A 70,998-nucleotide genomic window follows, 5' to 3' on the forward strand; every position below is an offset into this window, starting at 1 on the left:
TAGGTTAGGTGGATTGGCCATGCTAAATTGCCCCTTTGTGTCCAAAGATGTGTAGGTTAGGTGGATTGGCCATGCTAAACTGCCCCTTAGTGTCCAAAGATATGCAGGTTAGGTGGATTGGCCATGCTAAATTGCCCCTTCGTGTCCAAAGAGGTGCAGGTTAGGTGGATTGGCCATGCTAAATTGCCCCTTAGTATTCAAAGATGTGCGGGTTAGGTGGATTGGCCATGCAAAATTGCCCCTTCGTGTCCAAAGATGTGCAGGTTAGGTGGATTGGCCATGCTAAATTGCCCCTTCGTGTCCAAAGATATGCAGGTTAGGTGGATTGGCCATGCTAAATTGCCCATTAGTGTCCAAAGATGTGTAGGTTAGGTGGATTGGCCATGGTAAATTGCCCCTTAGTGTCCAAAGATGTGCAGGTTAGGTGGATTGGCCATGCTAAATTGCCCATTAGTGTCCAAAGATGTGCAGGTTGGGAGGATTGGCCATGCTAAATTGCCCATTAGTGTCCAAAGATGTGCAGGTTGGGAGGATTGGCCATGCTAAATTGCCCATTAGTGTCCAAAGATGTGTAGGTTAGGTGGATTGGCCATGCTAAATTGCCCATTAGTGTCCAAAGATGTGCAGGTTGGGAGGATTGGCCATGCTAAATTGCCCATTAGTGTCCAAAGATGTGTAGGTTAGGTGGATTGGCCATGCTAAATTGCCCCTTAGTGTCCAAAGATGTGCAGTTTCGGAGGAATTGGGGGGTTAAATATGTGGTGTTCGGGTATGAGTAAGATTGTCTGTTGGAGAAGTAGTGCAGACTCAATGGGCTGAATGGCCTCATTCTGTACTTAGGGATTTGGTGATGTCATCATTGTCGCCCCTTCGGGATCCAGTGCGATCCCTCGTTGGAGGACGGGGAGGGTGGTTGGTCCACTCAAACGCCGCCTTAGAGAACATTCTGTCATGCTAACTCGTCCGTATTTTTGGACGTGTGTTGGCGTGAGTCAGCACTTGCGGCAGGGCGACCTTCGGTTGTTGGAGATTGCGACACTCAAAGCGCAAAACGTGCGGAGGTTGGGTCCACTCGCTGCTGCCTCAGTACAGAGGGCTGGCACCCTGCTGGGGACGCCAGGTTGAAGTCCAAACTGGTGAGTTCACTATCAAATAAACCGGTTGGACTTAAACCTGGTGTCGTCAGACTTTTTACTGTGTTTACCCCAGCCCAACAGGTCACGAAAAGAGGCGAGAAGAATTTTTGCCTCACTTACGCCAGACTGCGTGCCTGAGAATTCATGGAGTGCAAAGAACAAAGAACAGTTCGGCACAGGCCCTCGGCCCACCAAGCCTACCCCGATTACATTGTCCCATCTCGGCCTGTATCAAGATAAGTATTAAAGCCTGCTGATGTGTCTGCCTCAAACACCTCACTTGGCAGTGCACTCCAGGCCCCCTCCAACCTCTGTGTAAAACAAACTCCCCCCCCCGCCCCGTTTATCTCCACTGAACCTTTCCCCCTCTGACCTCGAACCTGTGCCCCCTTGTAATTGCTATTTCTGCCCTGGGGAATAAGCTTCCAACAGTTCACCCTATCTACGCCCCTCATTATTTTACAAACATCGAATGCTGCAACTTTCTCAGACCCTTGTCAGACCCCACTTGTGCGCAGTTCTGGTCGCCTCACTACAGGAAGGATGTGGAAGCTATTGAGAGGGTGCAGAGGAGATTTACAAGGATGTTGCCTGGATTGGGAGGCATGCCTTAAGAGGATAGGTTGAGGGAGCTGGGTCTCTTCTCCTTAGAGAGACAAAGGTTGAGAGGTGACCCAATAGAGGTTTATAAGATGTTGAGAGGAATAGATAGGGTGGATTCTCAGAGGCTATTTCCCAGGGCTGAAATGGTTGCTACAAGAGGACACAGGTTTAGGGTGCTGGGGAGTGGGTACAGAGGAGATGCCAGGGGTACATTTTTCACTCAGAGGGTGGTGAGTGAGTGGAATCGGTGATGGTGGTGGAGGCAAACTCACTGGGGTCTTTTAAGAGACTTTTGGATGAGTACATGGATGAGCACATGACGAATTTATTGGGTTTCTATGAGGATGTGACTAGTGCGGTAGACAGAGGGGAACCGGTGGATGTGGATGTGATCCCAAGCCAGGGATCGAACCCGGGTCCCTGGTGCTGTGAGGCAGCAGTGCTAACCTCTGTGCCACCATGCCATCCCAAGTCGGGGGGGGGATTGACAGGATAGATGGTGAGATATTTGCACCAATGTGAGATTGTCAAACAATGTGGCTACAATATACAGAGCCGTTGATTTGTTGACTGCTCTGCAACCTAACTGGTTCAAGGGGTAGAGTGTACAGTGGCTGCCAGTGGGGGCTCATGTGTTGAAGAGGCAGCAGAAGGCTGCCAGTTCCAGGTAGCCAAGGGTGTGTTGTCTAGGGCTCAGAGAGGATCTCTCCATATGACTGAGGGTGCGGACATTAGGGGGCAGTGGTGAGCTCGGCAAAGCCGGGGGAAAGAGAAGCCAGTGAACAATTGGCATTCTATTCCCATCATGCTTTAGTAGGACGCAGTCTTAAGAGAAGAGATTGAACTGTTGGGTAGAAAGCAGTCACAGAGGTGCTCGAAATGTGAGTCATACAAAGAGCAAAGAAAAATGCAGCTCAGGAACAGGCCCTTCGGCCCTCCAAGCCTGTGCCATACATGATGCCTGCCTAAACTAAAACCGTGTGCACTTACAGACTGAAAATCCTTCCATTCCCATCCTATTCATGTATTCGTCTAATTGCCCCTGAAATGCCACTATCCTAGCTGCTCCCACCACCCCCCAGGCAGCTCAACTACCCCCTATACAGACAAAGCATACTGGTCATAGAGTACATAGGGGATAAGGACTTGATTTGATTTATTATTGTCACATGTATTGGGATACAGTGAAAAGTATTGTTTCTTGTGCACTATACAGACAAAGCATACCATTCATAGAGTACATAGGGGAGAAGGATTTGATTTATTATTGTCACAAGTATTGGGATACAGTGAAAAGTATTGTTTCTTGCACTCTATACAGACAATGCATACTGTTCATAGAGTACATAGAGGAGAAGGATTTGATTTGATTTATTATTGTCACATGTATCGGGATGCAGTGAAAAGTATTGTTTCTTGCGCACTATATGGACAAAGCATACCGTTCATAGTGTACATAGGGGAGAAGATTTGATTTGATTGGTTATTGTCACATGTATTGGGTACAGTGAAAAGGATTGTTTTTTGCACGCTATACAGTCAAAGCATACTGTTCATAGAGTACATAGGGGAGAAGGATTTGATTTGATTTATTATTGTCACATGTATTGGGATACAGTGAAAAGTATTGTTTCTTGTGCGCATTATACAGACAAAGCATACCGTTCGTAGAGAAGGAAAAGAGAGAGTGCAGAATGTAGTGTTACAGTCATAGCTAGGGTGTAGAGAAAGATCAACTTAATGCGAGGTAGGTCCATTCAAAAGTCTGACAGCAGCAGGGAAGAAGCTGTTCTTGAGTCGGTCGGTACGTGACCTCAGACTTTTGTAACTTTTTCCCGATGGAAGAAGGTGGGAGAGAGAATGTCCGGGGTGTGTGGGGGGTCCTTGATTATGCCGGCTGCTTTTCCCCAGACAGCGGGAAGTGTAGACGGAGTCAATGGATGGGAGGCTGGTTTGCATGATGGATTGGACTACATTCACAACGCTTTTGTAGTTCCTTGCGGTCTTGGGCAGAGCAGGAGCCCAGACCAAGCTGTGATACAACCAGAAAGAATGCTTTCTATGGTGCATCTGGTGAGAGTCATTAAGAAATGGAGTGAATTGTACACAGTCTGTTGCCTGTTACCTAACAGCTGAGAGGATCCCAGGAGGCCTTCAGAGTGACTCAGAGTGGCTCAGAGGTAAATCAAAGACTGGATCCTTGAAGGGGAAGCATTGCAAGGGAGAAAGACTTTGAAGAATTTTTGCGACTCACTGATGTGGTGGCACAGTGGGTTAGTACTGCTGCCTCAAATCGCCCTGGACCCAGGTTCGATTCCCAGCTTGGGTCACCATCTGTGCGGGATCTGCACATTCTCCCAGTGTCTGCATGGGTTTCCTCCAGGTATTCCTTCCACACTCCAAACCTGTATAGGTTAGGTGGATTGGCCATGCTAAATTGCCCCTTAGTGTCCAAAGGTGTGCAGGTTAGGTGGATTGGCCATACTAAATTGCTCCTTCGTGTCCAAAGATGTGCAGGTTAGATGGATCGGCCATGCTAAATTGACCGTTAGTGTCTAAAGATGTGCAGGTTAGGTGGATTGGCCATGCTACATTGCCTCTTAGTGTCCAAAGATGTGCAGGTTAGATGGATCGGCCATGCTAAATTGCCCCTTAGTGCCCAAAGATGAGCAGGTTAGGTAGATTGGCCATGCTAAATTGCCCCTTAGTGTCCAAAGATGTGTGGGTTAGGTGGATTGACCTTGCTAAATTGCCCCTTAATGTCCAAAGATGTGTAGGTTAGGTGGATTGGCCATGCTAAATTGCCTCTTAGTGTCCAAAGATGTGCAGGTTAGGTGGATTGGCCATGCTAAATTGCCTCTTAGTGTCCAAAGATGTGCAGGTTAGGTGGATTGGCCATGCTAAATTGCCCCTTAGTGTCCAAAGATGTGCGGGTTAGGTGGATTGGCCGTGCTAAATTGCCCCTTAGTGTCCAAAGACGTGTAGGTTAGGTGGATTGGCCATGCTAAATTGCCCCTTAGTGTCCAAAGATGTGTAGGTTAGGTGGATTGGCCATGCTAAATTGCCCCTTAGTGTCCAAAGACGTGTAGGTTAGGTGGATTGGCCATGTTAAATTGCCCCTTAGTGTCCAAAGATGTGTAGATTAGGTGGATTGGCCATGCTAAATTGCCCCTTAGTGTCAGGGAATTTAGAGGGTAAATATGTAGGATTACGGGGATAGGGCCTGGGTGGGATTGTTGTCAGTGCAGGCTTGAGGGGTCGAATTCCTTCCATAAGACCTAGGAGCAGATGTAGGCCACTCAGCCCATCAAATCTGCTCCACCATTCAATCGTGGCTGATATATTTTCTCCCCCGTTCTCCTCTGCCTTCTGCGCTGTAGGTGTTCCATGGTTCTACAGGGACCATGCAACCATTGTCGATTGTCGGAAAAACCCATCCGGTTTGCTAATGTCTCCCCTTTAGGGAAGGAAATCTGCCGTCCTTACCCTGGTCTGGCCTACATGTGACTCCAGAGCCACAGCCAATGTGGTTGACTCTCTACTGCCCTCCAAGGGGCAACTGGGGATGGGCAATAAATGCTGGAACCAGCCACGGTACCCATGTCCCACCAATGAATAAATGTATAATTCGGTAGCAGGTACAGAGCATGAGAATCAAGGTTCAAAGCCAATTTAATCATTAAAAACTGAAATGGTTTGGTAGGAGTTAATCTGAAATCCACGCATGCAATGTGACAGCCATTATATCAATCATAAAATGACCTTTCCAGAAAATACGACAAATTGTGTTCTTACCCAGACTTGGATTAACCTTTGCACAGGCGGAAATCAGAGAGAGATGACGGTTGTGTGCGTTACAGAAAACAGCTCAAAGTTGAGGAGTAAGAGAAAAACACACACACACACTCACTCATACACTCACAGATTTAAACACACGCACACACTCATGCTCACACATACACACCCACACACTCATACACTCGTGCACTTACACATACACGCACGCTCACACATGCACTCACACACACACACATGCACACACGCACTCACACATACATACACACACACATTCACACAGACACTTACACTCACACGCACACATACACATACACACATTCAGACACACACACACTCAGTCACACGAGCACATGCACTCACACACACACACACACTCTCACACACACACACACACACGCAGACACACACACTCACTCATACACTCACAGATTTACACACACACACACTCATGCTCACACATACACACCCACACACTCGTGCGCTTACACGCACACACTCACGCACACACACCACACACTCACTCACACATGCACACACACCACACACTCACACTCTCTCACACAAACACACTCACAGACACACACACACACATTTACACACTCTTCCACACACACACACTAACACAAACTCACACACACTCTCACACACACCCTCTTATATATACACACATACATTCACACACACACACACACACACACTTGCACACACACTCACACACACTCTCACACAGACACACACACATTGACACACACTCTTCCACACACACACTCGCACATTAACACAAACTCACACACACATCCTCAGACACACACACTTACATATATACACACATACACTCACACACACACACACATTTGCGCACACACTTTCACAGACACACAAATTCACACATACCCGACACACACACACACACAAACACTCATATACAAACACTCATACACAGTCACAATCTCTCACATACACTCACACACACAACATACACACACTCACTCACATGCATTCACACTCACACACACACACTCCCACACATTCCCTCATACACACACTCACATGCAGTCACACTCACTCGCACACACATTACACTCACACACACACACACACTCCCACACATTCCCTCATACACACACTCACATGCAGTCACACTCACTCGCACACACATTACACTCACACACACCCACACACCCTCTCTCTCACACACACATACGCGTGCACACAGACACACACAGTATGCTTTGCCTGTATAATGCGTAAGAAACAATACTTTTCACTGTAGTCATGTCACATTAACAAATCAATTCAAATTATGCACTGCGGGGGCGGGGACAGAGTGGGGGGTTAGACCGCCAGTGTAAACCGGAGCCAGGGTCGTGGGACGGACAGGATGTTGGGAGCGAGCCAGGCGGAGCGGGCAGGCGAGGGGAGAGTGAGAGAGATGGTGGTGCCGCTGTGGCGTGGTGGTGGTGGTGGTGGTGGTGGCGCAGAAAGCAGTAGGTGATCAAACTAAATCAGACACAACGCAGGGGGAGGGAGTAAAAGGCGCAGCAGATGACGTACCTGATCGGAGAGAGCTCACACGGACTGTCTGCATTCTAATCAGCGAGTCCCTGTGACTCACTGTCTCCAGGCTCAGGAGCAGGGACCATTTAGAAGGGAGCTGGTACTGTGATGGTGGAAGACCACCTCCCCCCCCACCTCCCTCCCTCCCCAAGCTCTCCCCACCCCCCCCCTCCCTCCTGCCACCCCCTCTTGCCCCATCATATTTACCCTAGTTCATATTTACTGATCCGACCTCTGGTGTGTAACTAATAAGTCTGTCTGTTCTGCTGCGTGGGACTGACGTTTGCTCGCATCAAAAAGTCTTTTTCAATTTCCTTGGTCGGACGTGGGCATGGCTGGCGTTTGTTGCCCCCATCCCTCGTTGCCCCTTGGTGGGCAGTCGAGACTCAGCCCGCAGCGCCGCGTAGCTCTGGAGTCACGCGTAGGCCACACTGGGTATAAGACCGGGTTTTCTCCGGGTGCCCCACTTCCCTCCCACACCCTGAAAAAGAAACGTGCTCTCAGGCTGATTGGTGTGACAAATTGTCCCTGAATTTGCCTCCCCTCAATCTTCCCCAGTAGGCGTAGACATGGGTCACAGGTCGAGGAGGGCGCTCATGATGTTAAAATGGCGGCGCGGGCTCGTTGGGCCGAAGGGCCTGTTTCCCGTGCTGTGTTGTTCTTTGTTCTTTGTAGATCTGCTTCCCCTGGGATGGCACGGTGGCACAGTGGGTTAGCGCTGCTGCCTCACAGCGCCAGGGACCCGGGTTCGATTCCAGCCTCGGGTCACTGTCTGTGTGGAGTTTGCACATTCTCCCCATGTCTACGTGGGAGTCCTCCGTGTGCTCCAGTTTCCTCCCACACACCTAAGATGCGCGGTTGAGGTGGATTGGCCATGCTAAATTGCCCCTTAGTGCCCAAAGATATACAGGTTAGGTGGATTGGCCATGCTAAATTGCCCCTTAGTGCCCAAAGATATACAGGTTAGGTGGATTGGCCATGCTAAATTGCTCCTTAGTGCCCAAAGATATACAGGTTAGGTGGATTGGCAATGCTAAATTGCCCCTTAGTGTCCAAAGATGTGCAGGCTAGGTGGATTGGCCATGCTAAATTGTCCCTTAGTGTCCAAAGATGTGCAGGTTAGGAGGATTGGCCATGCTAAATTGCCCCTTAGTGCCCAAAGATATACAGGTTAGGTGGATTGGCCATGCTAAATTGTCCCTTAGTGTCCAAAGATGTGCAGGTTAGGTGGATTGGCCATGCTAAATTGCCCCTTAGTGTCCTTTCCTTCTCTATGAACGGTATGCATTGTCTGTATAGCGCGCAAGAAACAATACTTTTCACTGTATCCCAATACATGTGACAATAATAAATCAAATCAAATTCCATATGTACTCTATGAACGGTATGCTTTGTCTGTATCGCGTGCAAGAAACAATACTTTTTACTATAAAATCAAAACCTCCTCCCCTATGTACTCTATGAATGGTATGCTTTGTCTGTATAGCACACAAGAAACAATACTTTTCACTGTGTCCCAATACATGTGACAATAATAAATCAAATCCTTCTCCCCTATGTACTCTATGAATGGTATGCTTTGTCTGTATAGCGCACAAGAAACAATACTTTTCACTGTATCCCAATACATGTGACAATAATAAATCAAATCAAATCCTTCTCCCTTGTGTACTCTATGAATGGTATGGTTAGTCTGTATAGCACACAAGAAACAATACTTTTCACTCTATCCCAATACATGTAACAATAATAAGTCAAATCCTTCTCTCCTATGTACTCTATGAATGGTATGCTTTGTCTGTATAGCACGCAAGAAACAATTCTTTTTACTATAAAATCAAAACCTCCTCCCCTATGTACTCTATGAACGGTATGCTTTGTCTGTATAGCGCGCAAGAAACAACACTTTTCACTGTATCCCAATACATGTGACAATAATAAATCAAATCAAATAAACAAAATACTTTGCTTTTACTTTTTCCCTGGAGTAGTGGGGGGGTGCTGGAGACGGGAATGGTGGCCGGGGGGTGGGGGGGGGGGGTGGGGTGCGGGGGAGGTGGGGACAGTAGGGTAGGGGGAGATGGTTAGGAGGCAACCGAGGCTGGCAGAGGGGGAGGGGGTGGGTGGGATGGGTGTTGGATTTATAAATATCTCACGTCCTGAATAGTTTGGGGGGGGGGAAGGGAAGTAACCGAGGGTGCCCCCCACCCCCCCAACCCAACTCTACCCCCACCACCGACCTTTTCCGGGAGTGGGCGAGAACGATTCCCAAAAAAAAACACGAGTGCGGCCAAAGCAATTTTCTGAATCAGTTGCTGATGGCCCAGTGTGGGTGGAACGTGGCACTTGATTGATTTCGTGAGACGTCCGAGCTGAAAAGCTTCACCGTGCCAGTCTGAATGTAACGCACGCATCTGAAACTAGCCAACCCATTTTTTTTATTTCAGAAAGGAAAAAAACACAAAAGAAATCCGTTTTAAAGCAAAGGATTTGTCCTTTTTTGCAATTGCACGGATTTGGATGTGTTGAGAGGCGCAGGTTTTAGCATCTTTGTACGTGGAGATATAACAGAAATTTTCTCTCTCTCTCTCTCTCTCTCAATTAATTTTGGGAACTCTTTTCAAAAGGCCCCCACATCGCAACGCTGACGCACAGCGAGATTTCTGCAGTGGTGACTCATTTAGCCTCAGGGGACTGGATTGTAAATATAACCTAGACCAATGGCCTCTGAATACTGATAAGCTCGCGAACCAGCGCCCACCCCCCCAGCCCCACACCACCACTTCCCTTCCTCTCACCCACCCACCGCTCCAAGGAAATGTAAACCCATTCAAATCTCATCACTTCTTCCGGGCTCATTCACTGCGAGGTGCCATTGTTTCTCTCACACTCTGCCTCTTATTCACAACGGCCCTGTGTGAATCATAAGAGCCAGGGATCCTCCCTCTGTCTTCCTCCATCCATCTCTTTCTCTCTCTCTCTCCCTCTCCCATCTCTTTCTCTCTCTCTCCCTCTCCCATCTTTCTCTCTCTCTCCCTCTCCCATCTCTTTATCTCTCTCTCTCTCCCCCTCTCATCTCTTTCTCTCTCTCTCTCTCCCATCTCTTTCTCTCTCTCTCCCTCTCCCATCTCTTTTTCTCTCTCTCTCCCTCTCCCATCTCTTTCTCTCTTCTGTCCCCCTCCCATCTCTTTCTCTCTCTCTCTCTCTCCCATCTCTTTCTCTCTCTCTCTCCCTCCCCCTTTCCCATCTCTCTCTCTCTCCCCCTTTCCCATCTCTTTCTTCTCTCTCCCCTTTCCCTCCATCTTTGTCTCTCTCATCTCTATCTCTCTGTCTCTCCCTCTCCCATCTCTTTCTCTCTCTCTCCCCCCCTCTCTATCTTTCTCTCTCTCCCCCCTTTCCCATCTCTTTCTCTCTCATCTCTTTCCCATCTCTTTCTCTCTCTCATCTCTTTCTTTTCTCTTTCTCTCTCTCTCTCCCTCTTACTTTCTCTTTCTCCCCCTCTTCCACCTCTTTCTCTCTCTCCCCCTCTTTCCCATCTCTTTCTCTCTCTCTCTCCCCCTTTCCCTCTATATTTCTCTCTCTCATCTCTTTCTTTATCTTTCTCGGTCTCTCCCTCTTGCTTTCTCTTTCTCCCCCTCCATCTCTCTCTCTCCCTCCCACATCTTTCTTTCTCTCTCTCCCCCTCTCCCTTTATCTTTCTCTCTCTCTCTCCATCATCTCTTTCTTTATCTCTCTCTCATCTCTTTATCCCTCTCTCCCCCTCTTTCATCTTTCTTTCTCTCTCTCTCCAATCTCTTTCTTTCTCTCTCCCTCATCTCTTTCTTTATCTTTCTCTCTCTTCCCCCTCTCTTTTCATCTTTCTTCGTTCATCACTCTCTTTTTTCCCAATTTGTCTCTCTTTACTGTTTCACTATCACATTCTGCCCATCTCCCTTATCTCCTTCTCTCTTGCTCTATCTTTTATGTTATATATCTGTGTCTCTATCCCTTTCTCTCTCTCTCTCGCTCTCTGCTTTATCTTATCTCTCTCTCCCTCTCTTTTGTTAATCACTTTCTCTCTACTCTTTTGTTATCATTTTCTGCTCATCTCTCCACCTCTTTTTTTTTGCCTTTCACACCTAACCTGCACATCTTTGGACACTAAGGGGCAATTTAGCATGGCCAATCCACCTAAACCCCACATCTTTGGACACTAAGGGGCAATTTAGCATGGCCAATCCACCTAAACCCCACATCTTTGGACACTAAGGGGCAATTTAGCATGGCCAATCCACCTAACCTACACATCTTTGGACACTAAGGGGCAATTTAGTGTGGCCAATCCACCTAACCTGCACATCTTTTGACACTAAGGGGCAATTTAGCATGACCAATCCACCTAACCTGCACATCTTTTGACACTAAGGGGCAATTTAGTATGGCCAATCCACCTAACCTGCACATCTTTTGACACTAAGGGGCAATTTAGTGTGGCCAATCCACCTAACCTGCACATCTTTTGACACTAAGGGGCAATTTAGCATGACCAATCCACCTAACCTGCACATCTTTTGACACTAAGGGGCAATTTAGTATGGCCAATCCACCTAAACCCCACATCTTTGGACACTAAGGGGCAATTTAGCATGGCCAATCCACCGAACCTGCACATCTTTGGATATTAAGGGGCAATTTAGCATAATCCATCTAACCTACACATCTTTTAGACTGTGGGAGGAAACTGGAGCACCCGGAGGAAACCCATGCAGACATGGAGGAGAACGTGCAGACTCCGCACAGACAGTGACCCAAGCTGGGAATCAAACCTGGGCCCCTGGCGTTGTGGGACAGCAGTGCTAACCACTGTGTTGTGCATCACGGCAGCAGTCAGGAGATGAACGGGAGTTTGCACAGCATTGCCTGAGAGGCAGCCGCAATAGAGACCCAGGATGAACAGAGGGAAGGGCCTGGTCTCCAAAGATTTGAGTTACAATGATCTCAGGGACAAGCCAAATGTTATTTTGATTTGATTTATTATTGTCTCATGTGTTGGGATACAGTGAAAAGTATTGTTTCTTGCGCACTATACAGACAAAGCATACCATTCATAGAGTACTTGAGGGAGAAGGATTTGGTTTGATTTATTATTGTCACATGTATTGGGATACAGTGAAAAGTATTGTTTCTTGCGCACTATACAGACAAAGCATACCATTCATAGACAAGGAAAGGAGAGGGTGCAGAATGTAGTGTTACAGTCACAGCTAGGGTGCAGGGAAAGATCAACTTAATGCGAGGTAGGTCCATTCAAAAGTCTGACAGCAGCAGGGAAGAAGCTGTTCTTGAGTCGGTTGGTACGTGACCTCAGACTTTTGTATCTTTTTCCCGACGGAAGAAGGTGGAAGAGAGAATGTCCGGGGTGTGTGGGGGGTCCTTGATTATGTTGGCTGCTTTTCCCCGAGGCAGCGGGAAGTGTAGACAGAGTCATAAGAACATAAGAAATAGGAGCAGGAGTAGGCCATCTAGCCCTTCGAGCCTGCCCTGCCATTCAATAAGATCATGGCTGATCTGTCACTGCTCAGTTCCACTTTCCCGCTTTCTCCCCATAACCCTTAATCCCCTCTCTTATCAAAAACCCATCAACCCGCGTCTTAAAAATATTTAGCGAGGCAGCCTCCACCACTTCAACGGGCAGAGAATTCCAGAGATTCACCACCCTTTGAGTGAAGAAGTTCCTCCTCAACTCCGTTCTAAACCGCCTCCCCTTTATCTTGAGGCTGTGCCCCCTAGTCCTACTGTCCTTTCTGAGCGGGAAGAGTCTCTCCACCTCTATCCTATCCATCCCATTCATCATCTTATACGTCTCAATGAGATCTCCCCTCATTCTTCTAAACTCTAACGAGTACAAGCCCAGTTTATTCAGCCTCTCCTCATAGCTCAACCCCCTCAACTCCGGTATCTCCTAGTAAACCTCCTCTGCACTCCCTCCAAGGCCAAAATATCTTTGCGCAGGTGCGGCGCCCAAAACTGCACACAGTACTCCAGCTGCGGCCTCACCAATGCCCTATACAGCTGCAGCAAGACCTCCCTACTTTTATATTCAATCCCCCTCGCTATGAAGGCCAGCATCCCATTCGCCTTCCTGACCACCTGCTGCACCTGCAAGCTGGGTTTTTGCGACTCATGCACAAGGACCCCCAGGTCCCTCTGCACCGTCGCCTGCTGCAGTTTTTCGCCCCGTAAGTAATAATCCTTCCTACCATTATTCCTACCAAAGTGGACCACCTCACACTTGGATGGGAGGCTGGTTTGCGTGATGGATTGGGCTACATTCACAACAATACGATTTAATAGGTGGTAAACAGTCACTTCAATGTTACCTAGAATTTATTTTGAAAGCCCTGTTACTTGCTATAACTCTGAGCAGATTTAAAGGATATGAGAGATCCATACACACAGGCAGTTACCATTTCAGATTATAACATGAATTACATTGCTCCCTTGCTGCGTGTCAATATCTAATTACAATAAATTCATTATAAATTGTAATCAGGATGAATGTTGTTCTGCTACCTCAGGGAACAGTCACGTAGATATTTATCTCTACACAAAACTTCACAACTTATTGGTCCCAATTTTACACAGGGGCCAACTCCACACTGGGACCAACGCCACACTGAGGGCCAACTCCACACTGGGGGCAAATTCCACACTGGGGCCAACTCCACACTGGGGCCAACTCCACACGGGAGCCAACTCCACACAGGGGGCCAACACCACATTTGGGGGCCAACTCCACATTGGGGGCCAACTCCACACAGGGGGCAAACTCCACACTGGGGCCAACTCCACACTGGGGCCAACTCCACACTGGAGCCCACTCCACACACGGGGCCAACTCCACACACGGGGCCAACTCCACACTGGGGCCAACTCCACACTGGGGCCAACTCCACACAGGGGCCAACTCCACATTGGGGGCCAACTCCACACAGGGGGCAAACTCCACACTGGGGCCAACTCCACAATGGGGCCAACTCCACAATGGGGGACATCACCACACAGGAGCCAACTCCACATTGGGGCCAACTCCACGCTGGGATCATCTCCACACTGGGAGCCAACTCCACACTGGGAGCCAACTCCACACAGGGCCCAGCTTCACATTGGGGCCAATTTTACACATGGAGGCTGACTCCACATTGGGGGCCAACTCCACAATGAGACCCATCTCCACACTGGGGCCAACTCAACACTGGGGCCAGCTCCACACTGGGGCCATGCCCACTCTGGGCCATCTCCACACAGAGACCATCTCCACTCTGGGGCCATCTCCACTCTGGGGCCATCTCCTCGCTGAGACCATCTCCACACAGAAACCCACTCACTCTTTGTGATCGAACTTACGCTGCAATCGACAGCGGGACTTCCTGACTGCGTTTGCCCCAAGACCGGAAAATCCTGCCCCAGGTCAATGGACCTTCGAGTGATGGCACAGTGGGTTAGCACTGCTGCCTCACAGCGCCAGGGACCCAAGATTCGATTCCTGGCTTGGGTCATAAGAACATAAGAACATAAGAAATAGGAGCAGGAGTCGGCCATCTAGCCCCTCGAGCCTGCCCCGCCATTCGATAAGATCATGGCTGATCTGAAGTGGATCAGTTCCACTTTCCCGCTTTCTCCCCATAACCCTTAATTCCCCTGTCTATCAGAAACCTATCTACCCGCGTCTTAAATATATTTAGCGAGGTAGCCTCCACCACTTCAACGGGCAGAGAATTCCAGAGATTCACCACCTTTGAGTGAAGAAGTTCCTCCTCAACTCCGTTCTAAACTGCCCCCCCTTTATCTTGAGGCTGTGCCCTCTAGTCCTGCTGTCCTTTCTGAGCGGGAAGAATCTCTCTACCTCTACCCTATCCATCCCCTTCATTATCTTATACTTCTCAATAAGATCCCCCCTCATCCTTCTAAACCCCAACGAGTACAAGCCCAGTCTATTCAGCCTCTCCTCATAGCTCAACCCCCTCAACTCCAGTATCAGCCTGGTGAACCTCCTCTGCACTCCCTCTAAGGCCAAAATATCCTTGCGCAAGTGCGGCGACCAAAACTGCACACAGTACTCCTGCTGCGGCCTCACCAGTGCCCTGTACAGTTGCAGCAAGACCTCCCTGCTTTTATATTCAATCCCCCTCGCTATGAAGGCCAGCATCCCATTCGCCTTCTTGACCACCTGCTGCACCTGCAGGCTGGGTTTTTGCGACTCATGCACAAGGAGTCCCAGGTCCCTCTGCACCGTCGCCTGCTGCAGTTTTTCGCCCTTTAAGTAGGAGTCCTTCCTACTATTATTGTCTGTGCAGAGTCTGCATGTTCTCCCCGTGTCTGCGTGGGTTTCCTCCGGGTGCTCCGGGTTCCTCCCACAGCCTGAAAGACGTGCTGGTCAGGGTGCATTGGCCGCGCTAAATTCTCTCTCAGTGTTACCCAAACAGGTGCCGGAGTGTGGCAGCTAGGGGATTTTCACAATAACTTCATTGCAGTGTTAATGTAAGCTGGCTTGCAACACTAATAAATAAACGTTTAAGTTAATTCTCCCTCAGTGTTACCCGAACAGGCGCCGGAGTGTGGCGACAAGAGGGAATTTCAAGTAACTTCATTGCAGTGTTAATGTAAGCCTACTTGTGACACTAATACATAAACTTTCCTGTTTTCCAGCCTGTGAATTATTCCCATGGCGAGCAGTAAAATTCCAACCCAAGTCTCAAATCTTAGTACATGCGACTGTTCACTCATTGACAGCTACACATTACCGATGATTTGACTGCCAAACAGTCATTGTGGGGCACACACGGCCCTACACACACCCAGCATCTCACACCCATTCACCAGCCTTCCTGCCTGATGGATTGAAACCCCTGGTAGATTGAACCAGGGCAGGACTTACTCAGTTAACGGTAGGGCGTTGGGGAGAGTTACAGAACAGAGAGATCTAGGGGCACAGGTTCATAGCTCCTTGAAAGTGGAGTCACAGGTGGACAGAGTGGTGAAGAAGGCATTCTGCATGCTTGGTTTCACCGGTCAGAACATTGAATACAGGAGTTGGGACGTCTTGTCGAAGTTGTACAAGACACTACGTAAGAACATAAGAAATAGGAGCAGGAGTCGGCCATCTAGCCCTTCGAGCCTGCCCCGCCATTCAATAAGATCATGGCTGATCTGAAGTGGATCAGTTCCACTTTCCCGCTTTCTCCCCTTAATTCCCCTGTCTATCAGAAACCTATCTACCCGTGACTTAAATATATTCAGCAAGGTAGCCTCCACCACTTCAACGGGCAGAGAATTCCAGAGATTCACCACCCTTTGAGTGAAGAAGTTGCCCCTCAACTCCGTTCTAAACTGCACCCCCCTTATCTTGAGGCTGTGCCCTCTAGTCCTGCTATCCTTTCTGAGCGGGAAGAATCTCTCTACCTCTACCCTATCCATCCCCTTCATTATCTTATAAGATCCCCCCTCTTCCTTCTGAACTCCAACGAGTACAGACCCAGTCTATTTAATCTCTCTTCATAGTCTAACCCCCTCATCTCTGGTATCAGCCTAGTGAACCTCCTGCGCACTCCCTCCAAGGCCAAAATATCCTTGCGCAAGTGTGGCGACCAAAACTGCCCACAGTACTCCAGCTTACCAATGCAGACATTGGTAAGGCCGCACTTGGAATACTGTGTACAGTTCTGGTCACCCTATTACAGAAAGGATATTATTAAACTAGAAAGAGTGCGGAAAAGATTTACTAGGATGCTACAGGGACTTGATGGTTTGAGTTATGAGGAGAGGCTGGATAGGCTGAGACATTTTTTCCATGGAGCGTAGGGGGCTGAGGGGTGATCTTATAGAGGTCTATAAAATAATGAGGGGCACAGATCAGCGAGATAGTCAATATCTTTTCCCCAAAGATAGGGGAGTCTAAAACTAGAGGGCACAGGTTTGAGGTGAGAGGGGAGAGATACAAGAGGGAGAGAGGCAATTTTTCATAGAGAAGGTGGTGAGTGTCTGGAACGAGCTGCCAGAGGCAGTAGGAGAGGTGGGTACAATTTTGTCTTTTAAAAAGCATTTAGACAGTTACATGGATAATATGGGTATAGAGCAGTGATAGTCACTGAGCTGTCGTCTTGCCCAGTATCTGGTCCCAGTTTAAGCGCACACTCACGACGTGAAGCATGAGGCCAATCTCAAACGTTCAAGAGCAGTCCAAGTACGACCCATCGCGTGTATGCCCCTCGTTGGACAACAAGGCAGACCGACTTAAAATCTGTGAATTAAAACAGTAAAAACATTATTATCATACCATATCCTTTTACATTACCAGGGGCGTCCCACTGCTAACGAACCTTATTTAAAACGATCTCTTATATCCTCCCATCTCCAACCCACTCATGTGCCTGTCGAAGTTACTCTTAAACAACTCAAACAAGAGTGGCCAAACAAAGAGAATTGGACAAATGGGTAGAGCTGTCCCCCAGGACAGGTAAATCACGGGGTTAGATACAGAGTAAAGCTCCGTCTACACTGTCCCCTCATCAAACACTCCCAGGACAGGTACAGCACAGGGTTAGATACAGAGTGAAGCTCCCTCTACACTGTCCCCCATCAAACACTCCCAGGACAGGTACAGCACGGGGTTAGATACAGAGTAAAGCTCCCTCTACACTGTCCCCCATCAAACACTCCCAGGACAGGGACAGCACGGGGTTAGATACAGAGTAAAGCTCCCTCTACACTGTCTCCCATCAAACACTCCCAGGGCAGGGACAGCACGGGGCTAGATACAGAGTAAAACTCCCTCTACACTCTCCCCCATCAAACACTCCCAGGACAGGTACAGCACGGGGTTAGATACAGAGTAAAGCTCCCTCTACACTGTCTCCCATCAAACACTCCCAGGACAGGTACAGCACAGGGTTAGATACAGAGTAAAGCTCCCTCTACACTGTCCCCCATCAAACACTCCCAGGACAGGGACAGCACGGGGTTAGATACAGAGTAAAGCTCCCTCTACACTGTCCCCCATCAAACACTCCCAGGACAGGTACAGCACGGGGTTAGATACAGAGTAAAGCTCCCTCTACACTGTCTCCCATCAAACACTCCCAGGACAGGGACAGCACGGGGTTAGATACAGAGTAAAGCTCCCTCTACACTGTCTCCCATCAAACACTCCCAGGACAGGTACAGCACGGGGTTAGATACAGAGTAAAGCTCCCTCTACACTGTCTCCCCCATCAAACACTCCCAGGACAGGTACAGCACGGGGTTAGATGCAGAGTAAAGCTCCCTCTGCACTGTCTCCCATCAAACACTCCCAGGACAGGTACAGCACGGGGTTAGATACAGAGTGAGATGTGGATAATGTACCTACGTTTATGGAAGCTTTATGGAAAACTGTGGTCTCTCTCAAAACTTATGAAAAGCAGTTTGGCCAAGATCCAAGACAGTGAGATTATCTCCGAACCATCTCTCCTCGGAGCTGATCACATCCATGTCTATTTATACATGATTCTCAGAGGCAATGCACTTACTGGCATTCATTCCATTACAGCGAGGCAGGAGGAACAATAAAGATATGTCAGGTTTCATCACCCAGGAGGTAACAGATGGATTAAACCCACAAGACAGCTTCAACTAACCATTAACACCACAGAAGGAAAAACACTTCATGATTTTAGATTGTCTCCCAGGGCAGGTACAGCATGGGGTGAGATACAGAGTAAAGCTCCCTCGACACTGTCCCCCCAATCAAACACTCCCAGGACAGGTACAGCACGAGGTTAGATCCAGAGTAAAGCTCCCTCTACACTGTCCCCCATCAAACACTCCCAGGACAGGTACAGCACGGGGTTAGATACAGAGTAAAGCTCCCTCTACACTGTCCCCCATCAAACACTCCCAGGACAGGTACAGCACGGGGTTAGATCCAGAGTAAAGCTCCCTCTACACTGTCCCCCCATCAAACACTCCCAGGACAGGTACAGCACGAGGTTAGATCCAGAGTAAAGCTCCCTCTACACTGTCCCCCATCAAACACTCCCAGGACAGGTACAGCACGGGGTTAGATACAGAGTAAAGCTCCCTCTACACTGTCCCCCCATCAAACACTCCCAGGACAGGTACAGCACGAGGTTAGATCCAGAGTAAAGCTCCCTCTACACTGTCCCCCCATCAAACACTCCCAGGACAGGTACAGCAAGGGGTTAGATGCAGAGTAAAGCTCCCTCTACACTGTCCCCCCATCAAACACTCCCAGGACAGGTACAGCACGGGGTTAGATACAGACTAAAGCTCCCTCTACACTGCCCCCCCATCAAACACTCCCAGGACAGGTACAGCACGGGGTTAGATACAGAGTAAAGCTCCCTCTACACTGTCCCCCCATCAAACACTCCCAGGACAGGTACAGCATGGGGTTAGATACAGAGTAAAGCTCCCTCTACACTGTCCCCCCATCAAACACTCCCAGGACAGGTACAGCACGGGGTTAGATACAGAGTAAAGCTCCCTCTACACTGTCCCCCCATCAAACACTCCCAGGACAGGTACAGCACGGGGTTAGATACAGAGTAAAGCTCCCTCTACACTGTCCCCCCATCAAACACTCCCAGGACAGGTACAGCACGGGGTTAGATACAGAGTAAAGCTCCCTCTACACTGTCCCCCCATCAAACACTCCCAGGACAGATACAGCATGGGGTTAGATACAGACTAAAGCTCCCTCTACACTGCCCCCCATCAAACACTCCCAGGACAGGTACAGCACGGGGTTAGATACAGAGTAAAGCTCCCTCTACACTGTCCCCCCATCAAACACTCCCAGGACAGGTACAGCATGGGGTTAGATACAGAGTAAAGCTCCCTCTACACTGTCCCCCCATCAAACACTCCCAGGACAGGTACAGCACAGGGTTAGATACAGAGTAAAGCTCCCTCTACACTGTCCCCCATCAAACACTCCCAGGACAGGTACAGCACGGGGTTAGATACAGAGTAAAGCTCCCTCTACACTGTCCCCCATCAAACACTCCCAGGACAGGTACAGCACGGGGTTAGATACAGAGTAAAGCTCCCTCTACACTGTCCCCCATCAAACACTCCCAGGACAGGTACAGCACGGGGTTAGATACAGAGTAAAGCTCCCTCTACACTGTCCCCCATCAAACACTCCCAGGACAGGTACAGCACAGGGTTAGATACAGAGTAAAGCTCCCTCGACACTGTCCCCATCAAACACTCCCAGGACAGGTACAGCACAGGGTTAGATACAGAGTAAAGCTCCCTCTACACTGCCCCCCCATCCCAGGACAGGTACAGCACAGGGTTAGATACAGAGTGAGACTATAAGACTGAGGGGAATAATTAGGCCATTCAGTGCTTCATATTCTGTGATATGCTCGGATCATTTCCCTGGTACCACTCCTGGATGTTTGCCATGTCTCACTCAACACTTTACCATGCAGTCAATCTCGAGCAGTGCAATGGATCTATTTCGAAGGGATCTCAGAGACTTAACGGGCCAAATGGCCTCCTTCCGTGGGGTATCAGTTCATGCTTGTATGGTAACGTGGGCTGACACACGGCTGCAATCAAGAGCAAAGAATTGGCACCTTTGAGGTGTCGCTCACACACCTCCCCAACGCTGAAACATAGCGCCTTCATTTCTTTTTAATTGTCACACACCTCAGGAGTTCTCTGGGAGATTTCTGCCAAAACACACGCAACCTCACGATGCCTCGTCGAGCTTCAGGGACAGGCGCGTTTTTGGGAGCCAGGGTTACTGCTGTTGCTGGGACTGGCATCTCCGCACAGGGAGATCCCGCAAACAAACGGCAGGCAACTCTGGCCGGATTTTGGAGGGACGTTGGCAGGAGTCTTCTGAAGGGCAGCACGGTGCCACAGCGGTTGGCACTGCTCCCTCACAGCTCCAGAGACCCAGTTCGATTCAGGCCCCAGGTCTGTGTGGACTCTGCACGTTCTCCCCGCTGTCTACGTGGGTTTCCTCCGGGCGCTCCGGTTTCCTCCCACAGTTCAAAGATATGCAGGTTAGATGGATTGGCCAGGCTGAATTGTCCTTTAGTGTCCAAAGATGTGTAGGTTAGATGGATTGGCCAGGCTAAATTGTTCCTTAGTGTCCAAAGATGTGTAGGTTAGGTGGATTGGCTGTGCTAAATTGTCCCTTAGTGTCCAAAGATATGCAGGTTAGGTGGATTGGCCATGCTAAATTGCCCCTTAGTGCCCAAAGATGTGCAGGTTAGGTGGATTGGCCATGCTAAATTGTCCCTTAGTACCCAAAGATGTGTCAGTTAGATGGATTGGCCATGCTAAATTGCCCCTTAGTATCCAAAGATTTGTAGGTTAAGTGGATTGGCCTTAGTAAATTGTCACTTAGTGTCCAAACATGTATAGATTAGATGTATTGGCCATGCTAAATTGCCCCTTATTGTCCAAAGATGCGCAGGTTAGGTGGATTGGCCATGCTTAATTGCTCCTTAGTGTCCAAAGATGTGCAGGTTAGGTGGATTGGCCATGCTAAATTGCTCTTTTGTGTCCAAAGATGTGCAGGTTAGATGGATTGGTCATGCTAAATTGTCCCTTAGTGTCCAAAGATGTGCAGGTTGGTGGATTGGCCATGCTAAATTGCCCCTTAGTGTCCAAAGATATGTGGGTTAGGTGGATTGGCCATGATAAATTGACCTTTGGTGTCCAAAGATGAGCAGGTTAGGTGGATTGGCCATGCTAAATTGCCCCTTAGTGTCCAAAGATGTGTGGGTTAGGTGGATTGGCCATGATAAATTGACCTTTGGTGTCCAAAGATGAGCAGGTTAGGTGGATTGGCCGTGCTAAATTGCCCCTTAGTGTCCAAAGATGTGCAGGTTAGGTGGATTAGCCATGCTAAATTGTCCCTTAGTACCCAAAGATGTGTCAGTTAGATGGATTGGCCATGCTAAATTGCCCCTTAGTATCCAAAGATTTGTAGGTTAAGTGGATTGGCCTTACTAAATTGTCACTTAGTGTCCAAACATGCATAGATTAGATGTATTGGCCATGCTAAATTGCCCCTTAATGTCCAAAGATGTGCAGGTTAGGTGGATTGGCCATGCTAAAGTGCCCCATTGTGTCCAAAGATGTGCAGGTTAGGTGGATTGGCCATGCTAAATTGCCCCTTAGCGTCCAAAGATGTGTGGGTTAGGTGGATTGGCCATGCTAAATTGCCCCTTAGTGTCCAAAGATGTGCGGGTTAGGTGGATTGGTCATGCTAAATTGCCCCTTAGTGTCAGGGGGGCCAGCTGGGTAAATGTGTGGCATGATGGGAATAGGGCCTGGGTGGGATTGTTGCCGGTGCAGACACACTAGGTTGAATAGCCTCCTCCTGCACTGCCGGAGTCACGGATTACAACGTTGCCAGTGGGATCTGGCCATGTACAAACTCTGGGCAGTGTTTCCCCACATTCTGGTGCAGACCCGATGGCCCGACTTGCAAAGGGCCAAGAGGGGGAGTGCGATTGCGGGGTGTCCCCACTGTGCCTGAGGGGAGCTGTCGACTCACTGAGAAAGCTGCCATCCAGTTGCTGAAAGGGGTGTCACAACTCATCCTGAGTGCAAGTTGATTTTGATTTGAATGATTTATTATTGTCACGTATTGGGATATAGTGAAAAGTATTGTTTCTTGCGCGCTATACAGACAAAGCATACTGTTCATAGAGTACATAGGGGAGAAGGATTTGATTTGTTATTGTCACATGTATTGGGATATAGTGAAAAGTATTGTTTCTTGCGCGCTATACAGACAAAGCATACCATTCATAGAGTACATAGGAGAGAAGGATTTGATTTATTATTGTCACATGTATTGGGATACGGTGAGAAGTATTGTTTCTTGCGTGCTATACAGACAAAGCATACCATTCATAGAGTACATAGGGGAGAAGGATTTGATTTATTATTGTCACGTATTGGGATACGGTGAAAAGTATTGTTTCTTGCGCGCTATACAGACAAAGCATACCATTCACAGAGTACATAGGGGAGAAGGATTTGATTTGTTATTGTCACATGTATTGGGATATAGTGAAAAGTATAGTTTCTTGCGCGCTATACAGACAAAGCATACCATTCATCGAGTACATAGGGGAGAAGGATTTGATTTATTATTGTCACATGTATTGGGATACGGTGAGAAGTATTGTTTCTTGCGTGCTATACAGACAAAGCATACCATTCATAGAGTACATAGGGGAGAAGGATTTGATTTATTATTGTCACATGTATTGGGATGCAGTGAAAAGTATTGTTTCTTGCGCACTATACAGACAAAGCATGCCGTTCATAGAGAAGGAAAGGAGAGGGTGCAGAATGTAGTGTTACAGTCATAGCTAGGGTGTAGAGAAAGATCAACTTAATGCGAGGTAGGTCCATTCAAAAGTCTGACAGCAGCAGGGAAGAAGCTGTTCTTGAGTCGGTCGGTACGTGACCTCAGACTTTTGTATCCTTTTCCCGACGGAAGAAGATGGAAGAGAGAATGTCCGGGGTGTGTGGGGTCCTTGATTATGCTGGCGGCTTTCCCAAGGCAGCGGGAAGTGTAGGCGGAATCAGTGGATGGGAGGCTGGTTTGCGCGACAGATTGGGTGAGTGATTCACTCACCGTGCCCTCGTTAATGACGAGGAATAAATGGAGCTTAATTCAAGGCAATTAGATTGCTTAATGACATTCCCCAAGCCAGCCACAAATGACGCGCTTGCAGTAAACGCAGATGGATTCCTGATGGTCTTTATCCTTTGCCCGTCGATGAGGAAATATCTTTATCGTCACGGGTCACGATGAACGAACGCGCCATGCGCATCCAGTGAAGCACGCAGAATCGTCGAATCCCAACAGTGCAGAACCTGGCAGTTCGGCCCATCGAGTCTGCATCACAATGTCAGGAAACATTGACCGGAATTTGTGCACAGCATGATCCCACTGACAATGAAGTCATCGGAGACCAGATCCATCACTCAGAAGGATTTGATTTGATTTATTATTGTCACATGTATTGGGAGACAGTGAAAAGTATTGTTTCTTGTGTGCTACACAGACAAAGCATACCATTCATAGAGTACATGGGGAGAAGGATTTGATTTATTATTGTCACATGTATTGGGAGACAGTGAAAAGTATTGTTTCTTGTGTGCTATACAGACAAAGCATACCATTCATAGAGTACATAGGGGAGAAGGATTTGATTTGATTTATTATTGTCACATGTATTGGGATACAGTGAAAAGTATTGTTTCTTGTGTGCTATACAGACAAAGCATACCATTCATAGAGTACATAGGGGAGAAGGATTTGATTTGATTTATTATTGTCACATGTATTGGGACACTATCTCCCAATACAGGTAACAGTAATAAATCAAAGTACTCTATGAATGGTATGCTTTGTCTGTATCGCGCGCAAGAAACAATACTTTTCACTGTATCCCAATACAAGTGACAATAACAAATCAAATCCTTCTCCCCTGTGTACTCTATGAATGGTATGCTTTGTCTGTATAGCGCACAAGAAACAATACTTTTCACTGTCTCCCAATACATGTGATAATAATAAATCAAACCCTTCTCCCCTATGTACTCTATGAACGGTATGCTTTGTATAACACTAAAGAAACGATACTTTTCAGTGTATCCCAATACATGTGACAATAATAAATCAAATCCTTCTCTCGTATGTACTCTACGAATGATATGCTTTGTATAACACGCAAGAAACAATACTTTTCACTGTATCCCAATACATGTGACAATAATAAATCAAATCCTTCTCTCGTATGTACTCTATGAATGGTATGCTTTGTATAACACGCAAGAAACAATACTTTTCACTGTCTCCCAATACATGTGACAATAATAAATCAAATCCTTCTCTTGTGTGTACTCTATGAATGGTATGCTTTGTATAACACTAAAGAAACAATAATTTTCACTGTATCCCAATACATGTGACAATAATAAATCAGATCCTTCTCCCCATGTACTCTATGAACGACATGCTTTGACTGTATAGTGCACAAGAAACAATACTTTTCACTGTATCCCAATACACGTGACAATAATAAATCAAATCCTTCTCTTGTGTGTACTCTATGAACGGTATGCTTTGTCTGTATAGCGCACAAGAAACAATACTTTTCACTGTATCCCAATACATGTGACAATAATAAATCAAATCCTTCTCCCCTATGTACTCTATGAATGGTATGCTTTGTATAACACTAAAGAAACAATACTTTTCACTGTATCCCAATACGTGTGACAATAATAAATGGAATCAAAACCAGAGGTGCATTTAAGAGAAGAGGATTCTATTGGTGAAATGATACATGAAGCGCCGTGCTTGCAGTACCATTCACTGGAGTTAGAGACGCCCACACAAAGCAAATTCGTGACAAATGGTTTTTTAAAAGTGTGACATGGGTTGGTGCGGCAGGAGGCTATAAATATTCGTAGTGCCTGTCTCCATTCTTATTTCTTTGATTACGTGTGCTGCCAGCATCAATCATCAAAGTTTTTCAGAGATCAAAGCTCTCCTATTTGCAGCAGGTTCCGTCAACCATTCATTCAGGATTCTTTTCTCCCTGTTTATCTCTCTCTTGTTTTGCATTCCCCCCCCAACACCCGCACCTCCTCTCCCCTCACTGCTTTCCACCTCTCATCCGGAAGGGATCAAAATCAGAAGGAGGCCGTTCTGCCCCTCATGGTTGTGCTGGCCCGCCCCCTTTCGGAAGGCGCTATCCAATTCGCCCGGCTCCCACCGCCCTCCCGATCCGTGCAAACCTCTCCAAACGTTCACCTTTCCGAAGCTTTCCCACGGGGACCGGCTCCCGCCGGGTCTCGGAAGCAGAGCGATCTGGCTCGCCACGGGTCAGGTAAAGGAAGTGCTGTAGTTATGCGCTAATCACCCAACAACCAGTGTCTCAGTCGATGAGGCAGGCCAGAGGTAGCATGCAAATTCAGCGTGGTTAGGTAGAGTGGGGATATTAACCGTCATTTCAAAGGAAATGGGACACAGTCATCATGAATCATAGCATTGCTACAGTGCAGGAGAGGCCATTCGGCCCATCTCCACCCACTTTATGATAGAATTGTCACCCAGGCCTTCTCACCAACCCTATCCCCATAACCCGACACATTTACCATCCATCTAATCCATCTAACCTGCACATCTTTGGACACTAAGGGGCAATTTAGCATGGCCAATCCACCTAACCTGCACATCTTTGGACACTAAGGGGTAATTTAGCATGGCCAATCCACCTAACCTGCACATCTTTGGACACTAAGGGGTAATTTAGCATGGCCAATCCACCTAACCTGCACATCTTTGGACACTAACGGGCAATTTAGCATGGCCAATCCACCTAACCCGCACATCTTTGGACACTAAGGGGCAATTTAGCATGGCCAATCCACCTAACTTGCACATCTTTGGACACTAAGGGGCAATTTAGCATGGCCAATCCACCTAACTTGCACATCTTTGGACACTAAGGGGCAATTTAGCATGGCCAATCCACCTAACTTGCACATCTTTGGACACTAAGGGGCAATTTAGCATGGCCAATCCACCTAACCTGCACATCTTTGGACACTAAGGGGCAATTTAGCATAGTTAATCCGCCTAAACTACACATCTTTGGACACAAAGGGGTAATTTAGCATGGCCAATCCACCTAACCCGCACATCTTTGGACACTAAGGGGCAATTTAGCATGGCCAATCCACCTAACTTGCACATCTTTGGACACTAAGGGGCAATTTAGCATGGCCAATCCACCTAACCTGCACATCTTTGGACACTAAGGGGCAATTTAGCATAGTTAATCCACCTAAACTACACATCTTTGGACACAAAGGGGTAATTTAGCATGGCCAATCCACCTAACCCGCACATCTTTGGACACTAAGGGACAATTTAGCATGGCCAATCCACCTAACCCGCACATCTTTGGACACTAAGGGGCAATTTAGCATGGCCAATCCACCTAACCCGCACATCTTTGGACACTAAGGGGCAATTTAGCATGGCCAATCCACCGAACCTTCACATCTTTGGACACTAAGGGGCAATTTAGCATGGCCAATCCACCTCACCTGCACATCTTTGGACACTAAGGGGCAATTTAGCCTGGCCAATCCACCTAACTAGCACATCTTTGGACACTAAGGGGCAATTTAGCATGGCCAATCCACCTCACCTGCACATCTTTGGACACTAAGGGGCAATTTAGCTTGGCCAATCCACCTAACTAGCACATCTTTGGACACTTAGGGGCAATTTAGCTTGGCCAATCCACCTAACTAGCACATCTTTGGACACTAAGGGGCAGTTTAGCATGGCCAATCCTCCTAACTAGCACATCTTTGGACACTAACGGGCAATTTAGCATGGCCAATCCACCTAACTAGCACATCTTTGGACACGAAGGGGCAATTTAGCATGGCCAATCCACCTAACCTGCACATCTTTGGACACTAAGGGGCAATTTAGCATGGCCAATCCACCTAACCTGCACATCTTTGGACACTAAGAGACAGTAAAAAAAAGGACAAAAACTGTACAAAGGCAGGGTCCTTAACCATGCAGTGAGTTCCAGGCACCCACTGAAAGATGTACTGGTTAGGGTGCATCAGCCATGTTAAGTTCTCCCTCAGTGTTACCCAAACAGGTGCTGGAGCGTGGCAACTAGATTTTCACAGTAACCTCATTGCAGTGTTAATGTAAGCTGAACTGTGACAATAATAAATAAACTTTAAACTTAAAATTCTCCCTCAGTGTTACCCGACCAGGCGCCGGAGTGAGGATCTTCACAGTAACTTCATTGCAGTGTTAATGTAAGCCTACTTATAATACTAAATAAATAAACTTTTAACTTCAGTACTCTCTCAGTAGTTACCCGAACAGGCGCCGGGAGCGTAACGACTAGGGGATTTTCACAGTAACTTCATTGCGGCGTTAATGTAAGTCTAATTGCGACACTGATAAATAAACTTTAAACTTAAAATTCTCCCTCAGTGTTACCCGAACAGGCGCTGGAGTGTAACGACAAGGGGATTTTCACAGTAACTTCACTGCAGTGTTAATGTAAGTAATTGCAACACTAAACAATAAACTTTAAACTTAAAATTCTCCCTCAGTGTTATCCAAACAGGCCTCAGGAGTGTAACAAGTAGGGGATCTTCACTGTAACTTCATTGCGGCGTTAGTGTAAGCCGACTTGTAACACCAATAAATAGACTTGGGGAATGTAACTGCAGCAGCACTGAAATTTGAATGAAGTCTGACTTAAGTCTTCCTCACCTAAGGGTGCAAGGGCCAGGGGGGTGCGGTGGGGGTGGAGGGGGGTGGCGGGGAACGGTGTGGGGGCAATGCATGAATGACCCCTCTTAGTGGCTGCAATTTGACAGCTTGTGGGTTGGGGTGGAGAGGGCTTGCACCTTGCCTGCAAAGCAGTGCAGATCGGAAGCAGTCAGGCTCTGCTAATGGGGCACTGAGTGATTGTCCAGGGTGCCTCTAAGACATTGCGATCCAGTAATTTCCTGGACTGTATCTCCCTCCGACAGGCTGTGATTGATTGGATGTGCGTAGTTACTCACGTCACAATCGCTCCAATCTCATCTCCTGCCCTCCAACAAACATTGCAATCGGAATTTTTCTTTTCCCCCCTCCTCTCTACACTTCTGAAGCTGTGCCGCACTCTCCTGCCGCAGACCCCTTGTCAACAGCACTCAGGGCAGGAGAATGCAACACCCCAAAACCCCCACTCAGGGTGCCGAGGCAGGGTGGGGGGGAAGGAGGTGGGGGGGGGGATTAGGGCTGAAGGGTGGGAGGGGGAGGTTCAGGAAGGGAAAGGACCTGGGACAAAGAGGGAGGGATGGAAGGAGGGAAGGAGAGAGGTGTGGAGGAAGGTGAGTGAGAAGAGAGAGAGAGAGAATCAGATGAAAATGGGAAGAAGGGAAGAAGAGACAGAGAGAGAGAGAGCAAGGGAGACAAAGAGAGAGAGAGAGAGAGAGACAAAGAGAGAGAAAGAGAGATAGAGAGAGAGGCAGAGAGACACAGAGAGAGACAACAGAGAGAGATAGATAGACAGACAGAGAGAGAGAGAGATAGACAGGCAGGTATAACAGAGGTAGAGACAGAGACAGACAGACAGACAGACAGACAGAGTGACCCAGAGAGAGACACAGAGAGAGATAATCGGAAAGAGAGAGAAAGATAGAGAGAGAAAGCGACAGAGGCAGCAGAGAGAGAGAGAGAGACGGAGAGAGAGACAGACAAAGAGATAGAGAGAGAGAGAGAGACAGAGAGAGAAACAGACAAAGAGATAGAGAGAGAGAGAGAGACAGAGAGAGAGAGAGAGAGAGATAGACAGGGAGGTATAACAGAGGTACAGACAGAGACAGACAGAGTGACCCAGAGAGAGAGACAGAGAGAGAGAGATACTCGGAAAGAGAGAGAAAGATAGAGAGAGAAAGTGACAGAGACAACAGAGAGAGAGACAGACAAAGAGATAGAGAGAGAGAGAGAGAGACAGAGAGACAGACAGACAAAGAGATAGAGAGAGAGAGAGAGACAGAGAGAAAGAGGGAGGGGAAAGTGAGAAAGAGCGAAGGAGAAGATGGGGGAGGACAGAGAGTGAGAGGAGAGAGCGAGAGAGAGAAAGAGAGTGAGGAAAGAGAGAGAGAGGAGCCAATGAGAGAGGAGAGAGTGAGTGAGGAAGAAGACAGCGAGAGAAAGAGAGGAGACAGTGAGGGAGGAAAGAGTGAGAAAGAGAGAGGAGAGAGGAGAGAATGACAGAGGGGTGAGTGAGAGAGGGGAGAGTGAGAGAGGGGAGAGCGAGAGAGAGGAGAGCGAGAGAGGGGAGAGTGAGAGAGGGGAGAAAGTGAGAGAGGGGAGAGTGAGAGAGGGGAGAGCGAGAGAGGGGAGAGTGAGAGAAAGTGAGAGAGGGGAGAGTGAGAGAGGGGAGAGTGAGAGAGGGGAGAGCGAGAGAGAGGAGAGCGAGAGAGGGGAGAGTGAGAGAGGGGAGAAAGTGAGTGAGGGGAGAGTGAGAGAGGGGAGAGTGAGAGAGGGGAGAGCAAGAGAGAGGAGAGCGAGAGAGGGGAGAGTGAGAGAGGGGAGAAAGTGAGTGAGGGGAGAGTGAGAGAGGGGAGAGCGAGAGAGGGGAGAGTGAGAGAGGGGAGAGTGAGAGAGGTGAGAGTGAGAGAGAGGAGAGAGCGAGAGAGGGGAGAGCGAGAGAGGGGAGAGCGAGAGAGGGGAGGGCAAGAGAGGGGAGAGTGAGAGAGGGGAGGGCAAGAGAGGGGAGAGTGAGAGAGGGGAGGGCAAGAGAGGGGAGAGTGAGAGAGGGGAGAGCGAGAGAGGGGAGAGCGAGAGAGGGGAGAGCGAGAGAGAGGAGGTTTTTGGGGTGGGTCAGAGAGAGGACACATCCCCTTTTCCTCCTGTTCTGCCACTCCTCTTTCAGCTCATATCCATGCCCCCCACCCCAACCCCCCCCCCACCTCCGTGATGCCTTGCCTTTATCCTGTGCCTTGGTATCTTCTTCCCCCCTGGGCTTTTTTCTTCTTATATCCATGTTAGCTTTTTCTCGTGTGGGTGAAAGAGAAGTGTGATGGTCTGCTTCTATTGTGGTTGTGGGGGGGAGATGGTTGTTGAGGTGGTGTGTGTGTGTGAGTGTGTGTGTGTATGAGTGTGTGTGTGTGTGTGTATGAGTGTGTGTGTGTGTGTGTGTGTGTGTGAGTGTGTGTGTGTGTGTGAGAGTGTGTGTGAGTGTGTGTGTGTGTGAATGTGTGTGTGTGTGAGAGTGTGTGTGTGTGTGTGTGCGTGTGAGTGTGAGTGTGTGTGTGAGAGTGTGTGTGTGAGAGTGCGTGTGTGTGAGTGTGTGTGTGAGAGTGTGTGTGTGAGTGAGTGTGTGTGTGTGAGGGTGTGTGTGTGTGTGAGAGTGTGTGTGAGTGTGTGTGTGTGTGAATGTGTGTGTGTGTGAGAGTGTGTGTGTGTGTGTGTGCGTGTGAGTGTGAGTGTGTGTGTGAGAGTGTGTGTGTGAGAGTGCGTGTGTGTGAGTGTGTGTGTGAGAGTGTGTGTGTGAGTGAGTGTGTGTGTGTGTGTGAGAGTGTGTGTGAGTGTGTGTGTGTGTGAATGTGTGTGTGTGTGAGAGTGTGTGTGTGTGTGTGTGCGTGTGAGTGTGAGTGTGTGTGTGAGAGTGTGTGTGTGAGAGTGCGTGTGTGTGAGTGTGTGTGTGAGAGTGTGTGTGTGAGTGAGTGTGTGTGTGTGAGGGTGTGTGTGTGTGTGAGAGTGTGTGTGAGTGTGTGTGTGTGTGAATGTGTGTGTGTGTGAGAGTGTGTGTGTGTGTGTGTGCGTGTGAGTGTGAGTGTGTGTGCGAGCGTGTGTGTGTGAGTGTGTGTGAGTATGTGTGTGTGAGTGCGTGAGTGTGTGTGTGAGTGTGTGTGTGAGTGTGTGAGTGTGTATGTGTGTGTGTGTGCGAGTGTTTGTGTGTATTGTGTGTGTGTGTGTGTGTGTGTGTGTGTGTGTGAGCATGTGTGTGTGAGCATGTGTATGTGTGTATGTGTGAGTGTGTGTGCGTGTGTGTTGGAGAGTTGTGTTTTTTTGCGGGGGAGTAAATCTCTTAGCTGAGGAAGTTTTGTATCTGTTGCTGGGCCAGATTCTATTTTTTTGGAGAGGTGTTTGGGGGAGAGAAGAAAATAAATAAGAGCATAAGAAATAGGAGCAGGAGTAGGCCGTCTAGCCCTTCGAGCCTGCCCCGCCATTCAATAAGATCATGGCTGATCTGAAGTGGATCGGTTCCACTTTCCCGCTTTCTCCCCTTAATTCCCCTGTCTATCAGAAACCTATCTACCCGTGTCTTAAATATATTTCGGGTTAGCCCCTTCGTCAGGGGCTAACCCGAAAGCTTGCGAGTATATTATCAAATAAATAGGTTGGACTAAAACCTGGTGTTGTCAGACTTTTTGCTGTGTTTACGCCAGTCCAACGCCGGCATACCCACATCTTAAATATATTTAGCAAGGTAACCTCCACCACTTCAACAGGCAGAGAATTCCAGAGATTCACCACCCTTTGAGTGAAGAAGTTCCTCCTCAACTCTGATCTAAACCGCCCCCCTTATCTTGAGGCTGTGCCCTCTAGTCCTGCTATCCTTTCTAAGCGGGAAGAATCTCTCTACCTCTACCCTATCCATCCCTTTCATTACCTTGTAAGTTTTTTTGTTCGGTGGGTGGGCCACTGAGGGGGTAGTAGGTGGGAAATTAGTATGCTGTAGATACCAGAGATGAGGGGGTCAGCTTATGTGGGGAGATTGAATAGACTGGGTCTGTACTCGTTGGAGTTTAGAAGGCTGAGGGGGGATCTCATGGAAACATATAAACAATATAGAGACAGTCCCCATGTGGTCGGAGTACTATCCATGTGTACATTTGTATCTGCTCTTTTGGGGGTTTACAATAAGAGAGGAAGAGAGGGGGAGAGGGAGAGAGGGAGAGAGTGAGGGAGGAGAGTGAGAGAGGAGACAGTGAGGGAGGGGAGAGTGAGGGAGGAGAGTGAGGGAGGAGACAGTGAGAGAGGATAGAGAAAGAGGGAGAGAGGAAGAAGATAGTGAGAGGGGAGATAGTGGGAGAGGATAGAGAGAGAGGATAGAGAGAGAGGGAGACAGGAAAGAGATAGTGAGAGAGGAGACAGTGGGAGAGGATAGAGAGAGAGGGAGAGAGGAAGAAGATAGTGAGAGAGGAGACAGTGAGAGAGGATAGAGAGAGGATAGAGAAAGAGGGAGAGAGGAAGAAGATAGTGAGAGAGGATAGAGCGAGAGTGGATAGAGAGAGAGGGAGAGAGGAAGGAGATAGTGAGAGAGGATAGAGAGAGAGGATAGAGAGACAGGGAGACAGGAAGGAGATAGTGAGAGAGGAGACAGTGGGAGAGGATAGAGAGAGAGGGAGAGAGGAAGAAGATAGTGAGAGAGGAGACAGTGAGAGAGGATAGAGAGAGGATAGAGAAAGAGGGAGAGAGGAAGAAGATAGTGAGAGAGGAGATAGTGAGAGAGAATAGAGAGAGAGAGAGATGGGACAGAGAGAGAGGGAGAGAGGAAGGAGATAATGAGAGAGGAGATAGTGAGAGAGAATATAGAGAGAGAGTGATGGGGCAGAGAGAGAGGGAGAGAGGAAGGAGATAGTGAGAGAGAATATAGAGAGAGAGTGATGGGGCAGAGAGAGAGGGAGAGAGGAAGGAGGCAGTGAGAGAGGATAGAGAGAGAGGGAGAGAGGAAGGAGATAGTGAGAGAGGAGATAGTGAGAGAGAATATAGAGAGAGAGTGATGGGGCAGAGAGAGAGGGAGAGAGGAAGGAGATAGTGAGAGAGAATATAGAGAGAGAGTGATGGGGCAGAGAGAGAGGGAGAGAGGAAGGAGATAGTGAGAGAGGAGACAGTGGGAGAGGATAGAGAGAGAGGGAGAGAGGAAGGAGATAGTGAGAGAGGACCTCCAAGTGGATTAATTTGCCCCCGTAATAGATTCCCATACGTGTCCAATTACCCCTTTTCATTAAGGTGAAACTGGAGTGATCTCCCGGCCATATCTAAGACAACATCTGTGGGTCTTTTGTGTGTTCTATTTTTTACCAAGAATTTTAAAAAAAACTTTTTTCTCACTTACTCTGTAGGTCGAATCCAGATCCGGCTGGGATTCCTTCAGCTCCTGTTCGTCCCACTTCCGGGCATATTTGGGACAGTGTTTGGTCATTTTTGCCATATCTCTCTCTCCATTAGAACCGTAACTTTTAGGCTTAATTTTGCCCTCTTGGTGTTAGTGAGATAAGGAGAGAGAGAGAGGGAGAAGACAGAGAGAGTGGAGAGGAACGAGTGAGAGAGAAGAGTGAGGGAGGAACAGAGATGGGAAAGAGAGGGTACAGACAGCGAGGAGGAAGTGAGAGAGGAGACAGTAAGAGATGAGAGAGCAAGAGAGTGAGAGAGGGGAGAGTAAGAGAGTGGCAGAGGGGAGAATGAGAGAGGACAGAGTGAGAGACAAGAGTGAAGAAGTAACAGACACACAGGAAAGAGAGGGTACAGACAGGGAGGAAAAAGTGAGACAGGAGACAGTAAGAGATGAGAGAGGAAGAGAGGGGGAGAGTGAGAGAGGGGAGAGTGAGGGAAGAGAGAGTGAGAGAGGAGACAGTGAGAGAGGATAGAGAGAGGATAGAGAAAGAGGGAGAAAGGAAGAAGATAGTGAGAGAGGAGATAGTGAGAGAGAATAGAGAGAGAGAGATAGGACAGAGAGAGAAGGAGAGAGGAAGGAGGCACTGAGAGAGGATAGAGCGAGAGTGGATAGAGAGAGAGGGAGAGAGGAAGGAGATAGTGAGAGAGGAGACAGTGGGAGTGAATAGAGAGAGAGGGAGAGAGGAAGGAGATAGTGAGAGAGGAGACAGTGGGAGAGGATAGAGAGAGAGAGAGAGAGATGGGATAGAGAGAGAGGGAGAGAGGAAGGAGATAATGAGAGAGGAGATAGTGAGAGAGAATATAGAGAGAGAGTGATGAGGCAGAGAGAGAGGGAGAGAGGAAGGAGGCAGTGAGAGAGGATAGAGCGAGAGTGGATAGAGAGAGAGGGAGAGAGGAAGGAGATAGTGAGAGAGGAGACAGTGGGAGAGTATAGAGAGAGAGGATAGAGAGAGGGAGAGAGGAAGGAGATAGTGAGAGAGGATAGAGAGAGAGAGGATAGAGAGAGAGGGAGAGAGGAAGGAGATAGTGAGAGAGGAGACAGTGGGAGAGGATAGAGAGAGAGAGAGGATAGAGAGAGAGAGGGAGAGAGGATAAAGAGAGAGGGAGAGAGGATGGAGACAGTGAGAGAGAATAGAGAGAGAGGATAGAGAGAGAGGGGGAGAGGAAGGAGACAGTGAGAGAGGATAAAGGGAGAGTGGATAGACAGAGAAAGAGAGGATAGAGAGAGAGGGAGAGAGGAAGGAGATAGTGAGAGAGGATAGAGAGAGAGAGGATAGAGAGAGAGGGAGAGAGGAAGGAGATAGTGAGAGAGGATAGAGAGAGAGGGAGAGAGGAAGGAGATAGTGAGAGAGGAGACAGTGAGAGAGGATAGAGAGAGAGAGAGGTTAGAGATAGAGAGGGAGAGAGGATAGAGAGAGAGGGAGAGAGGAAGGAGATAGTGAGAGAGGAGACAGTGAGAGAGGATAGAGAGAGAGAGAGAGGTTAGAGATAGAGAGAGAGGGAGAGAGGAAGGAGACAGTGAGAGAGGATAGAGAGAGAGAGAGAGGATAGAGGGAGAGGGAGAGAGGAAGGAGATAGTGAGAGAGGAGACAATGCGAGAGGAGCTTGAGGTAGAGAGGTGGGAGAGAGAAGGCAGTGAGAGAAGTGGGAGGGAAGGAGAGGAGGTATTAATCATTGACTGCAGAATGGAGACGTAAGGGTGAAAAATAAATACGAACAAATGAAATGCAGGAAGGTAAGTAAACAGAACCAAGAGAAACTACAAGTGAGGAAGATTGTCACAGAGAAAAAGGCGCAAACTCAGGGAGGGAGCAAATCAAGTGGAAATATTGCAGGGAGAGAAAACTAGGAAGAGGAGTCGGAGAGACAGGACAGAGGCAAAAGATTGAAAAAGGAATTGGGGGAGGATTGAGGCAACGTACAATGCAGAGGAAGAGAGAGGAAATGTAAGGGTAAACTGATGGAAAGGTTCACGAGAAAGATAACAAGCTTTGCAAAGGGATGGGTGATGAATAGTTAGTCATTTTCCGGACCTGCTGTCACTGAATGTTGGGAACTGGCACCAAAGCAATTGGCTTCGAATCAAGAGGAAGGCAAGTGACAAGAAAAGGATGGAGGTAACAGAGAAAAGAAAACAGTCACTCGGAGCAAAGGAGATCGTGAACACAGTGCGGCATCCGCGCTGCACATGGAGGGGAATTTCACAGTAACTTCATTGCAGCGTTAATGTAAGCCTTACTTGTGACTGGTAGCTAGATCAACAAAATAAACGCATCAATACATAATCAGAGCAGCATGTATTTTATGCAGCGGAATCGCAAAGAACGGTGGTTAGCGCTGCTGCCTCACGGCGCCAGGGACCCGGGTTCGATCCCCGGCTTGGGGGTTTGTGTGGAGCCTGCACATCCTCCACTCCCCCCCCCCGTAGGTTTCCTCCCACAGTCCGAAAGAACGAAGGAAATCACAGCACAGGAACAGGCCCTTCAGCTCCTCCGAGCCTGCACCGACCATGCTGCCCATCTGAACTAAAACCCCCTACCCTTCCGGGGACCATATCCCTCTATTCCCATCCTATTCATGTATTTGTCCAGACGTCCCTTAAAACTCACTATCGTATCTGCTTCCACTACCTCCCCCGGCAGAGAGTTCCAGACACCCACCACCCCTCTGTGTAAAAAACCTGCCTCATACATCGCCAATAAACCTTGTCCCCCACACCTTAAACCTATGCCCTCAGATGTGTTGGTTAGGGTGCGTTGGCCGTGCTAAATTCTCCCTCTGTGTTACCAAAACAGGCGCCGGAGTGTGGCAACTAGGGGATTTTCACTCTAACTTCATTGCAGTGTTAATGTAAGCTGACTTGTGACACTAATAAATAAACATTAAACTTAAATTCTCCCTCAGTGTTACCCGAACAGGCGCCGGAGTGTGGCAACTAGGGGATTTTCACAGTAACTTCATTGCAGTGTTAATGTAAGCCTTGCTTGTAACACTAATAAATAACATGAAATGTAAATTCTCCCTCAGTGTTACCCGAACAGGCGCCGGGAGTGTGGTGGCTAGGGGATTTTCACAGTAACTTCATTGCGGTGTTAATGTAAGCTGACTTGTGACACTAATGAATAAACATTAAACTTAAATTCTCCCTCAGTGTTACCCGAACAGGCGCCGGAGTGTGGCGACTAGGGGATTTTCACTGTAACTTCATTGAAGTGTTAATGTAAGCCTACATGTAACACGAATAAATAACATTGAACTTAAATTCTCTCTCAGTGTTACCTGAACAGGTACCAGAGTGTAGCGACTAGGGTATTTTCAGTGTAATTTCATTGCCGTGTTAATGTAAGCCTACTTGTGACACTAATAAATAAACTTTAAACTTAAATTCTCCCTCAGTGTTACCCGAACAGGCGCCGGAGTGAGGATTTTCACAGTAACTTCATTGCAGTGTTAATGTAAGCCTACTTGTGACACTAATAAATAATTAAGTGGCAGTTCAGGTTACACAGGAGTTTATGGTGACAGATTTCTTGATGCATTAAATCCTTGAACTGATATTTATACACTCACGATTGGAAGGATGGGATATCTAATATAGCAAATACGTTGTGTGTTGTTCCTTTTTTTCACAGGTGCAATAAAGAAAGCAGCCACAAGGGGCACCAGGAGCTCGTTGGAGAGTGGTTAGCACTGCTGCCTCACAGCGCCAGGGACCTGGGCTCAATTCCCAGCTTGGGTCACTGTCTGTCTGTGTGTTAAACATTCATTTATTACTGTCACAAGTCAGCTAACATTAACACGGCAATGAAGTTACTGTGCAAATCCCCCTAGTCGCCACACCCCGGCGCCTATTCGGATAACACTAAGGGAGAATTTAGCACGGCCAATGCACCCTAACCAGCACGTCTTTCAGACTGTGGGAGGAAACCGGAGCACCCGGGGGAAACCCACGCAGACACGGGGAGAATGCGCAAGCTTTGCACAGGCGGTGACCCAAGCCGGGAATCGAACCTGGGTCCCTGGCGCTGTGAGGCAGCAGTGCTCTTCACTGTGCCACCGTGCCATCAAGTAGACAAATGAAGGAGGTTGAAAGAGGAAGGAATGGAATCCAAGGTGGAAAATGACTAGAGGAGGCACAAAGATGTGGGCCAAATGTGCTGTTTCCAACATGTAAAAACCATGGAATCCCTACAGTGCAGAAGGAGGCCATTCGGCCCATTAAGTCTGCACTGACCACAATCCCACCCAGGCCCCATCCCTGTAACCCCACACATTTACCCTGTTAATCCCCCTGACACCAAGGAGGAAGTTAGCAAGGCCAATCCACCTAACCTGAACACCTTTGGGCACTGAGGGGCAATTTAGCATAGCCAATCCACCTAACCTGAACACCTTTGGGCACTGAGGGGCAATTTAGCATGGCCAATCCACCTAACCTGCACATCTTTGGACACTAAGGGGCAATTTAGCATGGCCAATCCACCTAACCTGAACACCTTTGGGCACTAAGGGGCAATTTAGCATGGTTAATCCACCTAACTGCACATCTTTGGACACTAAGGGGCAATTTAGCATGGCCAATCCACCTAACCTGCACATCTTTGGACACTAAGGGGCAATTTAGCATGGCCAATCCACCTAACCTGAACACCTTTGGGCGCTAAGGGGCAATTTAGCATGGCCAATCCACCTAACCTGAACACCTTTGGGCACTAAGGGGCAATTTAGCATGGCCAATCCACCTAACCCGCACATCTTTTGGACTGTGCGAGGAAACCGGAGCACCTGAAGGAAACCCACGCAGACACAGGGAGAATGTGCAAACTCCACACAGACAGTGACCCAAGCTGGGAATCGAACCCGGGACCCTGGCACTGTAAGGCAGCAGTGCTAACCACTGTGCCACCAATGGCCTATTCCTGCTCCCATTTCCTGTCTCCCTACCACCACCTCCCGTGTAATGGCATAGTTTTGTTTGTTCTCTTTCCCAGGCATTGCAGAGCGAGAGCTAATGTAGTGACAACAGCCCAAATGCCAGCCGTGGTCTTATTATAGTAATTACCCTGAAGCAATTAAAAGAATTGCAAGTTAATTGAATTAAGTACGAGTTCCTGTTAATGTTACATGAAGGAGCGGTACGGTGCCACAGTGGTTCATACTGCTGTCTCACAGATCCAGAGACCTGAGTTTGTCTCCCAGTTTGGGTCACTGTCTGTTCTCCCCGTGTCTGCGTGGGTTTCCTCCGGGTGCTCTGGTTTCCTCCCAGAGTCTGCAAATGTGCAGGTTAGCGGATTGGCCATGTAAAGTTGCCCCTCAGTGTCAAAAGATATGCAGGTTAGTTGGATTGGCCATGCAAAATTGCCCCTTAGTGTCCAAAGATGTGCGGGTTAGGTGGATTGGCCATGCTAAATTGCCCCTTAGTGTCCAAAGATCTGCAGGTTAAGTTGATTGGCCATGACAAATTGCCCCTTAGTGTCCAAAAATGTGCAGGTTAGGTGAATTGGCCATGCTAAATTGTCCCTTAGTGTCCAAAAATGTGCAGGTTAGGTGAATTGGCCATGCTAAATTGTCCCTTAGTGTCCAAAGATGTGCAGGTTAGGTGGATTGGCCATGCTAAATTGTCCCTTAGTGTCCAAAGATGTGCAGGTTAGGTGGATTGGCCATGCTAAATTGCCCCTTAGTGTCCAAAGATGTGCAGGTTAGGTGGATTGGCCATGCTAAATTGCCCCTTAGTGTCCAAAGATGTGCAGGTTAGGTGGATTGGCCATGCTAAATTGCCCTTTAATGTCCAAAGATGTGCAGGTTAAGTTGATTGGCCATGCTAAATTACCCCTTAGTGTCCAAAGATTTGCAGGTTAGGTGGATTGATAAGGCTAAATTGTGCTTTAGTGTCAGGACCCTGGCAAGATAAAGATGTAGGATATACAGGAATGGGACCTATGTGAGATGGGCTGAATGGCCTCCTTATGTACTGTAGGGATTCTATGATTAGAGTAACGAGAGAGAGAAAAAGAGAGGAGGGCAGGAAGAGAGAGAAGGAAGGAGAGAAAAATGCCCAAGGGGATGGAGGAGGAGGATAATGAGACAGAGAACAGTGTGATACTGAAAAGAGAGGATAGCAGGATTAAATATTTAGCCGTGTTTGCGAAACAGAAACCCCAGAGGGAAATCTGAATTCCATTTCATTCAAAATCAGCATCGAATAAGTTCAACTTGAAAAGCATCCGGTTACAATTCTGTGGCTGATTCCAAAAATCTTAAATTGATGATCACACAAAGTAACCTCAGGATAAATTCTCCTAACTTTGGAACACAGGAGGAGTTGAGGATTTACCTTGGCACGCTGTAGTGTCCCAGTGAAGCCCAATGCACACATCTCATCGTCCGACTGACCACAGTACAAAACGCTCGGGATTCTACGTTAAGCCTGACGACTTCCGACTGCGACCTTTCAGCTCCACTTTAACCCTATTTATTTTCAAGTTAAAAAGTAAAGTTTATTTATGAGACGCAAGTAAGGCATACATTAACACTGCAATGAAGTCACTGTGAAACTCCCCTAGTGGCCACAGTCCGGCGCCTGGTCGGGTCAATGCACTAGCATGTTTTTCAGAATGTGGAAGGAAACCCACGCAGACACAGGGAGAACGTGTAGACTCCATACAGACAGTGACCCAAGCCAGGAATCGAACTCATATCCCTGGCGCTATGAGGCAGCAGTGCTAACCACTGTGCCATCATGCCAACCCCATACACAGTATCCCACACACATTTTCTTTGTCTCAGCCCATCAGAAAGCATCTAGCCTGAAGAGAGACATCATGGTTATATATTCTCCAGTTTCAGCCTGACTCCCTGCTTTTAACCATATCCTGGAAGGAGATGTGTACAATTGGGATGACCTTGCCTAACCTCAGTTGGTGCGGTGAGCTTTGCCCTCTCACACCATTGGCTGCCAAACGGAGTTCGTTTTAGAAAGGCTTAAGAAATAGCCTCAAAGAGCCAGTTTCAAGACACACTCCAGTGAGTTTGGAGTCTGATAGCTTGGGGGCGCATTGGGAGGGGTTAGAAGAATAAAAAAAGCTTGGAAAGAGGGCATAAGACAAGCAGAAGTCATGAGTTGAACATCTTCTCAGTCAACTACCTTCCTCTGTAGCAAATACAGCAGAGATTGTCATGTCAGACCAGGGCCCCTGGACTGCACCAGGCCTTGCTTAACGTCAAGTTTGATTTGATTTGATTTATTATTGCCCCATGTATTGGGATACAGCGAAAAGTATTGTTTCTTGTGCGCTATACAGACAAAGCATACCATTCATAGAGTACATAGGGGAAAAGGATTTGATTTATTATTGTCACATGTATTGGGATGCAGTGAAAACTATTGATTCTTGCACGCTATACAGACAAAGCATACCATTCATAGAGAAGGAATGGAGAGAGTGCAAAATGTAGTGTCACAGTCAAAGCGAGCTGTGTGGAGAAAGATCAATGTAATGCGAGGTAGGTCCATTCAAAAATCTAATGGCATTGTGTTTGGAGATTGGAGGCAGGCACCACTATCCAAGGTGCTGAATGGGTGACTGGAAACTAAGCGTTTTTCTTCATGTTGCAGGAAGGGCAATGGCTGACTGAGATATGGACAGAATGTTCTGTCCTGTCCACCACTGGGGTCATAGAATCATGGAACCCTCATAGTGCAGAAGGAGGCCATTCAGCCCATCAAGTCTTCATCGACCACATTCCCACCCAGACTTTATTAACTGTAACCCCACATATTTACCCTGCTAATCTCCCTGACACTAGGGTCAAATTAACATGACAATCAACCTAACCTGGACATCTTTGGGAGTACACCAGACCACCCGGAGGAAACCCACGCAGACAGTGACCCGAGGCTGGAATGGAACTCGGTTCCCTGGTGCTGCGAGGCAGCAGTGCTAACCACTGTGCCACCGTGCTGCCCATCATAGTGGGCACACTGTGGTTAGCACAGCTGCCTCACAGCACCAGAGACCCAAGTTTAATTCCCAGCTTGGGTCACTGTCTGTGTGGAACCTGCACGTTCTCCCTGTGTCTACATGGGTTTCCTCTGGAGGTGCTCTGGTTTCCTCCCACAGTCTAAAAGACATGCTGGTTAGGTGCACTGGCCATGCTAAATTCTCCCTAGGTGTTCTCGAACAGGCATTGGCAAGTAGGCGATTTTCACAGTGAATGCAGTATTAATGTAAGCTACTTGTCCATGAATATGACTAGGACCTTTTTTCATTCATTTGTGGGACACTGGCATCGCTGGCTGGCCAGTATTTGTTGTCCATCCCTTGTTGAGCTTGGAGGGCAGCTGGGAGTCAACCAACATTGCTGTGGCTTTGGAGTCACTTGTAGGCCAGACTCAGTAAGGACGGCAGATTTCCTTCCCTAAAGGACATTAGTGAACCAGATGGGTGTTTCCGACAATCAGAAATTGTTTCATGATCACCAGTAGATTCATAATTCCAGATTATTTTATTGAATTCAAATTCCACATCAGCCTTGACAGGATTCGAACCTGGGTCCCCCCAAGGATTAGCTGAGTTTCTGGATTAATAGTATCGTGATAATACCACTCGGCCATCGCCACCCCTGTTGGACCTGCTACCCAGAGTGCTGAAGAGGGCTGCTGTCCAAGGTTCTGTAAGGGCAGCAAATGACAGATATTCTATCCAACGTGCTGAATAGATAGCCAATGCGTAGGTGACGCTGTCCACGGTGCTGAAAGGACAGTGAACGGCTAAGACTTGCTATTCACAGGCTGTAGGAGCAGTGGATGGTGTTGCCTGCTTTCCAAGGTGCTGAAAGTGAAATGAACGGCTAGGATTTATGGTCCAAGGTGCCGAAAGGGCAGTGAGTGACTGGTGTGCGCTGTCCAAGGTGCTGAAAAAGTAATAAATTATTCGGACCTGCTGTTTATTAAAAGTGCACTGAATCATTGGCTCTCGCTGTCCATGGTCCTGAAAGATAGTGACTGGCTCGGACTTGCTGTCTGTGGGATGGCATAGCGGTTAGCACTGATGCCTTCACAGTGCTAAAGACCTGGGTTCAATTCCAGTCTCGGGTGACTGTCTGTGTGGAGTTTTCCCCATTTCTATGTGGGTTTCCTCCAGGTGCTTTAGTTTCCTCCAGAGATGTGCGGGTTAGGTGGATTGGCCATGCTAAATTGCCCTTTAGTGTCCAAAGACGTGTAGGTTAGGTAGATAGGCCATGTTAAATTACCCCTTAATGGCAAAGATCTGTAGGTTAGGTAGGCTTTGACAAGGGGTCAACTGGACTTACAACATCAGCTCTTTTCTCTCCTTACAGATGCTGCCAGACTGGCTGAGATTTTCCAGCATTTTCTCTTTAGGTAGATTAGCTATGCTAAATTGCTCATTAGTGTCCAAAAGCGTGTAGGTTAGGTGGATTGTCCATGCTAACTTGCCCCTTTGTGTCCAAAGATGTGTAGGTTAGGTGGATTGGCCATGCTAAATTGCCCCTTAGTATCCAAAAATGTGCAGGTTAGATGGATTGGCCATGCTAAATTGCCCCTTAGTATCCAAAGATGTGCAGGTTAGGTGGATTGTCCATGCTAACTTGCCCTTTAGTGCCCAAAAGTGTGCAGGTTAGATGGATTGGCCATGCTAACTTTCCCTTTAGTGTCCCAACGTGTGGAGGTTAGGGAATTAATCGTGATAAAGGTGTGGGGTTATGGGGATAGGGTAGGGAATAGGTCCTGGATACACTGTTCTTTCAGAGTTAATGCAGACCTGATGGACAAATTGGCCTTCTTCTGCACTATATAAAGGCACCGTACTATATAATGGTGCTGGAAGGTCCATAAATGAATTAGGATTCATGGTGCTGAAACTAAAGAGTATTATGTGAAAGCTCTGATGCACAGTCACCCCAACTCAAAACATTGGCTCTGTTCTCCCTCCACAGATACTGTCAAACCTACTGAGATTTTCCATCATTTTCTGTTTTTGCTTCAAATTCCTGCAGTAAATTGCTTCTATTTCAGTAAATGGCTGGATCTTGCTGCCCATGAGACTGCTTGGTCACAAGGGCTGGATCTGCTGACATTATCTCAGAGGAAATGGGTTTTAATTACCTCTTTTGTCCAGAGATGTATCCAGTACAGTTGTATCCCACCGTGTCCAGAATTCGCCCACCAAATGTGAGTAGGAGGCAGAGTCAGGGCATGGGATTGATGTGAAACAAAATTTAAAACCAGCACCTTATTGCAAGGGGAGGCCATTAGTGAGTGTGTTTATGGTGAGAATTCTTCTCTTCATAGCAGCAACATTCCTAGTGGAGAGCAAAACTGAGTCAACAATCTAGACATTGACATCACTCACATGCCGCCCCCCCCCCACCCCAACCCCCACCCCCGGACTGACTCAGGAAATCATAAACATAAACTCAGTGTCCAGACATATAGATTATCAGAGATAGACTGATAGAAAGATAGATAGATAGAGACTAAGAGAGAAAGAGAGAGATAGAGAGAGAAGAAGAGATGGATTGATAGAGAGAGAGAGAAAGAGAGACGGAAAGAGACAAAGACAGATCGATAGAGACAAAGAGAGAGAGAGATAAAGAGAGATGGATGGATAGAGAGAGAGAGAAAGAGAGACAGAAAGAGAGAAAGAGATATATATAGATAGAAACAAAAAGAGAGAGGGAGAGGAGGAGAGATGGATAGATAGACAGAGAAAGAGAGGCAGAAAGACAGAAAGAGAGAGAGAGATAGAGACAAAGAGAGAGAGAGAGATAGATGGAGAGAGAAAGCGAGATGGATAGATGGAGAGAGAGAGAAAGAGACAGAAAGAGAGAAAGACAGAGAGATAGATAGATAGATAGAGACAAAGATGGAGAGAGGGATAGAGAGAGGAGAGATGGATATACAGAGAGAGAAAGAGGCAGAAAGAAAGAAAGAGAGAAAGAGAGATAGATAGATAGATAGATAGATAGATAGATAGATAGATAGATAGATAGATAGATAGAGACAAAGAGAGAGAGAGATAGAGAGAAAGAGAGGTGGATAGGTAGAGAGAGAGAGAAAGAGAGACAGAAAGAGAGAAAAAGAGAGAGAGAGAGAGATAGATAGATAGAGAGAGAGAGGAAGAGAGATGGATAGATAGAGAGAGAAAGAGAGGCAGAAAAAGAGAACAGATAGATAAATAGATAGGTAGAGAGAGAGAAAGATACGTAGATAAAAAGAGAGACAGAAAGAGAGAGAGAGGAAGATTAATATAGATAAAGATAAATTGAGGTAGGGAAAGACAGATAGTGAAAGAGATGGGGGGAAAAGATAATTCGAGATACAGAAAGGTATTGCAGTCAATAAAATTGATATATACTTGATATGTATAAAACTCTCTGAAGCCGATATCTGTCAATAAATAGAAGCCCCCTGGGATTTCTGCCGTCTGGCCAGATGTGAAGTGATGGATTATATCTTGCCTACAGATTACAAAGAAAAGGATTACCTGTAATATTCATTTATCGTTTCAGTGTAGACAGAGAGAGAGATGGAATCCTCATTTTGCCTGCCTAGGGAATTCACAATGCTAATCTCACATGTCGTATGCGGCCACTTTGGAGGCTCTACATGGCCTCCTCACACGGTATTTACTTGTTTGCACATTAGATTTTTTCTTCGTAAAGCGTCATTCTGATATGCAAGCCTATTACTTAGTGCCGTGCTCCGGTTGTTTTCCTATCTATTCGCTTCCTTTTTCTCTTTAATGTGTTGATCCAAATTCTGAATTCCTCCCCCTCCCCCTCCTCCTCCCCGCTGCCAATGAAATCATCTCCAAACCCTTTTGCTAGGCTTCTAGAAACGTCTTTTTGACAAATAGCTTACCAGAGTCCACATCACACATTCTCTCTCTCTCCCTTTTTCTCTAGCCGCAGTGTGTAATGATGTTTAGTTGCCAACCTTACTAATTTATTTGTTCCCCTCCCCCCCCGCCACACACACACACACACACACACACACACACTTCCTTGTGGCTATTTTTTGAGGCTATTTCTTATGCAGATACAGACACAAACACACACACACAAAAAGTGTGTGTTTGTGTCTGTATCTGCATAAGAAATAGCCTCAATGGCAGATTTGAATCTTTTTTCTGCACGTCCCCTCCCTCCTCCCCCTCTCTTCCTTCAATGAATGAGCAGGGAGAGAGAGAGAGAAAAAAATTTCATTCATGGATTTTTGGGTTGCGGGTTGGGGAAATGAATGAATGAATGACGTCAATGGGAGGTAGCGTCATGGTCAGGCGGGGCTTTGAGGCACTGGAGGGGGGCGGGGGAGCCGGGGTGGGGGGGGGGAGGCGTGGAGGGTGGTGGTTGTGGGCAAGGGAGGGGGGGGGGGGGCGGGGTAAGGACAGGACCAGCTCCCCTCCAAGGTATAAAAGCGGCGGGCGCTGTCCGCGGTGCTGAAACCCAGAGCCGCCGATCCAGCCAGCCTCTTGTGTTGGGAGTTCCAGTTCCAGAGCCTCCTGCCGCAAACCTCCCCAGGTAAGACAAAGGAGATGCCGAAGGTAAAGGAAAGGCGCGTCCAGCCGACAATTAGGTCGATGCAAGATCGAGGGCTAACCTGGGGGAGTGGTGGGGGCTGGCGTGGGAGTTGGGGGGGAAGGGGTGGAGGGGGACGGCTGGGGGGTGGGGGGTGGAGGGGAGAAAACATATTTAACACCCGAAACAAAGAAAACATCCTATTTGGGCACCAACATTGACTGCTTGTAAAGGCATTCTGCTGTATCCTAGTCGGAAACTCAGTAAATGATGTGTGCAATATTTAATACATGTTATCTATCTATCTAGATATTTCTAAAATCGTAGAACCCCTACAGTGTAGTGTATATATATATGTATATAATACATATAATAGAAACTCTACAGTGCAGTGCATGTGTGTAAAAATATAATCATTGAATTAGAATATTAAAATCACGACAGCACAGTGTATATCTCTATCTATCTATCTATCTATATTTATACATTAGAATCCATAGACTGCAGTGTGTGTGTATGTGTGTGTGTGTGTATAAAGCATAGAATCCCTACAGTGCAGTGTGTGTATGTATGTGTATATATATATATAATAGAATCCCTACAGTGCAGTGTGTGTGTGTATGTATATATATATATATATAAAATAGAATCCCTACAGTGTAGTGTGTGTGTATGTATATACATATATATAAAATAGAATCCCGACTGTGCATGTGTGTGTGTGTGTGTTATGTATATATATATAAAATAGAATCCCTACAGTGCAGTGTGTGCGTGTGTGTATACATATATATATAAAATAGAATCCCTACAGTGCAGTGTGTGTGTGTGTATGTATACATATATATATAAAATAGAATCCCTACAGTGCAGTGTGTGTGTGTATTTATATATATATATATAAAATAGAATCCCGACAGTGTGTGTCTGTATATATATATAATAGATTCCGTACAGTGCAGTGTGTGTGAGTGTGTGTGTGTGTGTGTGTGTGTATAATTAGAATATTAGAATCCCTATAGTGCAGTGTGTATATATAAAATAAAATCCCTACGGTGTAATGTGTATATATACATATAATAGACGATCTACAATGCAGTTTGTACATAAGTGTAATAGATTCCCTTCAGTGCAGTGTGTGTGAAAAAATCATAGAATTTCTACAGTGCAGTATATATCTATTTATTTATAATAGTATCCCTACAGTGCAGTGTATATAGAATCCCTACAATCCAGAGTGTATATATAATCATAGAATCTTTACAGTGCAGAATCTTATGCTCTGTGTGTGTGTGTGTGTGTGTGTATACAGACAATATGTTTTCATGCCTTTTCCTTATCTGTCAATGCATATTTTATAATCCACGTATTTTATCGTCTTTGCATAGCTATGTTCCACAGATGGAGAGCTCTCCACCCGTTCAGCCTCTAAGACTCACTAACAAGTCAGTTGTCTCACAATGCAGGCGACAATCCAGGGAATGAATGATACTAAGCTCCGGAGCCTAAGCTATCAGTCAATGGGGCTCTGTGAATCGGGAGGGGATGGACGGTCACATTCCAGCTGGAGAGCACGCTGTGAGATGTCGCCAGTCCCTGGCGGCAGCTCGGATGGAATTTCCCACTCCCGGGATAGCCTTTCCATTGAAGCCTGAGCCCATACACGCAATGGTGTTTTGTTCCTTTCGATAGGGAAGGTGTCTGGAACTCGACCACACACATTCACAGATAGACAGGCAGGCAGAGAGGCAGACAGACAGATAGGCGGAGAGGTAAACAGATTCAAGATACAGACTGATAGGTAGACAGGTTTATAGATAGACAGATAGGGAAACAGATAGACACAGATAGACAGGTATAGATAGATAGATAGTGATAGATAATTGTAGTTAGAGGTAGGTAGAAAAAGAGATAGAGAAATAGTGAAAGATAATCCATTATACAGATAGAAACATCGATAGATAGATAGATAGATAGATAGTGATAGATAATTGTAGTTAGAGGTAGGTAGAGAAAGAGATAGAGAAATAGTGAAAGATAATCCATTATACAGATAGAAACGTCGATAGATAGATAGATAGATAGATAGATAGATAGATAGATAGACAGATAGATAGAGAGATAGATAGATAGATAGATAGATAGATAGATAGATAGATAGATAGATAGATAATTGTAGTTAGAGGTAGGTAGAAAAAGAGATAGAGAGATAGTGAAAGATAATCCATTATACAGATAGAAACACGATAGATAGATAGATAGATAGATAGATAGATAGATAGATAGATAGATAGATAGATAGTGATAGATAATTGTAGTTAGAGGTAGGTAGAGAAAGAGATAGAGAGATAGTGAAAGATAATCCATTATACAGATAGAAGCATGATAGATAGATAGACAGATAGATAGAGAGATAGATCGATAGATAGTGATGGATAATTGTAGTTAGAGGTAGGTAGAAAAAGAGGTAGAGAGAAAGTGAAAGATAATCCATTATACAGATAGAAACATCGATATATAGACAGATAGATAGAGAGGTGGATAGATAGATAGATAGATAGATAGATAGATAGATAGATAGATAGATAGATAGATAATTGTAGTTCGAGGTAGGTAGAGAAAGAGACAGAGAGATAGTGAAAGATAATCCATTATACAGATAGAAACGCGATAGATAGATAGACAGATAGATAGATAGATAGATAGATCGATAGATAGTGATAGATAATTGTAGTTAGAGGTAGGTAGAAAAAGAGATAGAGAAATAGTGAAAGATAATCCATTATACAGATAGAAACATCGATAGATAGATAGATAGATAGATAGATAGATAGTGATAGATAATTGTAGTTAGAGGTAGGTAGAAAAAGAGGTAGAGAGAAAGTGAAAGATAATCCATTATACAGATAGAAACGTTGATAGATAGATAGACAGATAGATAGATAGACAGACAGATAGATAGACAGATAGATAGACAGACAGATAGATAGATAGTGATAGATAATTGTAGTTAGAGGTAGGTAGAGAAAGAGGTAGAGAGAAAGTGAAAGATAATCCATTATACAGATAGAAACATCGATAGATAGATAGATAGATAGATAGATAGATAATTGTAGTTAGAGGTAGGTAGAGAAAGAGATAGAGAAATAGTGAAAGATAATCCATTATACAGATAGAAACATCGATAGATAGATAGACAGATAGATAGAGATAGTGAGAGATAGAGATAGATAGACAGATTGATTGATTGACTGATAGACAGACAGACTGAGAAAGAGAGAGAGAAATAAAGATAGTGATTGACATGGAGAGATAGATGGATAGATAAATAAATAGTCATAGACACTCAAATATATTAAGGAAACACGCAAACATTGTCATGCTTGTGTTAGACAAGTTGCATTGACACACAGCCATCTGGATTCCCCGATTCCCAATACAGAGAGGATCCTTATCCCCCTGTGTACAGCCAGCGGGTTGGAAAGTGAATGGGACTGACGCAGGACCACTGAGGGAGGGAGCGTTGTGTGGGTTGCGTCATGAATATAGACAATAGCTCCTGACCCAGCCACACTGGCACCCCTCAGCTGTCCCCTCGGCACGGCTTAAGAGGTCCAGCCTCTCGGACAGGAGGACACCTCGAGGCTGAGGGAGGAGGAGCAACCTTGCTCACTGCTCTGTGCTTTGGAACTGTCGTCTCCTGTCACTGACTGCCCATCGGGGGGGGGGGGACTCATCCCCGGAGTTGCTGTGGCAACCAAGAGACTGCAGGCATGGGCAGTGTCTTCAGGGACTTGGTTACCATGGCAACAGTGACTCGGAGCTTACATCTTTGCCCGCCACGTAGGAGAACTCAAATTTGCCCTTTAGAATGTATCTCACGCTTCAGATTAAGATTGCTGCTTCCTCCTCTCTGGGGAGGGGGGGGCGGTGGTATGGGGGAAAGGAGATGTACTTTCAGAAAGCTGTCCATCTCCAACAGGGAAGATTTTTGCGTGCCTATATTCACATTCAGCAGCTACATGCCAGTATAACTCACATCCGCTGTGCAGTGGTATTCTGATGGCTGCATTGACGTCTATTGGAGCTGTACACTCAGAATTTAGTTGTGGATTAGAGAAGCACAAAGAGGGAGAGAGAGAGACACACACACACACGCACACACACACGCGCACACACACACGCACACACACACACACAAAAATGTATGTACAGGCTCACATAGAGAGACATGTATGTAGAGACAAACATCTAGAGAGATATGTGTACTGACACACATAGAGAGAGGTGTATGTGGAGACAGATGTATAGAGTGATGTATGTACAGGCACACATAAAGAGAGAAATGTACGTACACACAAGAGAGATGTATGTACAGACACACATATAGAGACATGTATGTAAAGACAAACATATAGAGATGTATGTACAGACACACATAGAGAGAGATGTATGTACAGACACACGTAGAGAGACATGTATGTAAAGACAAACATATAGAGATGTATGTACAGACACACATAGAGAGAGATGTACGTATAGGCACACATAGAGAGAAATATATGTACAGGCACACATAGAGAGAGATGTATGTACAGACACACATATAGAGACATGTATGTGGAGACAAACATACAGAGATGTATGTAAAGACACGCATAGAGAGAGATGTATGTACAGACACACATAGAGAGAGATGTATGTACAGACACACATAGAGAGAGATGTATGTACAGACACACATAGAGAGAGATGTATGGACAGACACACATACAGAGACATGTATGTACAGACACACATATAGAGACATGTATGTAATGACAAACATATAGAGACGTATGTACAGACACACATAGAGAGACATGTATGTACAGACACAACATAGAGAGAAATGTATGTACAGTCTAACATGTAGAGACATGTGTGTACAGACACAGAGAGAGATGTATGTACAGACATACATGTAGAGACATGCATGTACAGACACGCATAGATGGAGATGTATGTACAAGCACACATTTGGATGTATGTACAGACAAACATATAGAGATATATGTACAGACACACATAGAGAGAGAAGTATGTACATATAGAGATATATGTACAGAAACACATATCAAGAGATGTGTGTATGGGCACACATGTAAAGAGATGTATGTACAAACACATAGAGATAGACACACATTTTACACAGGGACACACGCACATAAACACACATGCACACATACACACACACGCATAAACACACATGCACACATACAAATGCACACACACACAGAGGAAGAAAAAACAGGATCTGCAGGAGGAAGACAAGGAGAGAAGGAGAGAGACTGCGAGAGACAGGAACAAAGCTGCAGCGACAGACAGGTAGCAGCATCAGGCGCACAGTCAGAATCCGAGAGAGGGGCTCCGCATGAGAAAGGTAGAGACATAATCCCGAGAGGGTAGAGGAGATGTGAATGACTTTGAATACTGGGAAGTGTGCATTATTGTAAATGCCTGCTAACCTGCCTGTTGCCCCACTTCCCATCCTGACATTATCCTATCTCCGTGCCCCCACACTCTCAGTCTCTATCTTATTCTGATCTGATTCTTATTTCCTTCTCTTGTCTCCTTGGTCCATTTAACTGCTTCCAGTATCTACTCTTTGCACCTTTGTTCCTCTCCCTACTCTATCAAAATGGGTGGCACAGTGGCTCGCGCTGCTGCCTCACAATAGCAGGGTCCCCGGTTCGATGCCCGGCTCGGGTCACTGTCTGCGTGGAGTCTGCACGTTCTCCCAGTGTCCGAGTGGGTTTCCCCTGGGTATTCCGCTTTCTTCCCACCATCTGAAAGGCACGCTGGTTGGGGTGCATTGACCCAAACAGTGTGGCAACTAGTGGAATTTCGCAGTAACTCCATTGCAGTGTTAATGCGAGCCTTTACCTGTGACGAATAAATAAACTTAATCAGATGCCTCTGTTTCTATTTCTGCTTGTCTCTGTACTTAGCATTCAGCCTCTCTCTCTCTGATCTCTTCCAATCCTGTCTCTATCACTCCATTTTTCTCTCGCTCACTCTCTCCGTCTGCAGATCTGCATTGTCCTACAGACGGTCTGTGTCTGTCTGTCTGTCTATCTCTGTCTGTCTAGCTGATTTTGGTCTGACTGATTTTTGCACTCTCTCACTGTCTCTGTCTGCCTCTCGCTCCCCCTCTCTCCGTCTGTTCCGATGTTTGGGTCCTCGTTCACCATTTTGTACTGGGCCGACTCGAAACTGGGACTGTTTCAGATCTGACTTTTAGACCCAGTCTCAGGCACCCCCCCCCACCCCTCCATTCGCATTCTGCCTGAAAAAATACCAGCGATTTCGAATCGCCCTGCACAAGCCTGTGGGCAGGGCTTAACACGCCCAAAATCCTGCAGCTCAGATTGGGGGTTGCAATTGCACACGCGCAAACAAAAATAGATAGAATGTTGCTCCCCTGCCACTTCCCTCCCAGGCCGCATAATGTCTCCCCCTGACCCGCACAGACATTGCCTCACCCCGCCCCCCCCATAACAGTACTGGCCCCCTTATCCTCCCACCCCCAGGTCGATCACGGCCCGTTCCCCCTCTCCCCCTCACTGATCTCGGGCAGAGTGGCAGCAAATGCCCCCCCTTCCCCCCTCACTGATCTCAGGCAGAGTGGCAGCGGACCCCCCCCCTTCCCCTTCACTGATCTCAGGCAGAGTGGCAGTGGACCCGCCCCTACCCCCTCACCAATCTCAGGCAGAATGGCAGCGGACCCCCCCCCTTCCCCTTCACCAATCTCAGGCAGAGTGGCAGCAGACCCCCACCCCATCCCCCTCACTGATCTCAGCTAGAGTGGCAGCAGACCCCCCCACCGCTTCCCCCCTCCACTGATCCCAGGCAGCGTGGCAGCAGACCCCCCCCTTCCCCTTCACTGATCTCAGGTAGAGTGGCAGCAAATCCCCCCCCTTCCCCCCTCACTGATCCCAGGCAGAGTGGCAGCGGACCCCCCCCCCCCTTTCCCCCTCACTGATCCCAGGCAGAGTGGCAGCAAATCCCCCCTTGCCCCCTCACTGATCTCAGCTAGAGTGGCAGCGGACCCCCCCCCTTTCCCCCTCACTGATCTCAGGCAGAGTGGCAGCGGACCCCCCCCCCTTTCCCCCTCACTGATCCCAGGCAGAGTGGCAGCAGACCCCCCCCGCTTCCCCCCTCCACTGATCTCAGGCAGAGTGGCAGCAGATCCTCCCTCCGTCCCTCTCACTGATCTCAGGCAGAGTGGCAGCAGATCCTCCCTCCGTCCCTCTCACTGATCTCAGGCAGAGTGGCAGCGGTCACCCCCTTATCCCCTCACTAATCTTGGGCAGAGTGAGTGGATCCCCCTTCCCCTCCACTGATCTCAGACAGAGTGGCAGCGGACTCCCCCTTCCCCAACCCACCGATCTCCAGCAGAGAGCCGCCAGACGCTCGGCACTGACCTCCTCACTAGCTGGAGCGCCTGAAACAGGCTTTCATGGAGTGCGTCACATTGAGCCTGGGTGGGCGAACACGGGGTAAAGGGGAGTACTGTTAAAGTTGAACATGTTACCCGTTAAGTCAGTTTAAATGTGCGACGGGTGGGGGGGGGGTGGTATTGTCAGATTGGTTGCCCTACCTTTGAGGGTTTATTGATTAGTGTCACAACTCGGCTTACATTAACGCTGCAATGAAGTTACTGTGAAAATCACCCCAGTCGCCACCCTGTTCGGGTAACACCGAGGGAGAATTTAGCACGGCCAATGCACCCCTAACCAGCGCACCTTTCGGACTGTGGGAGGAAACCGGAGCACCCGGAGGAAACCCACGCAGACACGGGGAGAATGTGCAGACTCCACACAGACGGTGACCCGAGCCGGGAATCGAACCCGGGTCCCTGGCGCTGTGAGGCAGCAGTGCTAACCTGCTGTGCCGCCGTGCCTCTGTGTTATGGGACACTGAGGAAGAGCAGTGAGCTGGGGTGCCTCAGTGTCATCATGTTGACGTGTAAGTAGAATCATAGGATCCCTACAGTGCAGAAAGAGGCCATTCAGCCCGTCAACTCTGCACCGACAACCAACCCACCCAAGCCCTATTCCCGTAACCCCACATATTTACTGTGCTAATCCCCCTGACATTAGGGACAATTTAGCATGGCCAATCCACCTAACCTGCACATTTTTGGACACCAAAGGGCAATTTAGCATGGCCAATCCACCTAACCTAAGCATCTTTATACTAAGGGACAATTTAGCATGGCCAATCCACCTAATCTACACATTTTTGGACACTAAGAGGCAACTTAGCATGGCCAATCCACCTAATCTACACATTTTTGGACACTAAGGGACAATTTAGCATGGCCAATCCACCTAATCTACACATTTTTGGACACTAAGGGACAATTTAGCATGGCCAATCCACCTAACCTGCACATCTTTGGACACTAAGGGGCAATTTAGCATGGCCAATCCACCTAACCTACACATCTTTGGACACTAAGGGACAATTTAACATGGCCAATCCACCTAACCTACACATCTTTGGACACTAAGGGGCAATTTAGCATGGCCAATCCACCTAACCTGCACATCTTTGGACACTAAGGGGCAATTTAGTATGGCCAATCCACCTAACCTGAACATCTTTGGACACTAAGGGGCAATTTAGCATGGCCAATCCACCTAACCTGCACATCTTTGGACACTAAGGGGCAATTTAGCATGGCCAATCCAACTAACCTGCACATCTTTGGACACTAAGGGGCAATTTAACATGGCCAATCCCCCTAACCTACACATCTTTGGACACTAAGAGGCAATTTAGCATGGCCAATCCACCTAATATACATCTTTGGACACTAAGGGACAATTTAGCATGGCCAATCCATCTAACCCATGCATCTTTGGACAGTGGGAGGAAACTGGAGCACCCGGGGAAAACCCACGCAGACATGGGGAAAATGTGCAAACTCCACACAAACGGCATAAACATGAGGGAAGCAACGGTGTGATGGTATTATTACTGGACTATTCCAAGAGGCACTTTGCTTCGAATCCCACCACAGCAGATGGTGAAATTAAAATTGAATTTAAAAACCTGGAATGAAAAGTCTAACGGTGACCATGAAACCATTGTCGGGAAAACCCATCTGGTTCACTAGTGCCCACCGAGGAAGGAAACCTGCCATCCTTACCCATTCTGGCCTACATGTGAGTCCAGAGCCACAGCAATGTGCTCTTAAATAGCCCTCTAGAATGGCCCTAGTGAGCCACTCAGTTGAAAGACAACTAAGGGTGGGCAATAAATGTTGGCCTATCCACATCCCATGAATGAATATTTAAGAAACAATTCATAATTGGAAAAAAAAATGCAGGACATACAATAAAAGGCACAGTGGTTAGCACTGCTGCCTCACAGCGCCAGGGACCCGGGCTTGATTCCCGGCCTGGGTGAAGACAAGGAGTTTCCTCCACGTGCTGTGGTTTCCTGCCATCCTCCAAAGATGTGCGGGTTAGGGTGGATTGGCCATGCTAAATTGCATGTTAGTGTCCAAAGATGTGCAGGTTAGGTGGATTGGCCATGCTAAATTGCATCTTAGTGTCCAAAGATGTGCAGGTTAGGTGGATTGGCCATGCTAAATTGCCCCTTAGTGTCCAAAGATATGTAGGTTTGGTGAATTGGCCATGCCAAATTGCATCTTAGTGTCCAAAGATGTGCAGGTTAGGTGGATTGGCCATGCTAAATTGCATCTTAGTGCCCAAAGGTGTGCAGAACATGGCCTCTTAGTGTCCAAACATGTGCAGGTTAGGTGGATTGGCCATACTAAATTGTCCCTTAGTGTCCAAAGATATGTAGGTTTGGTGAATTGGCCATGCTAAATTGCATCTTAGAGTCCAAAGATGCGCAGGTTAGGTGGATTGGCCATGCTAAATTGCCCCTTAGTGTCCAAAGATGTGCGAGTTAGGTGGATTGGCCATGCTAAATTGCCCAATGGCATCCAAAGATGTGCAGGTTCAGTGGATTGGCCATGCTAAATTGCCCCATGGCATCCAAAGATGTGCAGGTTAGGTGGATTGGCCATGCTAAATTGCCCCTTAGTGTCCAAAGATGTGCGGGTTAGGTGGATTGGCCATACTAAATTGCCCCTTAGTGTCCAAAGATGTGCGGGTTAGGTGGATTGGCCATGCTAAATTGCCCCTTAGTGTCCAAAGATGTGCGGGTTAGGTGGATTGGCCATACTAAATTGCCCCTTAGTGTCCAAAGATGTGCGGGTTAGGTGGATTGGCCATGCTAAATTGCCCCTTAGTGCCCAAAGATGAGTCGGTTAGATGGGTTGGCCACACTAAATTGCCCCTCGGTGCCAAAAGATGTTGAGGTTTGGTGGATTGGCCATGCTAAATTGCCTCTCAGAATTCGAAGATGTGTAGGTTAGGTGGGTCAGCTGTGGGAAATGTGTGGCTTTACTGGGGTAGGGCCTGGGTAAGATGCTCTGTCAAAGAGTCGGTGCATGCTCGATGGGCTGAGTGGCCTCTTGTGCACTGTAGGGATTCTATGATTCTATGATATTCTGAAAAATCACAGTCCAGGGTTGAAAGAAGTCTCTCATATGTGAAAATTGATGACATGGGCTGTAGATTATTCACTTCAGAAGATATTAAACTAAACTAGAAAGGGTGCAAAAATGATTTACTAGGATGTTACTGGGGCTTGATGGATTGAGTTATAAGGAGAGGCTGGATAAACTGGGACATTTTTCTCTAGAGTGTAGGAGGTGATCTTATAGAGATCTATAAAATAATGAGGGTCACAGATCAGCTAGATAGTCAATATCTTTTCCCAAAGGTAGGGGAGTCTAAAACTAGAGGGCAGAGGTTTAAGGTGAGAGGGGAGAGATACAAAAGGGTCCAGAGGGGCAATTTTTTTCACACAGAGGGTGGTGAGTGTCTGGAACGAGCTGCCAGAGGTAGCAGTAGAGGTGGGTACAATTTTGTCTTTTGAAAAGCATTTCGACAGTTACATGGGTACGATGGGTATAGAGGGATATGGGCCAAATGCGGGCAATTGGGACTAGCTGAGGGGTTTTTAAAAAAGGCAGAATGGACAAGTTGGGCCGAAGGGCCTGTTTCCGTGCTGTAAACCTCTATGACTTCCTGAGTCTTCATTGCGAAGTTAATTTAGCATGGCCAACACATCTAACACACGCAGAGTACGGAAGGGATTTACTAGGATGCTACTGGGACTTGATGGTTTGAGTTATAAGGAGAGGCTGGATAGACTGGGACTTTTTTCTCTGGAGCGTAGGAGGCTCTTATAGAGGTCTATAAAATAACGAGGGGCACAGATCAGCTAGATAGTCAATATCTTTTCCCAAAGGTAGGGGAGTCTAAAACTAGAGGGCAGAGGTTTAAGGTGAGAGGGGAGAGATACAGAAGTATCCAGAGGGGCAATCTTTTCACACAGAGGGTGGTGAATGTCTGGAACAAGCTGCCAGAGGTAGTAATAGAGGCGGGTACAATTTTGTCTTTGAAAAAACGTGCGGGCAGTTACATGGGTACGATGGGTATAGAGGGATGTGGGCCAAACACGGGCAATTGGGATTAGCTCAGGGGCTTAAAAAAAAGGCAGAATGGACAAGTTGGGCCGAAGGGCCTGATTCCATGCTGTAAATCTCTATGACTCTACGACTAATTGGTGTTGGAAATCCGTCTGAAGTTTTCTCTTTGTGTTTTGTTTCGCATCTGCAGCTTTCCTCGTCTCCTCCTGTGCCCCACAAAGATGTTTTGGGCAAGTCAGTCGGAGGCCCTCTCACTGCTTGTCGCGACTCTCGCCTGCCTGTCTCTCAGTGGCGCCGTGCCCCTTACCCAGGGGGAGAACGGCGAACGCTCCCACCCGGCCAACCCGAAAGAAAGCGAGCGGGCGGCGCGCGGCCAGGACCCGGGGGCGTTCCCGGGAGACGGGGAGACGGCCGGGGGCGAGGCGGAGGCGGCCAAGGGCCACCAGGTCAGAGCGGCCCCCTCCGGCCTCGCGTACGACGAGGAGATCTTCGCGGACGTGGACGCCAAGACCCTGGCGGCCATCCTGCTGCAGGCCCTGAAGGTCGACGAGGACAAACCCGCCGGCGGGGAGGGGGAGGGCGAGGAGGAGGAGGAGGTGCAGCCGAGGTGGCGGGCCGAGGCGGCGGCCCCCTCCTCCGACCGCGAGCTGGCCCAGGGGCAGGACCTGGCAGAAGACGTGAAGAGTGAGGCCGGGGTGGGGAAGACTCAGAGGAGCTCGCCCGCCCGGGGGGGCGAAGAGTCGGAGTGGAGGGAGGAGGGAGACGGAGGCGGCACCTTGACTCCCCAGGGCATCGACCGGCTGGAGGCCGTGCTGGAGGGCATCGAGAAATACAGCAAAAGGGGGAGGCCCGGCGCCGCCCAGCGGCAGGCCGAGCCGGCCGAGAACGACGTCCTGAGGGACCTGGACGCCCTGGAGGAGCTGGTGGGCCGGAAGGAGAAGTACGCCAACTACGCCGAGGAGGACGGCGCCCGGGGCTGGGCGAAGTACCGGGGCGAGGACCGGGAGGCCCGGGAAGGGGGCAGGAAGAAGGCCGGGCAGCGGAAAGCGGCGGACCGGGCCTCCGACCTGCTGCTGCAGTACCTGCTGAGGGGGGAGGCCAGCGAGGAGGAGGAGGGGGAGGGGGAGGAGGGGGACGAGGAGGCGGCGGCGGGCAAGGTCAGGGTGGGCGGCGGCGGCAGGAGCTCGGAGGAGAGCGCGTCCGAGGAGAAGAGGGCGGAGGAGGAGGGGGAGGAGGACGAGGAGGAGGAGGAGGAGGACATCGATCCCCAAACCATCGACCAGCTGATTGAGATCTCCAGCAAGCTACACCTCCCGGCTGACGATGTGATCGACATCATAAACGACGTGGAGAAGAAGCGGAAGGACCCGGCGGAGAACCGGCGCTCGCGGGACAGGTTCAAGGCCCCGGCCCCCCGCCCGGTCAACAGCAACTATCCGGCCCGCCACCGCCTGGAGAAGGCCCGGCACCATTCCCAGGCCGACCTGAGGCTCCAAGACCTGCTGGGAGCCGGCAACGCCTTGGACTACGACAGCGCGCCCCACTTCGCCGCGCCCCGCCGGTACCGGCCCAGGCCCGAGGCCTACCCCAACTACATCCGACCCCGGGCCTACCAGCGGCGCCACAGGCCTTACTACTACCATCCGCCCGCCCCCGTCTACCGGGACAAGGATTACTACGACGACGAGACGCAGGACACGGAGGAAGAGCTGGAGAACTACATTGAGAAGATTCTCCTCGCGCACCCAGAGGTGTTCCAGTAGAGCAGGCAAACAGAAACGTACAGAGAAAGATCCCATTTCCTTTCTTATGTTTCCCCCGCCCTTGCGTTTTGTCTGAGTGCCCAAGTTATTGAGGTTTTTCTTTTCTTTCTCTCCCTCCCTCTCTCTCTGGCGCGTGAGTCAGGGCGACACGTGGACGCCCTGAGCGCGGTGACCGCGTTCGAAACGCGCATCCCATCCAACAGATCTGTCTCTCTCTCTCTCTCTCTCCCACACCGCCCTTCCCCACCAAACTCTCCGCCACCCTCTCCATCTCGTGACGCGCCCCTGTTTCCGGAGCTAGCGATTCCCGGGACGGTGCAAGGAAGAGGCCGTTTGGTCCGTCCGCACGGTTCCCACTGCCGTTGGGTAGTTGGGGTGGGGGGGAGGGGGGGGGTGGTTCGCTTTTAGCTTGACAGGGGGACACGTCAGAAGACCCCCTCTCCCTCCGTTGGAAGGATTTCGGGGTCAACGCTCTCGGCTCCTTTGGCCGCACACTAGGAACGCACATTCCTCAAGTCCCGGGGCGGGGTTCGAACCCCGAGCTTCTGGGCTCAGAGGCGGGGATGCTAACACCACCACCCCACACCCACCCACCGCCGCCCCCCCCCCCCCCGCCTCCTCCGCTGCACCACAAGGTCTTAAAGAAGGGCAGGATTGAGAGGCGGAGGGGGGGGTGCGGGGAGGTGTTTCCAGAGGAGATGGCAACTCCTAACAGGAGGCTATCAATGCTTAAGAAACTGAGTCCAACGTGAATGGTTGTACAAGCAAAGCCTTTCCATTGCCACCTGTATATGTATGTGTGTATGTGTATATGTGTGTGCGTGTGCGTGTGAGATGTTCTGTTATCAGCGCTAGGATTCGCAATCCCCCTCCCTCCGCCCTCCCCCATCCCTCCCACTCCGAGAGAACACACTCTTGTGTCGGTCCTTCTTCGATTGGAAGTGCCACAAGGTGACACTGTAAAACGGCACTGAGGCCAACACACAGCGACATTTTCACCCCTCCCGGTGATCTCAATTTCTCTCCCCCCCCCCTCCACCATTTCTCCTCGAAGGAGGCTTCATCAGGCGTTCGCCATCGCAAGAGCCATTCGCAAACCCTGTGATTTACAATGCTAGAGTCCCTGCGGCACAGGAGGAGGCCACTAAGCCCATCTGGCCCGCACCAACAACCATTCCCCCACCCAGGTTCCTAAGCCCAAAGTGCTACCCTGCTAATCCCCCCTGACACTAAGGGGCAATTTAGCATGGCCAATCCACCTAACACACACATCATTTGGTGCAAAGGGGCAATTTAGCATGGCCAATCCACCTAACACACACATCGTTGGGTGCTAAGGGACAATTTAGCATGGCCAATCCACCTAACCCATACATCTTTGAACATTAAGGGGCAATTTAGCATGGCCAATCCATCTAACCCGCACATCTTTGAACATTAAGGGGCAATTTAGCATGGCCAATCCACCTAACACACACATCGTTGGGTGCTAAGGGACAATTTAGCATGGCCAATCCACCTAACCCATACATCTTTGAACATTAAGGGGCAATTTAGCGTGGCCAATCCACCTAACCCACACATCGTTGGGTGCTAAGGGGCAATTTGGCATGGCCAATCCATCTAACCCATACATCTTTGAACATTAAGGGGCAATTTAACATGGCCAATCCACCTAACCTGCACATCTTTGGGGCTGGGAGGAAGCCAGAGCATCTGAAGGAAACCCACGCAACCTTGTTCGGAATCCAACGAGCTCTGGGGCTGTATCTCAAAGAGGTTGAAATCAAATCAGGGCCAAAAAAAAAACAAAAGCATCCAGCAAATTTCAATTTTGTAATAAAGTGACAAGCCATCCTGTCGAACTTAATCAATATTTTTAGCTAAACTAGGGATCCCTTCACATCTCGAACCTTCCTTTCATCTTTGACAGGAGGCAGTCAGTCCACTCTCTTCCCCCACCTCTCTTCTCTAATTACAATGTCTGCCCCCACTGTCACATTCTAGTCTGAAAGCTGAGCGCCTTTGGGTAGAAGTGACCTACCAACTATTCCCCAATGTGTCTCAGTTGCTAGGCTACTGGGCCTTAAGGTTAAATGGGTCGAAGTTGGAACTCAGTTAAGGAACCCAACTGTTTCAGGATCCCACTTTTTCTGATACACTTTTCCAGCTCCAATTTCCCAACGGAGAACCTCAAAGATTTGAGAAGCAAAGCAGCTCGACGTCAATTCCGAACAGTGCGTTGACGGACGCACTCGCACACGCACGGAGGGGTTCTCCCGCCGATAACCCGCACCATTATTGCTGCAGACGTAGTTGGGCAGACGCAAGTCCGTTGGCAAGGCGTCTTCGTCAACCGCGCGTTTCGAGCGCGCCCTCCCGAACTGGCGAACCTCCTCCCCGAAGACAGAGTTCCCCGGCTGGGTGGACCCGTGCTTGCCCTGGGGCTTTGCGACCCACACTCGGACGGTTCGATCCTGAAGCGGCCAGTGACGCTCGACGGGAGAGTGGGTTCGACCTCCTTCAGCCACCCACCAACACCCACGCTGGAACGTCAGAGAAAACAAGAGGGAATCGAAGAGGAGGCCACTCGGCCCGTCGCGCCTGCTTCCGCCCTTCGTTTTGACCGTCGGGTTCAGATCAGCAAGAGATGGAGGGAGGTGGGGAGGGCGGGAGACGGTGGGTGGAGAGGGGGTGGCGGGTGAAGGCGGCGGGGGGGGTGGGAAATAAGTGTACATTATGCTTCTCTGTATATTTTCCCGAGTTCTTTTCAAATATTGCTTCTTGGAGTGTACGCAAAATCTTGTTACCAATCTCAAGAAAATACAAAGTCTTTTTGATGTTGCAGCATTCGATGTCTTTTTGCTTTTTAATAAAAGTTGACAATGTAAATAGCACAGCGGGGTGGTTGGATAGGGGCTGCTCGGGGGTGGGGGGGGTGGTTATGGGTGTTGGGGGGGGTGGGGTGGGCGAGTGGTTGAGTGCTAGTTTTTCAATGAATAAAAAGCAAATATTTTATTCAACACTAGTCCTTTGTTTTACGGTTCCACTGGCGACGAGGACGGCAGTCGCCACGTAAGCGGGATGCCAGATGTTGGCTGGGTTCTTAGTTGGTGGGCCGTAAAGTCACACGTTGAGCGGGCGTGTCTTTACATGTCGGGAAAGGTGGGAGAGCCTGGCAAAAGCAAAACAACGGTCCGCGTACGCAGTGCCCTCCAGCGACTGCAGGACACCCCAAAAGCGCTTTACGGCCAGAGAAATACTTTGGTGGCACGGTGGTTAGCACTGCTGCCTCACAGCGCCGGGGACCCGATTCCCGGCTTGGGTCACTGTTTGCGCAAAGTCTCTGCCCCTATCTACAAGCATTTCCTCCAGTTTCCCCCCCCACTGTCCGAAAGGCGTGCTGGTTAGGGTGCGTAGGGTTAGGGTGGCATGGTAGCACAGTGGGTTAGCACTGATGCTTCACGGCTCCAGGGTCCTGGGTTCGATTCCTGGCTCGGGTCACTGTCTGCGTGGAAGTTTGCACGTTCTCCTCGTGTCTGCATGGGTTTCCTCCGGGTACTCCAGTAGCACAGTGGGTTAGCACTGCTGCTTCACAGCTCCAGGGTCCTGGGTTCGATTACTGGCTCGGGTCACTTCTGTGTGGAAGTTTGCACGTTCTCCTTGTGTCTGCATGGGTTTCCTCCGGGTACTCCAGTAGCACAGTGGGTTAGCACTGCTGCTTCACAGTTCCAGGGTCCTGGGTTCGATTCCCGGCTCGGGTCACTGTCTGCGTGGAAGTTTGCACATTCTCCTCATGTCTACATGGGTTTCCTCCGGGTACTCCAGTAGCACAGTGGGTTAGCACTGCTGCTTCACAGCTCCAGGGTCCTGGGTTCGATTCCCGGCTCGGGTCACTGTCTGTGTGGAAGTTTGCACATTCTCCTCGTGTCTGCATGGGTTTCCTCCGGGTACTCCAGTTTCCTCCCACAGTCCAAAGACGTGCGGGTTAGGTTGATTGGCTATGCTAAGAAGTTGCCCCTTAGTGTCTAGGGATGTGTAGGTTAGAGGGATCAGTGGGTATAATATGTAGGGGTAGGGCCTTGGGGGGATTGTGTTTGGTGCAGACTCGATGGGCTGAAGGGCCTCTTCCTGCACTGTAGGCTTCTATGATCTATGATCATTGGCCGTGCTAAATTCTCCCTCACTGTTACCCGAACAGGCGCCGGAGTGTGGCGACTGGGGGATTCTCACAATAACTTCATTGCAGCGTTAATGTAATCAGGGTAACACAGTGGTTAGCGTTGCTGCCTCACTGTGCCAGGGACCCACATTCGATTCCCGGCTCGGGTCACTGTCTGTGTGGAGTCTGCACGTTCTCCCCGTGTCTGCGTGGGTTTCCTCCGGGTGCTCCGGTTTCCTCCCACAGTCTGAAAGCTGTGCTGGTTAGGGTGGATTGGCTGTGCTAAATTCTCCCCCAGTGTTACCCGAACAGGCGCAGGAGTGTGGTGACTAGGAGATTCTCAATGTAACTTGATAGCCGTGTTACATCAATGTAAAACACGAATAAAAACTTTTTAAACATTTTAAAACTTTTAAAACTTTTAAAAAAAAACAATGTAGGCGATGGTGGTGTCGCAATAACATCACAGAATGCAAAAGCCTAGGGCTAAAGTTAAAGTTTATTTATTAGCGTCACAAGTAGGTTTATATTAACACTGCAATGAAGTTATGAAAATCCCTAGTTGCCACACTCCGGCACTTGTTCGGGTAACACTGAGGGAGAATTCAGCATGGCCAATGCATCCTAACCAGCACATCTTTGGACACTAATGGGCAATTCATCATGGCCAATCCACCTAACCTACACATCTTTGGACAATAAGGAGCAATTTAGCATGGCCAATCCACCAACCTGTACATCTTTGGACACTAAGGGGCACTTTAGCATGGCCAATCCACCTAACCTGCACATCTTTGGACAAGGAGGAATTTAGCATGGCCAATCCACCTAACCTGCACATCTTTGGACAAGGAGGAATTTAGCATGGCCAATCCACGTAATCTGCACATCGTTGGACACTAAGGGGCAATTTAGCATGGCCAATCCCCCTAACCGGCACATCTTTGGACACTAAGGGGCAATTTAGCATGGCCAATCCCTCTAACCTGCACATCTTTGGACACTAAGGGGCAATTTAGCATGGCCAATCCCTCTAACCTGCACATCTTTGGACACTAAGGGGCAATTTAGCATGGCCGATCCATGATGAAAATCCCCTAGTCGCCACACTCTGGCGCCTGTTCGGGTAACACTGAGGGAGAATTTAGCACGGCCAATGCACCCTAACCAGCACGTCTTTCAGACTGTGGGAGGAAACCAGAGCACCCGGAGGAAACCCACGCAGGCGCGGGGAGAACGTGCAGACTCCTCACAGGCAGTGACCCAAGCCAGGAATCGAACCCGGGTCCCTGGCGCTGTGAGGCAGCAGTGCTAACCACCGTGCCACCAGACAAGTGTTCAAAGCTGCCCCCCCACTTCACCCACCTCCTCCTTCTTGACATCAACTGGTGGAATTTAAATCCCACTTTATAAACTGAAATGGAAAAGCAAAGGCAAGCGTTGTCGATCGTGGGAAAAGCCCATCAGGTTCGCTCCTATCCTTTCGGGAAGGAAATCTGCCACGCTTACCGGGTCTGGCCTACACGTGACACCAGAGCATAAACCAATGCGGTTGACTCTTAACTGTCCCTCTGAAACGGCCCAGCGAGACACTCGGATCAAGGGGCAATTAGGGATTGACATGGTCTGGAATGCACAGAGCAGCACACACCATGCATCGGAGAATGCACACTCCGGCGTGGAAGTGCCTGAGCTATGCCAGGGGTGGCGCTCATATGATGGGCACAGTTGCCCCCTCCTGTGCCGTGCACGAAGGACGCTTCCGCATGCGGGAGAGAATAGAACCAGGGGGCACGTGAGGAGGTTGAGTGATTAGGACAAATGCATACCCGGAGAGGGACTTTGATCTCTGCAGTTCAGTAGGTTTGAAGAGGCGAATGGCTGACTCCTGCTCCCATGTTACTAAACTTTGATTTGATTTGTTATTGTCACATGTATTGGGATACAGTGAAAAGTATTGTTTCTTGCTGCGCTGCACAGCCAAAGCATACCGTTCATAGAGTACATAGGGGAGAAGGATTTGATTTATTATTGTCACGTGTATTGGGATACAGTGAAAAGTATTGTTTCTTGCTGCGCTGTACAGACAAAGCATACCGTTCATAGAGTACATAGATGCGGAGATGTTCGCAAACTTGGCTCGCGTCACCCTGTCGACACACAATTAATGGCACGTACTTGCTAATTGGAAATCTGTGGGCTTGTATTGTCGAGGGCAGCAAGTCACAGTTTCAGTGGAATTTGATTGGTTTTATTTGCATCATAAATGACAAATGACTAATAGTTGGACGTGTTTGATATAAATTAGTTGGTGCTTGGCCCGCCTTCTTATATTTAGAATGCAGCAGTCTCAAAAAGGTGGACTGGATTCTCTTCCATGCTACAAGGGGAATATATTTTTGACGAAGTGGGGTGGTGGGGAGGCGGAAATTTTACCCCAGGGATAGAATAATTCCTCCGCCCCCCCCCGCCTTCCTTTTTTTGGCCCCAGTGTGATTTCGACACTTGAGACTCACCCACCAGCGAATCGTAAACGCCAGTGCGGAAGGGGCCATTCGGCCCACTGAGTCAGCACTGACTCTCTGGCAGAATATCTCAGCCAGGCCCACTCTGCCCGCTATCCCCGTAACCCCAGACATTCAGCGTGGCTAATTCCATCCTTGCCACGTCTGCAGATGACCGAGGGGTAAATTACCACGGCCAATTCACCTAACCTGCACATCTTTGGACACTAAGGGACAATTTAGCACGGCCAATCCCCCTAACCTACACATCTTTGGACACTATGGGACAATTTAGCATGGCCAATCCACCCAACCTGCACATCTTTGGACACTATGGGACAATTTAGCATGGCCAATCCACCTAACCTGAAGATCTTTGGACACTAAGGGACAATTTAGCATAGCCAATCCACCCAACCTGCACATCTTTGAACACTAAGGGGCAATTTACCATGGCCAATCCACCTAACCTACACATCTTTGGACACTAAGGGACAATTTAGCATGGCCAATCCACCCAACGTGCACATCTTTGGACACTAAGGGACAATTTAGCATGGCCAATCCCCCTAACCTACACATCTTTGGACACTAAGGGACAATTTAGCATAGCCAATCCACCCAACCTGCACATCTTTGGACACTAAGGGGCAATTTAGCATGGCCAATCCACCTAACCTGCACATCTTTGGACACCAAGGGGCAAGTGGAACTGCAGGTTTAGTGGATCGACTGTGCTAAAAGTGTCCTAGTGTTGGGGGATTAGGAGGGTAAACCTGGGGGTCATGAGGATAGGACCTGGTTGAGAGTGGTATCAATGCTGGCTCGATGATCCATAATTGCCTCCTTCTTCATTGCAGCTTCTGCGATTCTATCTGCCCTACGTCCCTCATAATTTTGTGTCCCTCTATCATGTTCCTCCACCCCCAACGACATTTAGCCTTCCTAATCATTGGCTGTTTGCGTAGTTTGTGATTCATCCATTACGATATCCGCAGTTATTTCAAAAACTTGCATTATTTATCTGCCAACCCATCTGCACCACAGAATGATGTGACGTTGGCAAGCTCACTTATTGCAGGCAGGTGTTTGCTAATGGAACATACAAATGCCATGTTCAGCTGCAAATACCAGCAATAGTTTACTGTGGAAGTATGTCAGAGACACGTGAGGCAAATTGTCACCAGCAGCAGTGCAATAATGACTGTCTAATCTGCTTGGGGCACTGGTGATTGGGGAGAGATAGCCTTCCCGATAGTGCTGGCTTCTGCTTAAAATCTACCTCAGCAAGTAGATTGGGGAGGATCTCACCAGAAAGGCGGCACCCCTGGCAGGGTAACACTCCCCCAGTACTGCAGTGGGAGTGTCAGGCGCAAGGCATGAGTGCAACCCCTGAACTGACCCTGTGTGGCTTACCCCATGCTGTACCTGTCCTGAGTATTTGTTGGGGGACAGCATACAATGAGCTTTACTCTATTTCTAACTCCATATTGTACCTGTCCTGGGAGTGTTTGATGGGGGACAGTGTAGAGGGAGCTTTACTCTGTATCTAACCCCGTGCTGTACCTGTCCTGGGAGTGTTTGATGGGGACAGTGTAGAGGGAGCTTTACTCTATATCTAACCCCGTGCTGTACCTGTCCTGGGAGTGTTTGATGGGGGATAGTGTAGAGGGAGCTTTACTCTATATCTAACCCCGTGCTGTACCTGTCCTGGGAGTGTTTGATGGGGGACAGTGTAGAGGGAGCTTTACTCTGTATCTAACCCCATGCTGTACCTGTCCCGGGAGTGTTTGATAGGGGACAATATAAATTTCACAACATGCGCTGGCTTCACCTTAGAGTTGCCGACAAGACGGTTTCAGTTGCGAATCAAAGCTCGGGACACACGGAAGACACCAGTTTAATATTTAATAAATAAAAACTCCAATTTCACAGACTTACACGGATTTCTTTTTTTCACTCCACAAGCAATTCAAAAATAAACATTCAAAGCTCTGGTAAGACACGGGTGTAGCCTGAAGTCAGGGGAAATCTTGCACGATTTTGACCGCGTGATGGGGAGAATAATATTTAAAAAACACACTCAATTTCAGTTGTCGTTTGCTTGTTCCCGTTGCCTTGTTGGGAAACACTCCATATCGCTCTGCAGGGCCAGAGGTCTATATTGAAACGTCCTCCAATCCCCTCCCCCTCTCCGTCTCCCGAGCCCTTGATGGCGCTCACCAAGGTGTGGTGCCTGGACATGGCTGCAATACTCCAGTAAACCCAGTCGGGCCTTGGTCCACCATTAACTCTTTAAAGATTGTGCACAGGCCAGTGGTTCCCAGCCTTTCGTATGTCACCACACATCCCGATGCTTCAGAAACATTTTGGAGGTACACCTACTTTCTCCCTTCCTGGGAACTTTTGTTTAGAAAGTTTGTGGGACGTGCTGGCTTGGGCCGGCGTTTAGTGTCCAGCCCTGGCTGACCTTGGAGGGCAGCTGAGAGTCAGCCACAGCTCTGAAGCCACCGTGGGGCAGCAGGGTGGCACAGCGGGTTAGCACTGCTGCCTCACAGCGCCAAGGATCCAGGTTCGATTCCCGGCTCGGGTCACTGTCTGCGCAGAGTCCGCACGTTCTCCCTCGTGTCTGGGTGGGTTTCCTCCGGGTGCCCCGGTTTCCTCCCACGCTCCAAAGATGTGCGGGTTAGATTGATTGGCCATGACTCACAGCGCCATGGACGCGGGTTCGATTCCCGGCTTGGGTCACCGTCTGTGCGGAGTCTGCACGTTCTCCCCCCGTATCTGTGCGGGTTTCCTCCGGGTGCTCCGGTTTCTTCCCACACTCCGAAAGACGTGCTGGTTTGGGTGCATTGACCCGAACAGGCACCAAGTTGTGGCAAGTAGGGGAATTTCACAGTAACTTCATTGCAGCGTTAATGTAAGCCTTACTTGTGGCTAATAAACAAACTTTACTCTGAAGTCACGTGTAGACCAGGCCAGGTAAGGATGGCAGATTTCCTTCCCTTAAGAGGCATCTTGGACAAGAGACAGAGAGAGAGAGAGACAGCAAGAGAAAAAGGAAAAGGAGAGAAAGAAAGAGGGAAAGACAGAAAGAGAAAAGAGAGAAAGCGAAAAAGAACGAGTGGGAGAGTGCATGAGAGAGAATGTGCAAGAGAGAGCACTTCTAGAGAAAGACAGAGAGAACAGCAGAAAGACAAAGAGAGAGAGAGGAAGAGTGAAAGAGAGAAAAAGAAAAAGAAACAGAGATAAAGAGAAGTGAGAAAGAGAAATGAGAGAAAGAGAAAGAGAAAAATGGGTGAGTAATTAGCCGTGTGGGCGAGTCAGAATTTATCCTCCTGGTGGGTGGGAGTGATGGAGAGGAGAATGTTGGGTGTTTATGATCCTGCAGAAGCTTTGCAGCCACGAGGAGGTCACCTTCCCGACTTTGGCTTTGGAATCGAGCTCGAGGTGTGACGCCCGGTCTAAAACTGAAGTGGACGGTGCAGTCACACCCCGACTTGCTCTCTCTGAGGAACGCGAGAGGATAGAACTCGTTGGGAATCAGAGCTCTGCACCCTCACCCGTGGACCATTTGTACCGCAGTGATGATAGTACTGCTCCCTAAGTCACGGATGGCGGAAGAGAGTTGGGATTCCTGGGGTCTTGCCCGAGACTCCAATGGCACGAAGCCAGCTTACAATCCCCGTGCGTCCTAGCCCATGGCTCATCCAGTGGCTGGGTTTGAACCAGGCACAGTTGCAGCACACGGTGGCCACGCATGCACCTCTACTACAGCCCAAAATCAACCCCCCTCGCCAAGCCCGATGTTACCCACCAACGCTCGTACGTATCAAACCAGACAGCCAGCCAACACCCGCACCAAGACACCATCACACAAAGCGCAGGGTGGAGCCCCAAATCCCCCCCCGCGCCCCCTCCTCACTGGGCAAAAAAAGTGAAATTCGACATTCAGCTGCATTTAAAACAACCAAGTGACGTTGGTACCCTGTTTTACCTTTGTGAAAATGTCCACACACTCACATCGTCAAATCCCTACAGTGCGGAAGGAAGCCATTCAGCCCATCGTGTCTGCACCAACCGCAATCCTACCCAAACCCTATCCACGTAACCCCATGCATTTACACTAGCTAATTCCCCTGACACCAAGGGCAATTTAGCATGGCCAAGCCACCCAACTTGCACATCTTTGGATGTTAAGGGGTAATTTAGCATGGCCAATCTACCTAACCTGCACGTCTTTGGATGCTAAGGGCCAATCTAGCATGGCCAATCCACCTAACCTGCACGTCTTTGGATGCTAAGGGCCAATCTAGCATGGCCAATCCACCTAACCTGCACATCTTTGGATGCTAAGGGCCAATCTAGCATGGCCAATCCACCTAACCTGCACATCTTTGGACATTAAGGGGCAATTTAGCATGGCCAAACCACCCAACTTGCACATCTTTGGACGCCAAGGGACAATTTAGCATGGCCAATCTACCTAACCCGCACATCTTTGGACACTAAGGAGCAATTTATCCTGGACAATCCACTTAACCCACATATCTTTGGACCCCCAAGGGGCAGTTTAGCATGGCCAATCCACCTAAGCTGCACATCTTT

At 48.4% G+C, this 70,998-nt stretch overlaps 1 protein-coding gene across 1 annotated transcript; it reads left to right on the plus strand.

The window, feature by feature from the left end:
* Positions 1 to 46,329: 46,329 nt before the first annotated feature.
* Positions 46,330 to 60,099, plus strand: LOC145337749 (uncharacterized). Its single transcript, XM_080182589.1, has 2 exons — positions 46,330 to 46,404; positions 58,152 to 60,099. Exon 2 carries the CDS (start codon positions 58,183 to 58,185, stop codon positions 59,722 to 59,724), a length of 1,542 nt encoding a protein of 513 aa, XP_080038715.1. The 5' UTR covers positions 46,330 to 46,404; positions 58,152 to 58,182; the 3' UTR covers positions 59,725 to 60,099.
* The last annotated feature ends 10,899 nt before the right edge of the window (positions 60,100 to 70,998 follow it).

Source organism: Carcharhinus amblyrhynchos, unplaced genomic scaffold (assembly GCF_965287045.1).
Source record: "Carcharhinus amblyrhynchos unplaced genomic scaffold, sCarAmb.v2.hapA scaffold_69, whole genome shotgun sequence".
Taxonomy (NCBI): Eukaryota; Metazoa; Chordata; class Chondrichthyes; order Carcharhiniformes; family Carcharhinidae; genus Carcharhinus; species Carcharhinus amblyrhynchos.

Excerpts from the sequence above, each read along its gene's own strand:
- LOC145337749 (XM_080182589.1), top strand. The coding sequence starts at position 58,183 with ATGTTTTGGGCAAGTCAGTCGGAGGCCCTCTCACTGCTTGTCGCGACT.